Genomic DNA, 52,145 nt, shown 5'->3' on the forward strand with positions numbered 1-52,145 from the left:
CTAGGGTTTTCTTTGTTCCAGGCCTTTTTCAATGCTGAGATATGACCGAGCAAACACACTGCATGACAAGAATTAATGGTGTGCAATCAATGCTATCCAGGCCAATTTAAGAATTGCTCTTCTCCGTAGGAATTGCACGAAGAAGATAAAAGCACGGTGGCTGACTTTGTTCGCTAACTATTCTACATAGGAAAAAAACAGGAACACAGTGTTCTTTTCTTGTACATCCATTCAGCTTGATTAATGCGCACAAGTTTATAGTTCAGAGATTTTTTTGAAGGACCAGTCTGTTACAAGGCATCCTGACCATATACCATTTATAATGATAACCTGGCTTATAATTTTCCAATGTCCGCATGCCTAAAATGACTATGGCATCACTGTTTTGAAATTCTTATCTTTAGGATAGTGTATAATATTGTGGTACAACAGCTTAAGCCACCACCCGTTTTGCTGGTATCCCATATGAGCACGGTTTGAGTTCCAAATGCTCCACTTCTGATCCAGCTCCTTGCTAATGTTCCCGCGAAGGCAGAGGAAAAGAGTTCAAATCCCTGGGCTCTTGCCACCCCGTGGCTGATCTGGATGGAGTTTTAGGCTCCTGGCTTTGGCCTGGCCCAGTCTCAGCTGTTGTGGTCATTTGGGAAGTGAACTAGCAGATGGAATCTCTCTGTCTCTCTCTCTCTCTCCCCCATAACTCTGCCTTTCAAATCCATAAGTAAATAAACCTTTTCAAAAGACAGACTTCATTTTTTTAAAGCAAGTTATAACGTTCATAGCAAAGATAAGCAGCAAGTGCAGACTTTGCACTTGTTTGCTGCCCCCATGCTTGCTCAGGCTCCTGCATGATCAACTCCCTCTCCCAGAAACATACATCCATTGCGAGCCTCTCCTGACACAGCATTATCACCCGGCATTGTGAGTTTACAACACTGTTGTGTGGTTAGTGCGCTTTAGTGTGTTTTGTGTGTTGTATAAGCTTGTAGTGACTTGGACCCACCATTGTGCTGTCCTACAGTGTAGCTTCCCAATCCTAAAACCCTCTGCCTTCTGCCCACTCAACCCTCCTGCTCCCAGAAGCCCTGACGTCCATTGATCTTTTCATTCTTTCTGTAATTTGCCCCTTACCAAAATGGCAGGTACTTAGAATAAATTGTCTTCCGAAGTGACTGGACCATTTTGTATTCCTGTCAGCACTGAATGGAAGTTGTTGTTGCTTCACAGAAGCACTTGGTGCTGTCAGTGTGCTGGACTTTCTTTTTCTCAGAGATGTATTTATTATTTATTTGAAATAAAGAGTTACAGAGAGAAAGAGAGAGACAGAGCAACAGAGAGATCTTCCATGCACTGGTTCACTCCCCAAATGGCCTTGACGACCAGAGTCGGACCAGGCCAAAGTCAGGAACCTGCAATTCATGCCACTCTCCTATGGAGATATAGGGGTATGCCATCCTCTGCTGCTTCCCCAGTCACCATCTGGCATGTTCAAATCCTGTGCTGGAGTGTTTATCTGAGTCCTGGTTACTGTGCTTCTGGTCCAGCTTGTGCTGATAGGCATCCTGGAGAAGATGGCAAAATACAGCAATGTGGGTGCCCTGGATGGAGTTCCCAGCTTCTGGTTTCAATGTGACCTACACATGTTGAAGGCATCTAGGAAGTGAACCAACACACGAAAGGCCTTTCTCTCTCATGCTCTCTCTGTATGACTCTCTGTGTCAACTTAATTTCAAATAAAAGTAAACGAATATACATTTAAAAAGAGGAAACAGAAAATATTAGTGCCTAAATCCATCCTCAGCCCTGAACACTGTAACTCTCTCCCTAACAGATTTCCCTCCCCTTGGCTATGGCATTGGAATCCAATAAACCCATTGTGAACTGAAAATACCATAAGCCGGGTCCAGCGCAATGGCCTAGCAGCTGAAGTCCTTACCTTGAACATGCCAGGATCCCATATGGACGCTGGTTCTAATCCCGGCAGCTCCACTTCCCATCCAGCTCCCTGCCTGTGGCCTGGGAAAGCAGTCGAGGACGGCCCAAAGCCTTGGGATCCTGTACCCGCATGGGAGACCTGGAAGAAGTTCCTGGATCCTGGCTTCGGATTGGCACAACACCAGCGGTTACACTCACTTGGGGAGTGAATCATCGGACGAAGATCTTCTTCTCTGTCTCTCTTCCTGTGTATCTGCCTTTCCAATAAAAATAAAATAAATCTTTAAAAAAGAGAAAATATCATAAGCCAAATATGCATGGCGCATCCCTAACCCATAGCACATCCCCAGGCAGCACACTGTAGAGTATCAGTGTGGCTCTCCAGGACCACAGGGCTGACGGGCCGTTAAATGAAAAAGGATGGTAATATACCTCTGGCCTAAGACTCAAATTCAACAATCAGTTCTTAGTGGCTGTGTCTTGCTTTCATACCACTGTTAAGTTGGAAAATTGTAACTCAATCCCTTGTGAGGTGGGGACTGGTCTATCAAATCACTAATGAAGAGGGAAACAGCCAAGCCAAGTAGTGGCAGGAACTTGGAGGTGCCTGTTCAGCCCTTTGTCACTTTCCCCCTAATAAGTTAGCAAATGGCTCTATTGTGCACACTGCAGACACAGCAATTCTCAGAGTGTTATGGCATTCTAAACCTGCGGGACAGGCATCGGGTCACAAAAGTTCAAGTGCCTTGGATGAGACTTCCGCCACATCTAAGTGGAGATGGATCTCAAATAGCCACTGAGGCATGCCCTTCCTGTAAGAATTGTCCACCACGGCTTCTCCCTCACATCTCCACAAACTTCACAAACTGCATCTTTTGTTTTAATCAAATAATTTCATAATAAATGTTGCAGGCTTTAACTTGTATGTATTATGCTGATTTCATTTTCACAGCAACCCTATGAGGTGGGCACTGTGGTTTTAAAATCTTTTTTCTATAAACTTAAAAATACTGATTGCATAGTCGAGAGGGATACATACCCACGTGGGCGTTGGATTAGAATGGGAAGGGTCAAGGTGTGGAGGAAGCTGAATAGATAAGTGATTCAGTTCTTTTTTTATGCTCTAGCTTCTGCCGCATTGGGGTGAGGCAGGGTGGGGGAGGGGAGGGAGGAGGGAGCCACTCCTTCCTGTCAGACTACATCAGCACTGAGGCTTGGGGGGGATGGTCACTTGATGATGCCTTAGAGACTGCTGTGGGGAAGAGTGTTCCGAGGGTGTTACTTGAGTGGTTTTGATCTAAGACAATGTCAGTTTCCTTGCTACCCCGTTTAGGAAATCTTTACAAGTCTATTGGCTGACCTTAGGGCATCCAGGAACATTAGGCCCAGGAACAGGTTACAAACTTTGGCCAGAAAAATTGTCCAACCTGTTCAGCTTTTCATCCTCTGATGAGGCACTCAACGTCCTCTGCTGGCCGAGATGAGCTGGCTGTCATGTCTTCCATGTGCATCTGCGCATGCTTTCCACCTAGGTGTGCATTGTTTTTCAAGATGTATCCTTATTTATTTGAAAGGTAGAGTTAACAAAAAGAGAACACACACACACACACACACAGAATCTTTCATCTGCTGGCTCATTCATGGCTACAAATGCCAGAGCTGGGCAAAGCCAGGGCCAGAAGCCCAGAGCTTCTTCCAGGTCTCCTATGTGGGTACAGGAGCCCAAGCAGCTGGACCACTCTCCACTACTTTCTCAGCCACATTAACAGAGAGCTGGAACAGAAGCAGAGTAGCCAGGTCTCAAATCAACCCTCATAGGAGATGCCAGCATCCCAGGTGGAAACTTACCCTGAAACACCACCACACTGGTCGGAGGTATGCATTTAAAGCTGAGGAGAGGAAGGGACGGAGAGCTTCAGTAACTCCCACAGCGAGTAAGTGGTAGAACTAGAATTCACATCCAGGCTGACTGATCATGGACCCTTTCTCCATCACCAAATCCTGCCCCTGCAGACATGTTACTCTTGCTCTATCCACAAGGCATGACCCAGAAGTTGCTCATTTCCCTTTCATACATAGAAAGCATCAAGGGAAACAGAAGATAAGCCAAAGCTTGGAAGAAGATACTTGAATTTGCAAAACATACAGCTCATAAAGACTTCTGCAAAATGGCAAAGAGCGTTTCAACCTCAACAAGAAAAAAAAAAAAAAGGAACGATGCACATTAGAGCTGAGCTAAAGACCTAGCCATGTATGTCCTCCAAAAAGATATGCAGGTTTCAAATAAGCACATGAAAAAAGGTTCCACATCCTATGTCATTAACCAATTGCAAATTCAAACAATGATCAGACACCACTACACACTCATTCCAATGGTGAAAATCCAACATACTGGGGGGGCAGTGGTATGGCACAGCAAATGAAGCTGCTGTCTGCAATGCTGCTATCCTCCTTGGGTGATGCTCCAGTTCTGGAGGGTGCACATTGCCTCATGTTTGTTTTTCTTTGCTGTGTATCTTACAATGCCTTGACATCTTGGGGCCTAGCTAATCCTGGAGAGAATGCTCCTCCCAGGACTTCTTTCCCTGATTCAGGAAATAGCATGACCTTGAACATGTCTTTGATATGAAACCAACCAATCACCTCCTTTTTTCTAACAATGCATACAGATGCAATACCCTCTCCCTGTCCTAAATTACTCCAGGGCCAAGGACCAGATAACTAGGGATGTCACAGCCCACCAAAATGATCCACACCATCCACTGCCAAAGCTGCCTAGCCCACTGACCCTGTCTCACCCGTTCATGTACTAAAAAAGGCTCTGCTCCCGCTTTCCCTGCTTCCTCCCTCTGCCTCCTGACACAGCCCAGACCTTCGCCGGCTGGTCCTGGCATGCAGTGATCTAGCCCTGCTTGGTCCTGGCATGGTCCTGCTTCTGGGAACTGTGTGCAACCAGTTCTTCCATGGCCATCACCTCCAGATCTACTGGCCTCACTGTACCTGAAGAACAACAAAACCCCAGGTACATTAAAAAAAAAAAAAACATTTTCAACAAAGTGTATTTACTTAAAAGCAGCGTTGGGGCCAGCACAATGGCTAAACAGGCAAATCTGCTACCTTGTTTTATCAGCCTCCCACATAGGCATCAGTTTGTGTCCCCAGCTGCTCCACTTCTGATCCAGATTCCTGCTTGTGTCCTGGAAAGCAGTAGAAGATGGTTCAAATGCTGGGACCTTGCGCCCACATGGGAGACCCTGAGGAGACACCTGGCTCATAGCTCCTAGCTTCAGATCGGCTCAGTTCTGGCTATTCCAGCCATTTGGAGAGTGAACCAGCAGATGCAAGAACTAGTGCTAGGCGTCTGCAGCTCCATCTGAGTCTCCCATATATATGGGAGACGAACATGCCCAAACACTTGAGGCATTTTCTGCTGCTTTCCCAGGTACATTAGCAGAAAGCTGAATCGGAAGTTAAGCAGCCGAAACTCCATCCCGAACTCATATGAGATGCCAGCATAGCATGCAGTTTGACTTGCTGTGCCACAATGCTGGTTCCTAGACACATTTTGGAATAATTCAACGCCAAGCTGCCAACTCTGACGGCTTGTCCATAGCTGTATGCAATGCAGAAATGAGGAAAGGTCACATTGTGTCCAGCAATTGATGTCTGCCCCAAGCATGGCAGGAAGTGTGCTCTCAGATGCGGGACAGGGTCAGCCATCCACATGCATGGGTCCCACACCCACAGCTTCATGTAGCCTGGGTTCACAAAATGAGTCAGAAAAACAGCTGCAGGTGACCTGAGTGTGTACACATGACTTATTTCTTACCAATATTCCTTAAGTGATACAGTGTAATAACTATTTATTCAGCAACTGCATTGTACCTGACAGCCTAGGTAACGGAGACAGGATGCAAATGACAAGTGAAAACAGGTATGAGTTCTCCACAAACCCTGGGCCACCTGATCCAGGCACTTGAGCTCTGAGTTCTTTGTGTCTCTGGGGCCTTGGAGCCAGTCTCCCACGGAGAACGAGGAAGAACTGGACTACCAATCAGCCTCTTCTTTGAAACAAACACCATCATAATTTGTATATCCCAAAAACATGAATTGAGCATCCTCAATGCCAGTTTTAGGTGGGGCATCCTCTAAGTGACCCTGTGCTCAATGCCAAGACAGAGAGGGTAACAAGGAAACACCACTCCCTGCCCTGGGCCTGGGGGCTCCGCACAAACTTTTTATTTTATTTTTTTTAGAAAAAGGATTTGTTTATTTTTATTGGAAAGGCACAGAGAGTTTGCAGAGAGGAGAGACAAAGATCTTCCACCCGCAGAGCTAAGCCGATCCAAAGCCAGGAGCATCTTCCACGTCTCCCACATGGGTGCAGGGTCCCAAGGCTTTGGGCCGTCCTCTACTGTTTTTCCAGGCCACAGGCAGGGAGGTGGACGGGAAGTGAAGCAGCTTCGATAGAACAGGCACCCATAGGGGATCCTGGTGCTTGCAATGTGAGGATTTAGCCACTGAACCATCACGCCAGACCCTCCCCACAAACTCTTTATGAATCTTGACAACCTCCCCCAACCCCCATGCTCCAGGAGGACTCCCCAAACCTGCCTCCCTCCACACCACTTTGGGGACCCCACTGTATATTTAACTGCTCATTCCTGTCAGCTGCGGACAGCTCCCATTTCTAGGAGGAAATAAGGCTGCAAGCCTGGTTCCCAACAGCCCACAGTGGAGTTCCCGGCTGGCAGCCACTGCTGCACCTGGACCTTTTTCAAACCACAGAAGGAGAAATGGCCTCACTTCATGCAACCTCTTCCCTTGCCTCTCACTTCCCTCCTGTCGCATCTCAGCTTATCATGACGGTTCTTCTCCAGGGACCTGAGCAGCAACCTAGCAGCATCAAACTGGGAGTTAGAGCCTCAGCCTGCGAAGGCTAGGGAGCCACATTCAGCCCATTTCTTGCCATGTCTGGCCCTCCAAATCCATGTCCATCTCACATGAAAAATACACCCCTTCCTTCCTTAAAGCCCCAAAGCCTCATGCACTCCAGCATGAACCTTAAATTTCTCCCTTGTCCTGGCGAGCATGCTCTCAGCACAGTAGACACCTCAAACCATGCACAGGATTGAACCCAACACATGCTGTTTTATATAGTACATGTGACATGGCTAATTCTTTAATGCATATTTATTTGAAAGCAAGAGAATTAAGGAAAACAGATAGAGCTCCCACCCACTATTGCACTCTCCACATTCCCACACTGGTCTGGCAGGAACCAGGAACTCACACAGCGTGAGTGGGAGGAACTGTAAGTTATCACTTGTTTCCTCCCAGGGTCAGCCTTAGCAGGGAGCCAGATTGAATAGCCTAGACTGGATCCAAGGCCCTTTGTCGCATACCAGCTGTGGGCTTCCCAGCCAGAGTATCACCTGCTGGGGCAAACCCTCACAGCTGAAGATTCATTCTGACCGTGAATTACGACCTCTTTCCTACGCTGTATGAAATAACAGCTTTTCACTTGAAGGGAATGCTTTGGAGCCTGGAACACAGGCACCCCTACTGGAGAAGATCTCTGAGACCCGGCTGCCTGGCTTTCACCTCAGCTCCTGCCATCAAGCCTGAGACAGCAGCCGAGACAAGCGCTTGGGACCCCGGTGCCCATGTGGCAAACCTACAGGGAGTTCCAGGTTCCGGGCCAAGCTGTGGTCCAGCCTAACCAGTGCCCAGGCTGCTGTGGCGACTGGAGGAGTAAACCAGATGATGGAAGCTGTTCTCTCCCTCTGTCATTTAAATATAAATACATATACAGAGATGTATAATTGCATATATGTATATTTTATTTGAAAGGCAGAGTTTTTTTTTTTAAGATTTATTTTATACAAAGTCAGATATACAAAGAGGAGGAGAGACAGAAAGGAAGAGCTTCCATCCATTGATTCACTCCCCAAGAAACCACAACAGCCAGAGTTGTGCTGATCCAAAGCCTGGAGCCTCTTCCAAGTCTCTTATGTGGGTGCAGGGTCCCAAGGTTTTGGGCTGTCCTCGACTGCTTTCCCAGGCTACAGCAGGGAGCTGGATGGGAAGTGGAGCTTCCAGGGTTAGAACCAGCGCACATACGGGATCCTGGCCCATGCAAGGTGAGGACTTTAGCTGCTAGGCTACTGTAACATGCCTGAAAAGACAGATTTACAGAGAGAATGAGAAACAGAGATCTTTGATCCACTGGTTTACTCCCCAAATGGCTGCATTGGCCAGAGTTGGGCTGCTCCCAAGCCAGGAGTCAGGAAATTTTTCCAGGTCTCCCACAAGTGTGCAGGGAGTTGTGACATCCTCTGCTGCTTTTCCAGGACATTTTAGGAACTGTATCAGAAGTGGAATAGCCAGGACATTGCTCACATATGGGCGCTGGCGAGGCGACTGGAGTCTTGGCTTACCACATGTCAGTCCAGAACATTTATATCTATAGCTATATCTACACATCTGCTCAGCTAAATCTACATTGTTTTGTTTACAAATTCTACCTTCCACAGAACACTAAAACACAAACACAATTCAGCCATGCATCTGGCCACTTTTCTGCAATGATTGTCTTGGCTCCATTGCCAGTGGTAGAGCTCAACTCCACTTGAGACCCCCTGAAAGGGCATACCATTCACACCTCCACTGTCAGTTCATGATGGCTCCATCCCTGCTCTCCCCACATTTGCCTTCTGCTTCTCTGAGCTTCCCCAGTCCCACCTTAGCTCCCACTCGGGCTCATTCCGCCCTTGCCAGCTGTGTTTTCAGCCTCTGTTCTTTACCCAGGTGTACTTTCTAGGGATTGGTCACGCAGCACACCTACAGCTCTGTATAAAGTTCTTGCATGTGGCCATCATAACACAAGATCAGTGGCTGCCTTTAGGTAATAATGCATATGCGAATGCACTTTTGGAATGCACATAACACATCCCCCTATTTAATTTAAACACAACGAGGAATGTAAACCTGGAGAATTTCAAATCATTCGTCTATATCACCTACGGGGTGGATGACATGGCATGTGGTCAATCGCTAGGCACAGAGAACCACAAAACGCGTTCCTACTCTAAACGTGCTCTGCCGGATGGGGCTTATGACTGCTAACAAACCTGCAGCCTTTCTGTCAGAACTGATTTTCTAACTGCTACAGCGCAAGTGAGCCGCACTCCGGCTGCTCGCTGACTTTTTCCCGTCCCGCCAGGAGAACTCCAAACGCACGGTGCCCATGCGACGCAAGCTCAACGCAACTCTCTGTTCCGAGAACCAGAAAATAGTAAACTTCAGATTCACTGACCTAAGGCAGGAAAACCCTGTGGGTTAGTTCCCACATTTACAGGGGAGGAGCCAACACGGTGCAGAAGTTCACAGTCCCCACAAAACTTTACAGGTGCTGCCCCTTTAAGAACGAACTTTCCTGTTGTGCCCCTGAAACCAAGACCACGGCGCCGCCCACCCCAGCCTCAATGCGCATGCCCCCAGCGCACTGTCCAATCGGAATGTAGCGCGCACGGGCGGGGGCGGGGCTGTGTTCCGCCGGCGGCCGGACGCTACGGAGCACCCCTTGGTCCAGAATTGGCAACCGACCAATCGGAGCCCAGGAAGTTCCTGCTCCCAGCCAATGGCTCGTCAAGTTCGCCGAGGGCCGGAGCAGCACGGAGGTGTCGGGTGGGGGACAGGGCGACACGGCGGGTCGGAGAGGCACCGCGGCCCTGCCGGAGATCCGGGACCGCCCGCGTCTGTTCTCATCCACCAGGACGGACGTGGGGCTCGGGGCGGGCGGGAGCCTCTCGGGGCGGGACGAGGCTGTGTCCCGCCTGTTCCTTCTCGCTCTCCCCTACGTGCTGGTACATTCCAAGGTGGCCGTCCTCCGCAGGTGGATGCTTCCGGGTGGACGGTTGCATGGCTGCGTTCCTCCCCCGTGCCCTCGTGGTCCAGTGCACACGGTGGCCGTGGGGTCACTCACCTGGGGTTACACACCTGCTGGGGCCACTCACCTGGGGTCACACACTTGTGGTCACACAGTTGGGGTCACACAGCTGGGGTCACAACCCTGCGGGGATCACACACACATGGGGTCACAACCCTACGGGGGTCACTCACCTGGGGCCACACACCTGGGGTCACTCACCTACTGCGGTCACACACCTACTGGGGTCACTCACCTGGGGTCACACACCTACTGGGGTCACTCACCTGGGGTCACTCACCTACTGGGGTCACACACCTACTGGGGTCATTCACCTGGGGTCACACACTTACTGGGGTCAGTGGTGTGAACGCACACTGAATGACCGAGGGCTGCAAGTGATTCTGCATCTGGGGAGCCCTGGGGACTTGGGCAGGTCTGTTCTCTGGACCACGAGGTGGGCATCAGTGGGTGTAGCCTGGCTCCCGGTGCCCGCTGCTTCACTCCACAGTTGGGTAGATGTCCAGGTTCTGGCCATCGCACACTGCCTGCCATCAGACCTGCCCCTGCTGGGAGCAGCCAGTAAACCTGGCTGAGGTTTCTGGTCTGGGTTTCAGTCTGTCTGAAGGACCTGGAGCCCAGATTTCCTTTGAGGCTGTCACCCAGCATGCGCTGACATCCAGGGCAGCAAAGCAAGGGCTGAGGGCGACATGTGAAAAAGGGGCAGATGCGGTGGATGGCGACATGTGAAAGAGAGGTGGATGTGGTGTCACCGCGGGTGAAGTTGTGGCCTGGAATGTCAGCATCCCGCATTGGAGCTTCTTCATGTCAGTGCTGCTCCCCTGTGATCCCGCTCCCTGCCAGTGTGCCTGCGAAGGCAGCCGGTGATGGCTCAAGTACTTGGACCCCTGTTCACCCACATGGAAGACCAGGGTCTGGCTCCTGGCTCCTGGCTTAGCCTGGTGCAGCCCTGGCTGTTTTTGCTATTTTTGGAGTCAACCAGTGTCAGTTTCTCAGTGTAGTTTTTCATATTATGATCTTCATAAGCCTTTTTTAAGATAATTATTATTATTGGGAAACCAGATTTACAGATGGAAAGATCTTGCATTTACTGGTTCACTGCCCAGATGGCCACAACTGCCAGAGCTGTGCCATGAGCTTCTTCCAGATCTTCTACATGGGTGCAGGAAACAGCCTCTGCTGCTTTCCCAGGTATAAGCAGGGAGTTGGATCAGAAGGGGAGCAGCTGCGACAGGAACTTGTACCCAATATGCTCCTGCTTGAAATTGCAGGATTAGTCTATTGGGTCATTGCACTGGCTCCCTGCCATAATCCTTTTTTTGGAAACCTTCCTCATATATATGGATTTTTTTTATTCCTTTTTTTCCCCCACCAAATGAACTTAGCTGTTAATCCAAGTTTTCCACAAAGTTTGGAAGTACCTTACAAGCTCAGTGAGTTGAGGCTGCCATAAACGGAGTCATGAGGGAACAGGATGGATGCAGACTGCCACAGCATTATAAGATGGGGCTTTGGGTCCCAGGTTAGGAAAGTGACTTTGGACCTGTTGGTGAGGAATGCCCCAGGGGTGTCCCAGGATTGGCAGGCTCTCCCCACTCCCCGCGGATATTGCCTGTAGCGAGCCCAGTAATGTCAGTTACTCCCCTGGCCTCCTAAGCATCAAAACAACTACCCTGCACCCTGAGACTTCAGTACCCCCCAAATGGCCTGCTTCATGGGTGGGCAAAAAGGCACCAGCAGGCATGGTGACTGAGCTAGCACTCAGGTGGCGAAGCAGTCTGGCATTATTTGGGAAAGTTTGAGATATGCAAACCTCCCAAGCCTCCAGTTCTGCCTTCTGACAGTTTGCAAGCAGACTCTGAGTGAACACCGGGTGGCCTTGCGCTCGACCACAAGAGCAAACACAGGCCAACCATCTGTAACCATGAGACCGTGGATAAACAAATGACGAGTACATGCTATAGAACACTGTACAGCAGTGGTAATGAACAGACAGCTGCTGTTCTAACAGCTAACAGGAACAATAGGGAAGGCGGGCTGGAGCAGAGTGCATGCACTGAGTACCCAACCTGTGGGCTGATGCTTAGGCATAGTAGGTTAAGCCTCCGGCTGAGATACCAACATCTCATATAGGCACCAGTTTTGAGTTTCACCTGCATTCTGTCTAATCCAGCTCCAGGATAGTGGCCTGGGAATGAAGCAGAGGATGGCTTAAATCCTTGGCTCTAGGCACCCCTGTGGGAGACTTGGGAGAAAAAGCTCCTGATTCTGGCTTTGGATCAGCTCAGCTCTAGTCACTGTGACCATTTGAGGAGTAAACCAGCAGATCAGCAGATGGAAGACACTCCCTGACTCTCGCTCTCTGCTATCTCTATAAATCTGCCCTCCAAATAAATAGAAAATAAATCTCAAAAATCTTAAATCTTAGAAAGTTCAGGGGCAGTGGCCAGCACCAGTTTGAGTCCTGGTTGCTTTACTTTGAATCCACTTCCTTGCTAATGCACCTGGGAAAGCAGCTGGTGCATTAGCAAGGAAGTGGATTCAAAGTAAAGCAAACCAGGGCCCGTTCAGGGGCCCAGCACAGTAGCCTAGTGGCTAAAGTCCTTGCCTTGCACACGGCCAGAATCCCATGTGGGTGCTGGTTCTAATCCCGGCTGCTCCACTTTCCATCCAGCTCCCTACTTGTGGCCTGGGAAAGCAGTTGAGGACGGTCCAAAGCCTTGGGACCCTGCACCCATGTAGAAGACCTGGAACAGTTTCCTGGCTTCAGATCAGCTCAGCTCTGGCCATTGCGGCCGCCTGGAGAGTGAATCGACAAACAGAAGATCTTCCTCTCTATCCCTGTTCCTCTCTGTATATCTGACTTTCAAAATAAAAATAAATAAAATCTTTTTTTTTTTTAAAGGTTCAGGACAGGCATTCCGTCTGGCAGTTAAGATGTAGCTTGGGACACACACATTCCATATTAGAGTGCCCAGTTCAAGCCCTGGCTCTGTTTCCGATACCAGTTTCCTGCGGATGTGCACTTTGGGGCACACCAGATGATGGCTCAGGTGCTGGGGTCCTCCTGCCTCTGTGGGCAACCCACACTGAGTTCCTGGCTCCATGCTTCAGCCTAACCTAACTCCAACTCTGAAGGCATCTGGTGAATGAGCCAGAAGATGCAAGTTCTCTGTCTACCTTTCAAAGACATACATTTTTGAAGCTTAAAAGGCAACAAATACTAAATAAGATGTTCAGGCATTTGTATATGCTGTAAAGTTCCTTTCTTTTAACAAAGAGCCAAGAGGCTGGCTCTGTGACACGGTGTGATTGGGCCACCACCTGTAATATTGGCATCCCATATGAACTCCAGTTTGAGTCCCGGGTGCTACATTTCCTTTCAGTCTCCCTGCTAATACACCTAGGAAGGCAGTAGAAGATGGTTTAAGCGCTTGGACCACTGCATCCACCAGCGAGATCCAGGTGAAGTTTAAGCCTCCTGGCCTTGGCCTGGCCCAGCTCTGGCTCTTTGAGGAGAGAACCAGGGGATAGAAGATCTCTCTGTATGAGTCTCTCCTTCTCTCTGTGTCACTCTGTCTTTCAAACAAATAAAATAAGCCAAACAAAAACAAAAGTAAAAAGGCTGAGTGGCGGGAAGTACACTAGGAGCTCCAGGAGGTGAGGGTGAGAGAAGTGAGCCAGGGGCATGCAAGGTCTATGGTTGAGACTAGGGCTGGCACTGGAATGAACAGGAAAGGTGCTGAAGGCGCTGCCCAGCAGGACCAGGGGCCTGGGTTTGGGCCCGGCCTCTCTGGTGCCTTGGGGTAGAGAAAGGCCTCCCAGTCCCGTGGTTCCTCCTCGCCCCAGCCAGCCCCGCAGAGGTGCTGCAGATGGCTCGGCTCTTTCTGCCAGCCAGAGGGAGGAAGGCCTGAGCTAGTCAGAGACAGGTGGGCGCCAGAGAATGAGACCGTAGGAGAGGTACCCGAGCTAGCAAAACAGATGGTTCTGACTAGTAAAATGGAGGACCCCAAGATGTGAGGGCCTTCTGGGAGGAGGAGCCCAGGCCCCGTGGGGGGGCCCCAGCAGGACTTGTTTAACCCTTGTGGTTTTCTGCACTTCCTGTTCCTTTGCTCACTGCGGAAGTTCTTCTTACCCTGCACCCTGAGCCCAGCCGAGAGAACAAAGACAGAAGGCACCATGAGTGCGGGCCCTGCAGGAGGCAGGCCCGGGGTTCGGGGAGGACCTGAGCCAAAGCAGAACATTCCCTCCAGCCTCCTTCAGGACCATGAAAACCAGCGACTCTTCGAGATGCTGGGACGCAAGTGCTGGGTGAGCTGGGGATCCCCTGGCGCTCCCTGCCTCCCGTCCTCTGCCTCCTCCTCTCCCTCTTGGCTCCTCAGCCTCTCCAGCCCTCCTCTCTCTTTCTCCATCTTCCCTGCCTTCTCTCCCTCTCCCATATCTCCCGTCCTAGAAGCCCCCTGTGGTTGTTCGCCCATCCCAGGAAGAGCTCGATGTCTCCTCCATGACAGCCACAGGCCCGGAAGGGCCAGGTATGGCTCTCCAGGACCCTCCGGCTGGCCCTGACCAGGCTGCCCTGCTCTCCCTGGCAGACGCTGGCCACTGCAGTTGTTCAGCTGTACCTAGCGCTGCCCCCTGGAGCTGAGCACTGGACTAAGGAGCATTGTGGGGCTGTGTGCTTCGTGAAGGACAACCCGCAGAAGTCCTACTTCATCCGCCTTTATGGCCTTCAGGTGAGCCCCGCCCCTCACAGCACTTCCCTGTCTGCAAAGCCAGATCTCCGTGATGAACTCTGAGCCCTTGGAGCAGCCGGCAAACAAACCCTTGATCCCGAGAACCAGGACTCACCCAGATCTCAAAGCCTGTGTTGCTTTCTAACTCTCATTTCAAATATTAAGCCACTTCCCAGGCCCACTTGGGTCTCCCAACTCAACTAACCGAGCACTGTGTTTATGCCTAAGCCTCTCATCTATTCAGAGCTCAGCATGCTGCATCTCAGCAGTCCCCCATCAAAACTCCTGAGCCCCAGCTGTTTGCTCAGCACCTAAGTAATAAGCCTGCTACATAGACCCCAGACCTGAAGAGTCCATTGAGTCTTGAACTTCTCAAATTCCAAATCAGTCTTCTTAAGCCCACAGTATGAACCGCAGAAGGTCCACCTTAAAACTACTCAAACAGATGCTGGCAGGGTAGCCCATCAATACAAGCCTCCATCTGCAGTGTCAGAATCCCATATGGATGCTGGTTCTACTCCCGGTTGTTCTATTTCCAACCCAAATCCCTGTTAATGGCCTGAGAAAGCAGTGGAGGATGGTCCAAGTCATTGGGCCCCTGCACCCACATGGGAGACCCAGAAGAAATTCTTGGCTTCGGCCATTTGGGGAATGAACCAGTGGATACAAGATCTTTCTGTTTCTATTTCTTTGTGTAACTCTGACTTTCCAATAAAAGTAAATAAATGGGTTTTTTTTTAAGACTTATTTATTTATTGGAAAGTCAGATATACAGAGAGGAGGAGAGACAGAGAGGAAGATCTTCCATCCGATGATTCACTCCCCAAGTGAGCACAACGGCCGATGCTATGCCGATCCAAAGCCAGGATCCAGGAACTTCTTCTGGGTCTCCCACACGGGTGCAGGGTCCCAAGGCTTTGGGCCGTTCTCGACTGCTTTCCCAGGCCACAAGCAGGGAGCTGGATGGAAGTGGAGCTGCCGGGATTAGAACCGGCACCCATATGGGATCCTGGTGTGCAAGGCGAGGACTCTAGCTGCTAGGCCACGCCACCGGGCCCAGTAAATAAATGTTTTTAAAATGTCATAAACTACTCAAACAAATAAGGAAATAATTCCCAGGCTTTCCAGGCTTAAGCTCTAAACTCATAAAGGTGATCCTGACATCACTTCCAGATGCCAAGGCCATCAACTATTGACCAAACTCCACAGGTCTAAGTCAGCTTCATGGACCCCCAATTGCAGATATTTTGGCTGAAGTCCTCCCCTACATGCCAAGTGTATATGTCAGGAAACTCAAGTTTCAACCCTACCGCCCAAGTCCAACCTGCCACAGAGCCAGGGCAGCCCAGGATTTGGATCAAGGCTTTGTATGAATCTGTTTCCTGGGTCTGGATTCCTACATTTTCCAAACCTAGACCCAGTCCCACATGTCGAGCCCTGAACACCACATCTAAAGCACCTTCACATCCAAAGTGGAGTCTGGTACTCAGGTTCTTTATTAACCTTCTGATTCTGACACCTGGACCCTCAAATCTCTGATGCTGATAGCAAGTCTCCTGAATCAGACTCCCGAGCCCCAAGCCTAGACAGCATGGCCCCTGCCCAGATAACAACAGCCTGTCACCCAGCTAGAGGGTACCTCGGTGCTGGTGTGCCTCCATCACCTCCCTGCACCTTTCCAGGCTGGCCGGCTGCTCTGGGAACAGGAGCTGTACTCACAACTGGTCTACTCCACTCCCACTCCCTTCTTCCACACTTTTGCTGGAGATGTAAGTAATCAACCAAGCCCTATAAAACAAGGGGGCATGGGGAGGAGGTGGGAATTGTGGGAGAAGGGAGCCTAGAAGGCTGCTGACCCTGAGGCATGTGCAGGACTGCCAAGCGGGCCTGAACTTTGCCGATGAGGGCGAGGCCCAGGCCTTTCGGGCCCTGGTGCAGGAAAAGATCCAGAAAAGGAATCAGAGGAAAAGTGGAGGTGAGGAGACCTTGAGGGAGGTGAGGCTTTTGAGGTTTCCCACACTTTGCATTCCCCTCCATGGTTTGACTCCCCATTGACCCCTTTCTACAGACAGACGCCAGCTACCACCACCACCAGCACCAGTCACAGAGGGTGAGTTTTCTAGAACATGTAGGGATGAAGAGGGCTTGCCCAGGAACCTGTGGCAAGCCCCTGCTCTTTCCATCTACCCAGAAAGAAAAGGGGGACTCCCACCCTTGCCCTCACACCCAGGTGGAGACCAAGGGGGTGAGTGCTGATTCTTCTTTGTTATCTTTGAGTGGTGGGAACTTGGTGGAAGAGTAGGTGCAAAAAGGATCTACTCATTTCTCTCCATTGACCCCACTTGGGCCCCTCGCTCATTCCCTTCACGATCATTATTTTTCTCTCTCCCTCTCCCAACAGTTCTCTTGCTTCCTGCCCCTTTGTTTGTTAGATAAGTGGGTCAGTGGTCTAGTCACATCACCCTATTTTCTGCATAGGCCCACCAGGTGGCCCCGTGTCTGTGGGGCTGGTGACAGTGGACATCCAGAATCCTGACATCACGAATTCACGGTATCGTGGGCTCCCAGCACCTAGTGCTAGCCCAGCTGATAAGAAACGTTCTGGGAAGAAGAAGATCAGCAAAGCTGATATTGGTGCACCCAGTGGATTCAAGTAAGTGCCTCTCCCCAGTGGTCCCACAGACTCCCAGGGGTGGATAGGGCACTTATGAACAGGTGAAAAGCTAGGTGGAGGGAAGAATTGTCAAATGGGTTCAAGGAAGGGACTATACTGAGGTAAACGAGGTGCACAGCATGGAAAATTCAAGGAGGCAACTGCCCTCAGGGTCATGCTGCCTCTGTAAGTGTTATAGCCCAACCACCTCTCTGACCTTACCCAAGTTCCAAACCTTGTAGGCTGGTGGACAAGGTAGATGGTAAATGAGATAGTGAGTGCAAAGGTAGGAGGATGAAGATATGAATGAATGAATGAATGAATGAATGAATGAATGAATGAATGAATGAGTGGTTGAATGGATGGCTTAATCAGTTCAGTGAAGGTTGGTGGGTAGGATGGCTGAGTGAATGAGTATGGGGACAGACTGATAAGCAGGTTGATTGGTTCACCAGCAAGGTGGGTCAAGGTAGTTGAATATGTGGATGAATGGGCAGTTTAGTGGGTAAGTGAACAGAAGTATGTGGCTAAATGGGTACAAAAATGAGTGGCAGGAGGAAAAGCAGGGACAGACTTGTGGATGGCTGGGTGCCTAGACAACTGTGTGTGAGTTCAGATTGGTGGGCAGATGGATGAATGGTAGGCGTGGCTCAGGTGTGGGCTGATGGCAGAGGGCAGATGTGTGTAGCCATCAGGATGGATGGGAATGGACAGGTGAGCAAGTGATTGAGTGTGGAGAGGATGGAAGGAGGGGAAGATGTGTGTCCCCACCCACGGACCACTTCCCCACTCCACTGCTTACCTCACTCAGCCATTCAGACTCAGGCATGCGTCCTGGCCTCTCTGGAGATGTCCAAGGAGGAGGGGGCACGAGGGTTCCCTGGGAAGGGAGGACAGAGGGGCTCATTGTCCTCTCCTCACCTCCTCCAGACATGTCAGCCATGTGGGGTGGGACCCTCAGCATGGATTTGACGTGAGTAATTCCCAAGTGTCCCTGGATCCCGCTCACCTGCCTTTTCATAGAGCTCACTGAGAGCCCTTAGCCAGCCCCACTGCTTCCCACACCCTGGCCAACATGGCACCTGTGACAGTCCTATCCCTTCCCTCCACACCTTCTTCCTCTGTCCTGCCCACCTCCGGGACAGGTGAACAATCTCGACCCTGATCTGCGGAGCCTGTTCTCCAGGGCGGGAATCAGTGAGGCTCAGCTCACCGATGCAGAGACATCCAAACTGATCTATGACTTCATCGAGAACCAGGGAGGGCTGGAGGCTGTGAGACAGGAGATGAGGCGCCAGGGTGAGACCCCTCTCTACCCAGCCTTCTTCTTCAGCCTTGGTGGCTGTGAAGGAGTTCATGAGGGAGTTCATCAGTCAGTGGAGGTGGGGTGGCAGACCCATTTTACAGATGAGCAGAATTGTATTTGCAAGAACACAATAATAATGACAGCTGTGTGTTATTTCTCCCACCCCCACAGAGCCACCCCCACCACCATCCAGAGGAGGAAACCAGCCTCCCAGACCCCCACTTGTGGGTAGCAACAAGGGCCGTATTGGTCCACTACCCCCTGTGCCTTTAGGGGGTGCTCCACCCCCACCCACACCACGGGGACCCCCACCCCCAGGTCGAGGGGGCCCTCCACCACCACCCCCTCCAACTACTGGCCGTTCTGGACCACCACCCCCTCCACCGCCTGGAGCTGGGGGACCACCAGCTCCACCTCCTCCACCCCCTCCACCACCACCACCACCACCCAGCTCTGGGGATGGACCAGTGCCTCCTCCACCTCCTCCTGCTCCATTGTCTGGGGGCAACGTGGCCTCTGGAGGCGGTCGGGGGGCACTTCTGGATCAAATCCGGCAGGGAATTCAGCTCAACAAGGTGAGGACTTGCACAATGAAGAATTAGGGGGTCTGGGAGGATACTGGTGGACCAAGACTGATGTGGGTGCCAGACTTCGGGGATTGAATGCTAAGGTTAGCAGATGGGTGGAGAGCCTTGAAGAGGATTGGTGTATGGGAGGAAAAACTATGACGAAGGGGCTGAGAAGTTCTGATCCTTCCTCACTGCAGACTCCTGGGGTCCAAGAGAGCTCAGCCCTGCAACCACCACCACAGTCCGCCGAGGGACTGGTGGGTGCCTTGATGCATGTGATGCAGAAAAGAAGCAAGGCCATCCACTCCTCAGGTGAGCCTGTTCTGGCCTAACCTTGGCCATCAAACATCCCCAGCAGACCATATCAATCGAGACATTAGCTGTTTTCATTAATAACAGCATCTTTAGGAGTGTTAGCTCAGTTAATGTTAACATTGACATAGTAAATGACCATGATAGAACTTATCTTGATAGAACTTATTCAGTCCTATTGACTTCAGCCCACTATGTAACCATAATATTTTAAAGAACCCCATCTTTGATACTAGTATTAACTTTAACTTCCTGTACTAACAGCTTTACATGAATTCATAATGAAGTATAGCTGATTTCATCTTTTTGCAATAATTCTAACATTAACCTCTTAATGTGTGAACAATATTATCTTCACACATTCTATAAAGATAATAGTAATTTCAACCTATCATGAGACAATAATACAATTAAGTCCAACTTTGACAATAACAGAAAATGTATCCACAAGTTTAATGCAAATCAGTTATGTGATAGCATTACAAACAAGCCTTATCTTTTGGGTGACAGGAGCCTGTGTACTCAGGCCATTTTCTGCTGCCTTCATAGGCACGTCAGCAGGGAGCTAGATCAGAAGCAGAACAGCTGGAGCTGTCACTATAGTATAGTGGGTAAAGTGGCTGCCTAGAGTGCCAGCATCCCCCATGGGTGCCGGTTTGTGTCCCAGCTACTCCAATTCCCATTCCTTGCTAATGGCCTAGCAAAAGCAGTACAACAAGGCCTAAGTGTTTGGGCCTCTGCTACCTGTGTGGGACACCTGGATGAAGCTCTTGGCTCTTGCATTTAGCCTGGCTCAGCCCTCATCATTGTGGCCACTTTGGGGGAGGTGAACCAGTGGATAAAAGATCTCTCTCTCCCTCTCCATCTCTGCTTCTCTCTGTAACGCTGAGTTTTAAACAAATACATCTTGAGGGAAAAAAAATAGAATAGCTAGGACTCAAGCCATTGTCCTTAAGGGATGCCAGCGTCACAGGTGGTAGCTTAACCCGCTGTGCCACAACTTGGGCCCTATAATGCCATCCCCAGACTAACCATTTTTGATAATGCTGTCTTAATTTCAACTCCAACCAGAGAACTTTCTGAATCTTTGTCTCCCTTTAGATGAAGGGGAGGACCAAGCAGGTGATGAGGATGAAGACGATGAATGGGATGACTGAGTTGCTGCCCCTGCTTCTCTGCTGTCTACTGCCCCAGCCCGCTGGCCCAGACTCTACAGTCCAGGACCTCACATCCGATTGCTTCCCCACCAACCCTTCACATGCTGTTATCCCTTGCTTGTCCTCGTACTCACTGTCCCAATACCAAGGATCTTTTTATTATTAAAGTTTATTTAAAAGATGTGGAGATCACAGATCCCTGTGGGCCATGTTTAGGGTGGTGGGGGATGGGATGGGAAAGATGGGAGAGAGAGAAATGCTTCTGCTTTCCATCCTGTGTTTGTGGGAAGAGAGAGAGAGAGCATTCCTCTGCATTGCCAGCCTTCATATGTTCCTGGAAAGGGGAGCGGCTTCATGATACCAGCCCAGATGCAGGGGGAGAGGAAGTAGGCTCCCGTGATTGAGACATGGGCAGGGGGGTTTCAAAGAGCAGGAGCAGTGTGGCTTGCATCTTGGGACCCTGTGCCAGCGACCTAACTGTCCCACGTCATTCCCCTTCAGGGGGCTATGACGCTCGGGTTGCCTGCAGGGAGCAGAATCATCAGCTCTTGTATAGTTATTTCCTGCTCATTGGGACATGGGGCTTTTCTGTCCCTGATTCAGAATTTTCTTTTTAATATATAGTTAATTTGGTTAAGTTTATCTAAAAGCTGAGGAAATTACAAACACACACAGGCCATATGCAGAAATGGATTGAATAGGGAGGGGAAAGGTGGGAGAAGGATGTTTCTACTTTTCATTATGTGTCCCCAGGAAGAGAGAGATTGCCCTTCTCTATTGTCTCGCTTCTCGTGAGCCTGGGAAATAGAGTGATATGATACTACCTCCAAGTCTCAGGTGAGGAAGAGTACATCCTGGGGAAGAGGTCAGTTGATTGATAGGTAGGCATACAGTACATAGAACATGGGAGATATGGCTTCCAATTCTTGATTCTAAGCTTGACACCTGCCTGTCCCATTTCATTTCCCCCATCAGAGATTTCTGATCCATATGCTTAAGGGCTGCTGAAGGATGTAGATTCATCTTGTCTTCCCTGGTTACTTCCTATTGGTTAGGGAACATAGGCCTTGCAGATCCTGGGTTCAAAAATCTCTATCCATCTAATGGATCTATCTCATGAGTTGGAGAAATTCCAGAGGGTGCCAATGACTGTGTCCCCCACATTGTCATCACCAATCTGTGAAGTCATTGGCCTCTTTCCTGCCTTTTTAAGTAGCAACTGAGGTCCTCAAGTGGTTTACAGGAGCTAGCTGACTTGTGCACTGGGCAAAATCCTCTACCCTGCACAGAAGTAATCACAGGAGGTGGTACAACGTGCATTGTATGCTCCAGTGCAAGAACACACACACACACACACACTCCAGGTTCTGGTCCTGGAGATCAGAAATTCTATTGTGTCTAAGATCAATAGGTTTCTTAGTGACACCAAAACTATCAGTGCCCGCCCCTCCTCCCAGGACATTGGCCTCAGGTTCCTAACCTAACATAGTGGTATGCCTCTGGAACAGTCTGCCTAGGAACCACTAGGCACCTGGTCTGCAAGCAGACCAGGTGCCATGGGTGTGGCCTTAGACCTGTCAGGTACCTAGCCTGCTAAGGTCACCAATGGGGCACCCCCAGAACCCCAGCCTTGGACCCTTGGCAGTGGTGTGCCACCAGTGCAGCTTGTCTAGGACCCATCAAACCCCTGGCCTGCTGCTCTAAGACTGGCAGGGTGTGGTCTGCCTAGAACCCCAGCATTATGCCCCTGGTCTGCCAAAGCCCATCAATGCCTTTCCCTTTCCACACTCAGAATCCCAACTTCATGCCCCTGATCAAGTGCAGTGGCATGTTATTGTTGCTGTCTGCTTAGGACTCATAATACCCCTGGCTTATCCACCCCCAGCCTGGGTGCAGCCTATTTAGGATCAGTGAAGTCCCCAACCTGCCTGCTCACAGACTTGTGTGGTGGCTCACCACAAGAGTGCCCTGCCTAGGACCATCGGGCCCCTGACCTGTTAAAAGCCATTAGTAGGGCACCTTCCCAAGTCCCTTGGCCTAGCACTGTGGTGTACCATGGGAGCAGCCTGCCTATGACCCTGGTGTTGGACTCCTTGCTTCTCTGCCTCCAAGCTGGCACAATCGTATGTTGCACCACTGGGAGTGGCCTGCTATAAGACCCCTGTATGGGACCCATGGCCTGCCTGCTCCCATCCTGGCTCCATGCAGGTGGCATGCCACGTTGCTCAGAGCAGCCTGTCTTAAAACCCAAAGTCTGGATTTTTAGGTCTTTTGCAAAAGCCAGTCTCTTGGATACTTGACATTAAAGCATAGACAATTAAGCTGACACAGCGGGATGGCTAACACAGAATTGGCATGAACCAGGCCCAGAATGCCAGCCAGCTATTTTGGCTGCTTTTCTCCCAGTACTGTAACACTCATCAAGGTACAAGGTGACCCAGGTAGCTGCTTACAGCTGGGGTCAAAATGATCTTTCTGTCTCATCCAATGGATCCCTCTCATGAGCCAGAGAATTTCCATTCAGGGACAAATAGTTGTCCCTTCCATGTTCATCTTTGCTCTGAGAAGTTGTGGGTTTCTTTTCATGTAAGTTGGCCACAGAAGTAGCCTAACCATGCAATGTGTATACTCAGGCCAGATCACACACACACAGGTTCTGGTCCCTGAGGTTGGAGATTCCAACATGTCTGAAGCCAACATGAGGAAAGCATGGACTACTTGACAACTGCAGAAGTCATTTGTGCTTACTTCCCCTGGCCCCACACAGTGGGTGCTGTGGCCTGGCCCAGGGAGCCTCAGCATGCCAGTTCTTGAGACCCTCAGCCTGGCTCATCCCCAGCCCTATCAGTAGTGTATGCTACCAGGTGTGGTGGCTTGGCCAGGGGATGCTCACAGTATTGTCTTTCTAGACCCCCTGCCACCCTGCTCCTACATGTACCAGCAAGTATAGTAGTCTGGTCCACAAGAGCCTTTAAAAATATACACATGTGCCAGGCACAGTGGTCTGGTGGCTAAAGTTCTCTCCTTGCATGCACCGGGATTCCATATGGGCACTGGTTCATGTCCTGGCTGCTCCACTTCCCATCTAGCTCCCTGTCTGTCTATGGCTTGGGAAAGCAGTTGAGGATGGCCCAAAGCCTTGGTGAGAGAGGAGTTAGAGTGGGTAGTAGGCAGTTAGGGAATTCTGGGTCCCCGAGTAAAAGAGAATTTCCCCACCATGTCTTGAACTCACCAGAGCACATCTCTTCCAAGGGATAGGGGTGCTATTAGCATATCAATTCCCCACCAGAAGTATCGGCCATTACCTCCGGCCACTGTGGGAAGGCCTCAGGCCGATCTCTTTATCATTGAAAGGAGAGCAGGAAGAAGTAATACACATCTGCCCAAGGCCTGGAATGTCCTATGTCTGGCACCTCTGTGGCCTTTTGTCCCAAGGCCAGGTACCATGGAAACCAGGAATTTTCTTTGTTCATGGAGAAACATCTTTGAGGGAAACCTTTAAAAGGTGCATTCCCCACCATTCATTCGGGTTTTGGGTTCTTCTTCTCTTCCTGCCACTATGGCAGAGGGTTTTGCTTATTCTTCTCCTGCCACTATGGCAGAGGACTAGGGTTTTGCTTCTTCTCCTCCTGCCACTATGGCAGGAGGTAAGGGTTCTTTCTATCTCAAAACCCCCTCCCGTCGCTAGGACGGGAGTCTTCTCTTCTCAACTTTTCTAGTAAATCTTGCTTTAAAACTAAACTGTGTCCGCATGAAAATTCTTCTTTCCTGCGAGACAAGAATTTGAGGTTGCTGCCATACTCGGAGTCAAAATTCCTGCAACATTGGGACCTTGCACCCTTGTATGAGATCAGAAAGAAGCTCCTAGCTCCTGGCTTTGGATCGGCTCAGCTCCAGCCATTGGGGCTACCTGAGGAGTAAACCAGTGGATGAAAGATCTTTCTCTGTCGCTCCTTCTCTCTGTAAACCTACCTTTCCTATAAAAATAATGAATAAATCTTTAAATATATACATCTATTAAAATGTCTAAATATATTTAGATACATATATCCAAGCATAGTAGCCTAGTGGCTAAAATCCTTGCCTTGTTTGTGTTGGAATTCTCATATGGATTCCAGTTTATGTCCTGGCTGCTCCACTTCCCAACCAGCTCCCTGCTTTGGCCTGGGAAAGCAGTCGAGCATTGGGCCAAAGCCTTAGGACCCTGTGCCCACGTAGGAAACCCAGAAGAAGCTCCTGATTCTTGGCTTCAGAGTGGCTTAGCTGTGGCTGTTGCAACCACTTGGATAGTGAACCAGTAGACAGATCTTTCTCTTTGTGTCTCCTTCTCTCTGTAAATCTGACTTTCCAATATAAATAAATAAGGTGTATATATATATATATAAATTTTAGTGTGTATATATATACACACACACATAAAATTTCTCAGTTCTCTTACAGATTTAAGTAAAAAATATCTTCTTACTACTGCATTCCAAGTGAGAGAATCAGGTGTACTTTCTTCCCCAAAGTACTTTTTATGAACTGTCTCATTTTATTTAGTTAGCATTATATGTATATATTCATTTATTCTTGCCCTTACACCTCCAGTTATTTTGCCTTTACTTCTTTGTTCATTTTCACCTTCCACCTTTCCACATTTATTGCCAGGTGCCGTTTCAGGGGCCAGGAATAAAGCAGTTAAAAAAAATACTGAAAAAAAAATTTCTGCCTTCATGGGGTGGCCTTAACTTTCAGGAAGCAGACATCTAAGAAACAAGAAACCAAACAGGAGGAAAGGGAGTTACAGATTGTGATGAGTGCTGTGGTGGACCTATTCAGAAGGAGTGGTCAGTAAGCTCCTTGGAGAAGGGGATATTGTGTTGGTCCTAACAAGAGAGACAGGCCATTTGACTATTAGGGAGAAAGATATTCTAGACAGATGGAGAAAAAGCCTTGAGGTGAGAAGAGCTTCACGTGGAGCCTCGTGCACTTGCTTATTTTTTTAACTATTTCAGTCAACAAGATACTAGTTCCAGAGCACACTTTGATTAGATGTTCCCTCTCTGTGTGTACAGAACTCACATAGCAGGATCCTGAGGAGCAGGATGCCTTTCTTTGTTGTAACACTTAGCCAATTGCAACACAAGATCAGACAGATTTGCTCCAGGGCCTGGCCTGTTTCCTCATCTCTACAAGGAGGTAACAATAGGTAACTGATTCCCAGGCCTCCTACACAGCCTGTTCCCCTCAGGGGTGAGAACAGTATCAAAGCTTGGACCATTTGGCCTAGCAGCTAGGACACCTGCATCTCGCCAGTAAGTGCTTGGGTTCCATACCCAGGCTCCAGCCTCCTGCTAATGCAGACCCTGGGAAGCAGTGGTGATGGCTCAAGTCCTTCAATATCACCCACGTGGGAGACCTCGATTGAGTTATTAGATCTTGGCTTTTGCTTGGATAAGTCTGGCTGTTGCTGGCAACTGGGGAGTAGGAGTTCTGTCAAGTTAATGTATGCATTTATATCATCCTTGATGTTTTTTATGCCTATTTCCAAGAGCATAACTAGACGTTCTTGCATATCAAAACCTAGAATTGAGGTTCCTATCCTTTCCCCTATTTGAAACCTAGGAGGTTCCAGAACTCAGTCTCACTTTAGAGGAATGGGGGAACAGGGGAGAAAGAGAAAGGTGAGAGGTCATCCAGAGAGTTGGGGCAGGCTTCTTCATCTATAAGTCCAGGGGAAGAGTTTCTGAAGCATGGAAGCACATGGGTGGGAATGGGCTGTTGAGAGAGCAAAAAAATGAAGAAAATGATGTGGGAACTATGAGGGAGGGAGGAGATGTAGCGAGTGGGAACTGGTTTTCCCTCTTAATAATTCCCTATGGAAGAGGAATTCTTCCCTGGGCTATAGAAGGAGGCAGTTTCAGGTTTCTTTTCATTCTTCCACCGACCCCCTCCACTCCACAGCATACCCCAGGCTGGCAGATGGACACTTGATCTGCCAATGTCACTTATTTCCCCTCCCAGTGCCCTGCCCCCCACTGAAATCCTAGAAATTCAGCGTGTTCTGATATGTTGTTCTAGAGAAGATCTCCCATTGCACAACTTCTGAATTCTCGTGACAGTGCTGGGTTTTTAAAAAAAAAAAAAATGACTGGGAGGGGCAGATGTTTGTCACAGTAGTTGAGATGTGTCTACACTTCATGTCAAAGGTTTGGGACCCAGTCCTACTTGCTTGGGTTCCTGCCACCCACTTGGGAAACCTGGATGGAGTTCTGGACTGCTGACCTTGGCCTAACACAGCACTTGTGGGCATTTACGGAATGAATCAGCAACTGGAAGAGCATACCCACTCATACTCTGGTTTCTCTTCAGAACAAATAAATCTTCCACTTTTTACTGAAAAAAAAAAAAAAGACTGATTATGAACAATTTGCCTGATCCCTCGGGGCCTCCGTTTCCTCAGTCCTTAAAATGGTGATAAAAAGATGTTTCTCATATGGGACTTAACTGGAAATTAAAGTAGGTGATTCTGCAAAGTATCAGGCTCCTTGCCGGCTTCTAGAAATGTCAGGTGCTATTTTCATTGTTGTCAGTGTTACTGCTGGATTTCACTGATCCTGAGTCATCATAGACTACAAAATGCACCATTATTTTATGTATTACTAAGAAAGACCAAAAAGTGCTGCCATTTCAATTCTGACTCACCAGTACAGTCATGCATCACTTAATGACAGGGGCCATGTTCTGAGAAATGCATTATTAGGTGATTTTCTTGTTGCGTGAACATCAGAGTACACTCACTCAAACCAAGACTGGTACAATGTCATCAGGTGACCCCATCTCATAGGACCACTGTACTTGTAAGATGCAGGCTGATTTCCATTGCTAACTGTCCCAGAAGCCCTGACTGATGATGATTGATGATGTTCTAGAACCTGCATTCTGGCTGTACAGGTATATTAACTTGTGAAAATTCATCACACCAGGCTTCTATGGTCTGTACACTTTTCCATTATGTGTGCTACACTCCAGTATGAGGTTGACATGAAAACAGTCCAAATCTGTGCTGCTTGCAATGAAGGAAACTTGTTTTGGTCTGAACTTCGTGCAGAGCATTACTAAATTAATGCTAAACAGGTGTGATGGCTCATTTGGTTAATCCTCCCTTTTGCAAGCACCAGCATCCCATATGGGAACCGGTTTGTATCCTGACTGCTCCACTTCCTTTCCAGCTTCTTGCATGCAGCCTGGGAAAGCAGTCGAGGACGGCCCAAAGACTTGGGTCCCTGCACCTGCATGGGAGACCCGGAAGAAGCTCCTGGCTTCAGATTGGCTCAGCACCAACCATTTCAATCATTTGGAAAGAGAACCAGCGATAGAAAATCTTTCTGTCTTTCCTTCTCTGTAGATCTGCCTTTCCAATAAAAATAAATAAATGTTTAAAGATTTTGGGCTGCTTTCCCAGGCTATAAGCAGGGAGCTGGATCGAAGGTGGAGCAGCCAGGATATAAACAAGTTCAACTACTGAGCCATTGCGCTGGGCCCCAAAACAAGTAAATATTTTAAAAAGAAAAGATTAATGCTAAGCAAATAGACAGATGCCTGGAAATGGGACGCAGTAACAACAGGACAATTTCTTCCTTTGGAGGGCTCTTTTCTTAAAAAGGTGCTAATCCAGAATAATTCATTTCCAGATGAGTGGGAAATGGTCCCCTCAAAATCGTTCACCAGAGGCAGTGCACATGAAGAAATAGCCTGTGGTCACACACTTCAGTAAATGCTGGAGCCGAGTCGTCAAGCTGCTATAGCTCCAGGACCGAAGCCCTTATCCACTACCTGACAGGAGCCATGGGCTCGTGCAGCTTCTCACCAAGTCCAGAGGGCCAGTGGGCAGGTCTGAAATCTTTAGTTGAATCTCGGGAGTGGGAAGTCCCAGCCCGTGCCCCAGCAGACTGGGGAGCGTGTGAGAACCAGCATCTGTACTCTGTCCTAGAAAGAATAGGGAGCTTGTGATCTGCTGAAGTGGGACTTGTGCCCTCAACTATTCCACTCATGGCAGAAAAGGTAGACTGTCAGACTGACCAGCACTTTCTCCAATCAGCTCGCAGCTGGTAGTTGGGATGTCTATCTAGTTGATTTTATGACTGATCTGTGGAATCTGGAACACAGGGAGCAAGAGGGAGAGGGGCCATTAGAGGAATTGGCCAGGCAGTTTCCCCATGCCCAGAGGGACTGAACATCTAGCTGCGCGTGACAACCTGCCTGGGACTGGTTACAACAGATGGCCTGATAGTGCAGAAGACAGGTATCTCCTAAGGGCCTTCCAGGCAGGCTGGTGACAGCTCACTCACAGCGCTGCTGCCTGCCTAGATGGCCAGATTTTGCCAATGGTTGACTGTTGCCGGGGATCACACCCAGTCCGAGGTGAACTGTGTAACCCTGTGTAAATTTCAGGGAATTTCAGGCCCACCGACTAACAGACTTGTTTTGCCCTTCTAGGCAGCTTGGAGCTACAACTCACTGTCCACCTCGCTAAGTTCACTATATGCTTGGGGGGCCTCTGGCCTCTTATCACCCTACAGATAGTGTCGTCAGTGGGATGACGACAATTACTAGGAGAGACAGGTGGAACGAGTCACATGCCAGCCGACCACCAGCAAGATAAGCACAGCTGCTGGCCTTGACGGGTTCTATGTAATTATGGACTGTCTGTTCTAGCAGAATGCCAGCTTCTGGCAGGGGCCCAGAACGTTAGAGAACAGTGATGGGCTTGAAGGACCCGATGGTCAATAGCCTGGGGCTGTGATGAGCCGCTTGAGAAATGTCAGGCTGGCTCAGCCAATGGCAGGTGGCATGGAGACATAATTGTCCCTCTAGTTGCTATGGCTCTGCTCTGGGGGGCCTAGCTGGAGTGGTGTGCGTGGGGTGTAACCAATGGCAGCTTGTCCTGACCTAATCATAGCGTGCCTGCCTGAGGCCACAGCTGAGTGCAGGAGCTGAGAAGAGGATCTACCCAGTAGCTGGTTCCAGGGCGAGAGCAGAAGGCGTCGGGGGGACTGTTCGAGTGGCCTGCGACGACGGACGCGGACTAGACCGTCTGTGAGAACGACAGCCTGGCTAACAGCTGGGTGCCTGTGCCTCCAGGCAGTCGCAGCTGGCCCAGGACACAAACGGATGCTGCCTTGGACTCACAGAGGGTGTGAGGGAGGAGGGGGTCTGGCCAGACACCTGCCTGGGGTGACTGACCCATCATCTATTTGAATTGGGTGACCGACTGGGCAGCTGTCCGTGGCGCTGATCCATTTTGGGAGTCACGGCGTGCTTGGGGTTAAAATGTGATGACGGACTGACTGACGGAGGTAATTGGGGGTCTGACAAGACGGAGAATCCCCCGTACGACTGGCTGACAACGTGATTGGCTACCGGCGTGACAGACAGACCAACGAACGGGGCAGGGCCTCCGGCACCCTCAACTACTGCCGCCACCGCCCAGACGCACTCTGGGAAAGCGCGGCGAGCACCCGCCTCCGGGACCGAGCCGGAGAGCGGGGAGGGGTCCGGTCACGGCTCGCCGGTTGGTCCTCGCCGGTGCTGCTGGCGGCGATGCGTGGCCAATAGGCTGCGCGTTCCCGGCCACGCCCGCGCGAGCTCTCTTCTCGCGAGGCCGGCTAGGCCCGAATGTCGTTAGCCGTGGGGAAAGATGGCGGAAAATTTAAAAGGTGAAGCAGTGGTGGCAGAGGCGCGGGCTTGCTGGCCGGGCCGGGTGGGCTGGAGGGGTGGCGTCGCGGGCTCGGGCACCTGGCGTGTGAGGCCACGGAGCCCGGAGCCGGAAACCCGGCGCCGAAAGGAAGGGGGATCGGGGAGAGCGGGCCTGGCGCGCGGGGCTGGGCGGGGCTGAGGGGAGTGGGCGCGCGCCTCGGAACGCGGTGGCCGCGGGGCGCTGGGGAGGCGAGGGGGACGCGCGCCGCACAGCGCGACCGGAGTGGCGCGCGCACGCGCGGGGGCTTGTAGCCGGCGAGGGGCGCCTCGCCCGCGCGCGGGAAAATCGGCCCCCGGTGACCGTTACCCGCACGGTGTCCACGCGAGACGCCGGAAGGGGAGGGAAGAAGGGGATACGAATCCCCCCCTACCTTGGTGTCGGGAAGACAGGGAGTGGGTGATGGAGGAAAGCTCTGAGCCAGAGGCATCCCCCCAGCAGGAAGGCAATGGGGGGCCTCCTTTGGGGAAGAGCTGCGCTCCCCACCATGTGCAAGGAAAGCAGGGTGCCCATGTTAGGGTGCTGCCCTGTGTGCCTCCAGCTGTGAGGAGTCTGCGATCCACAAGTGGGAGGCGAACCTGTGCGGGACAGCAGAGCCCAGCTGTGGTCAGCGACTGGCATCCCTGGCAGGAGATGTTAGCTGGGACCACTTGCGGTGAGAAGAGTGGGTTTCACGTGCTTGCGAAGGGATTGCATCACAGGGATAGGAAAGCGTGGGCTTGGGCTCAGTCTCCACTAGGCCTCACCTAGAGGGTGGGGGGAGCCCATGGAATAATTACGAAAAGCTCCTGGAGATTTTTAGTTGTGACATCTAGGATGTTTCGTTATGGGTTTAAATAGGTTCAAGTTTTGGAACGGCAGGTAGCAAATATTAACCATTTTCGAAAGATGCAGTAGAACATGGTGTGATTATGCTGAAAGTGTTTTGTGATTTGATTTGATCAAATGGCTTTTAAGAGCATATTAATTAAGAATGTGCCTAGCATCAGAAAGATATTTGCGGAAATGCCCTGTTGCTGAAGGTAGCTTGGAGATGGTCTTGGTAGCCCCGGCAAACACTCCAGGTCTGTTTTTAAGAAGCAGTGTCTGATCTGTATGGCTTTACCTTGTTGCTGAATCCAGAGCATATCCAACATGAAGTTTCCACCTTGCACAAAAATGTGGATGAGGCAGAAAGTCAGGATGTGGTGTGGAAAAGACATACTTGTGGGTTGAAAGCTCCCAAACTAATCGCTCAGGGTAGCTGCTCGTAATATACAATCCTGTATTCACAATTTCAAAGTCTGAATGTGGAAAGCTTTGTCTGAAATTTGGCACCATTTGTAGCAAAAGAAGATAAGACAGGACTGTTCAGTGAAGGTATTGTATCTTTGTTTCAGTTGTTTGTGATGTGTGTGAATCTTTTGTACTACAGAAGCATTAATGCGTTGGATTATGGTTTGATGTCCCTGACCAGGCTGGAGGTGGGTGGCTGTGTGGGTGGCGTTTGAAGTGGATGAGCCATAACCTAGAGCTACACTTCTAATTTTAATTCAATTTAAAAAGCTAAATTCTAGAAACATCTGCCCAGGAGTTCCCAATGGGGATTGGGGACCATTCCTTCCAGTTAGGCCTTTGTTTAGTGACCTGGGGGCTTAATCCCATTTCCTCCCCACCCCACCCCCTTCCTGGGCAGTGCAACCACCTGAGATGGGGGTTTAAAGAGATGCAGAGATAAGGGTGATCGAGAATCTAAGTAGTTTAGGAATAGTGCAGAGGAAGTCTGAAGCCCCTGGGAAGAATCCGTTAGGACCATCCAGATAGCAATTGCCTCTTTTAACTTCACTGCCCCAGGGTTAGTGCTGGGCAATGAGCACCTGGGGTTAGCTGGAGGAGGAAGCCCAATGGAGTCAATTTCTCCCCAACCCTGTCTGGCTGTCCATAACAGTCCTTCCCACCCCCCTGTTGCAGGTTGCAGTGTGTGTTGCAAGTCTTCTTGGAATCAGCTGCAGGACCTGTGCCGCCTGGCCAAGCTCTCATGTCCTGCCCTGGGCATCTCTAAGAGAAACCTCTATGACTTTGAAGTCGAGTACCTGTGTGATTACAAGAAGATTCGAGTGAGTGTGTACTAATGAGGCCCTGGTGGGAGGGGGTGGGTTCCCCCCATCCAGCCCAACACACACACACACACACACTCTCTCTCTCTCTCTCTCTCTCTCTCTCTCTCTCTCTCTCTGCTGGTATTTATGAAATGGAATTTCTTCCTCCTGGTTCTAAAAATTGCATTGAGTAGATTCTCATTCCCGTTTTACAAGTAGGGAGACTCAACGCTTTCCGAGGGATAGTGGGAAACAGGAGACAGGGTGAATCACTAAAGAAATCCCTATTCCCACGACCTTAAGAAGGTAAAACCAATTGCAGAGACAGATGTTGAGCCCAGGAGCCCAGCTGATGCTAGCTAAGGTCCCTATGTGCTTTCAGGATGGCCCAATTCCTTGGGATCTTGCACACCCCAGGGGGAGACCAGGAAGAAGCTCCTGACTTTGGACCAGCCCAACTCTGGCTGTTGCAGCCTTTTGGGTAGTGAACCAGCAAATGGAAGATCTCTCTGTCTCTCCCTCTTTGTTAACTCTGTAACTCTTAAAAGGCCCAGAACTAACAAACTTGTATTTGAGTCTGGTTTATCTAAGTTCTCAGCACACTTTCCTCATCTGTAAAACCCGGATGACCAATAGCACCTACTTCATAGAGACTAGGGAGAATTAAGTTAGTAAATAGTCTTTACTTAGATTGTTTAGAACAATACCCACTACATGCATAATGACTGCCAGAGAGAATGTTAGTTCCTTTCCTATTTTATACCTAAGGAAGCTGCAGTGCAGTGCAGTGGAATTTCTTGCCTGAAGGTAGCCCAGGTAGCTAGGGAGCTGTGGGTTGAGGGTGTGGACCCGGGCTGTTTAACCTGCACCTGCTGTTGGCTGCTCCCCTCCAGCTGCCTCTCAGCACCCACAGCTCTCTCCCTGTGGCTGCTGTGTGGAGGGCAGGCTGTGGGCTGAGTGTGATGAGGGTTTAAACGGTTCAGAGTCTGGGTGGATTTTGAAGGTGAGGCTAGCAGGACGTGCCAAGACAGATGGATGTGGAGAATATGAGGAAAAGTGATCAGGAAGGAGCTGGCGAGAGGGAAGACAGAGGAGGGAGGAGATCTGAGAGATTCAAGGCCAACTTCAAATTGGGCTGAGTGGTAAGATGGTAAGGGGAAGGGCAGGGCTGGAACCCCATTTTCTTTCTCGCAAGCCCATCCCAGAAAAGGGGTGCGTTGGGTGTTCCCAGTCAGCTATGCATGGGAATACCACTGGGGGCCAGCCCAAAGGGCTTGCCGCTCACAGCGTCACTGTCCGGCCCACCCCTCCCCGCCTGCCCCCAACAGGAACAAGAGTACTACCTGGTAAAATGGCGCGGCTACCCAGACTCTGAGAGCACCTGGGAGCCCCGACAGAATCTCAAGTGTGTGCGCATCCTCAAGCAGTTCCACAAGGACTTGGAGAGGGAGCTGCTGCGGCGGCACCAGCGCTCAAAGCCACCCCGGCATCTGGACCCAAGCTTGGCCAACTACCTGGTGCAGAAAGCCAAGCAGAGACTGGCGCTTCAGCGCTGGGAGGAGGAGCTCAATGCCAAGCGCAGCCACCTGGGACGCATCACGGTGGAGAATGAGGTGGACCTCGATGGCCCCCCGCGGGCCTTTGTGTACATCAATGAGTACCGTGTTGGGGAGGGCATCACCCTCAACCAGGTAGCCGTGGGCTGTGAGTGCCAGGACTGTCTGTGGGCACCCACTGGTGGCTGCTGCCCTGGGGCATCACTGCACAAATTTGCCTACAACGACCAGGGTCAGGTGCGGCTGCGAGCTGGGCTGCCCATCTATGAGTGCAACTCCCGGTGCCGCTGTGGCTATGACTGCCCAAACCGCGTGGTGCAGAAGGGCATCCGCTATGACCTCTGCATCTTCCGCACAGACGATGGGCGTGGCTGGGGAGTACGCACGCTGGAGAAGATCCGCAAGAACAGCTTCGTCATGGAGTACGTGGGAGAGGTAGGGAGATGGGGTGTGTGTGTGTGTGTGTGTGTGTGTGTGTGTCTCTTACCCTGTGTCCGCAGTGTGCACCTTAAACTCCCTGCTTCCCCTGTGGCTAAGGCTGAGGCAGGGCAGGGCTACTATTCCATGCCAGTGACACCACAGCCCGCCTGGTCCTGCCAGCTGTTCAGAGAGCACTTAAAAATCCTTCCCAGTGGGGCGGGTTTCCTAGGGTCCCTAGCAAAGCAGAAGGGGAGGAACCAAGACACAGACAGCATGGCTTGGTGCCTGCCTGCACCACCTGAAAGGCACTTTCCCTTGTCTGGCTCTGGTCTGGCTTATTGCTGGACAGCTTGTGTTCCAAAAGAACCCCCTTCCTAGTGTGTCCGGAAGGGGCACAGGCAGAGTGGTGTTGGATAGCGACATTCCTTGCACATAGGCTACCTACTTCCTCCCCAATGCTTGCAGGACACGGGGCCATTATAGTTGTCCCCAAGGCCTTAGGGGCTGCATCCAATAGAAGTTTGTTTACCCGTGGAGCAGTCCTGTGTGACTGTGCTGCTGGGTGTCTTCTTGCATTGGGAGTCATTTGAGCAACCCTGAGTCTGCCAAGGTGACCCCCGCAAACCTCCTTATATCTCCGTAAGCCCCTTAGGGATGTGATAATGGCCGGGAAATGATGGGAACTGGCTTGAAGGTGTCCACACTGCAGTGACAACATATCCTACAGTGTCAACACCGGCAATGGAGAGGCTCCTGCGTGGAGGAGCCATGGAGTGGGGAGGCTGAAGCCCAGAGGGTAGAGAGACTCTTGAGGCACAGTACAGGGGAACAGTCTGGTACAGTTCCTCTCCCTCCCACCCCCCATAACTCTGCGAGTCTTCTGGAGGGAGTGCCCTCATGCCAAACAGTGGATATGACTGTCTATAGGAAGCAGGTAGCCACAGGCCAGGGAGCTTCTGACAGTATGAGAGGTCCCGATGGTGTGTGGGAAGAGGGGTCCATATCCACAGTGACCCCCAGCTTGAGCCCTCCACACTCTACGCGTCTCTGCTAGTCTGGTTTAGGAAATGTCCACACCTGTCCTGGTACTGGGGCCAGGGGACGAAAGCAGCTGCCTCATCCTGGAGGGATCTAGACGGGCTGGAGGAGACTGGGTCTAGACCTAAGAGCAAGCACCCTACCAGTTGGGCAGTAGTAGGGTATAGAGCCTGCAGGATGCTGCCAGGCCTGCAGGCCATCCTGAGCCTCCCTGAACTGGCATCTCGAAGGACAGCTATCTACACACTGGATCCTGGCAGCTGGGCGGAGGGGACCTTGCACTCCCCGACCCCCAGGCAGCCTCCCAGGGTGCTGGCCCTGCCACCCACCTGCTTGCTCCCCCTTAGTTGCCCTCGCTCCCTCTTTGAGCATTCCAGAGCCCTTGTCACACACTGCTCTTGCCCCCTCTGGTTATTTTCACATTCTCTTGTGCTATTTCTTGACCTCCCTCTTGACATGTTTGGTGACTTCCGGGCCCCCTCCACCTTGCCCCACCAAGACCTATGGGTCCTCATGATGGCCACAGGTTTCCAGGCTACACCAGAAGCAAAGTCATCCCACACCCCCACTGCTCCCCCTAGCCCCCACAAAGATGCAGTGCAGTGAAGCTGTTGAGCAGCCACATGCATACATTCGGGAGCCTGACTACCTCAGCTCAAATGCCAACCCCCTCCATGCATTAACAGTCGCTTGGCCTATTTGTATCTCAGTTTGCTAATCTAGAAAGTGGGACAGATAATAGCACCCACCTCCTACACTTGTTAGAAGCATTTAACAGGCTGTTACATGCCCATCCCTTGAACAACATTCAGAAGACAAACTTTAACGTAGTTGTTAACCGGTATGATCCGAAATTCAGAAAATCCAAATTGCCCAGAAAACCAAAGAATTTTCCTAACCCACCTGGTTTCAAAACTCAACTTGACCTTATAGGGCCTATTTGTAGTCTATTTATCCCTCTTGGGGTGAATATTAATAAATTTGGTTGTATAAATGCTAGTTTTCAAAAGGTTTACTGCTTTTTATTTGAAAGGCAGAGTTGGAGAGGGACAGATAAAGAGATCTTTCATCTGCTGGTTCACTCCCCAAATGCCTACAATGGCCAGAGCTGGGCTGGTCCAAAACCAGGAGCTTCTTCCTGATCTCTCCCACATGTGTGCAGGGTCCCAAGGACTTGGGCCATCCTCTGCTGCCTTCCCAGGCCACAAGCAAGGAGCTAGATCAGACATGGAGCAGCCAGTACTCAAACTGGCGCCCATATGGGATGCCAGTGGCACAGATGGAGACAGCCTACTAAGTCATGATGCTGACCCCTAAATACTGTTTGACCCGATTATGTGGTGCTGCTCAAGACACTCCATCCCCCACACCCACATGCCATGCTATCCTTCCACTTGGGAGGGGACACAGAGCATCTAGACGCAGCCCCGGGAGCTTTTCTTGCAGCCCTTCCACATTCGGTGGCTGTTTTCACATTCCTGCCCATCTCTCAGATATTCTCTTGATATTCTAACATGTCTGAAATGCAGGTGAGCTTTAGGGAATTTAATTAAACAGCAGGGTTTGATTTAGCTGGGAGCAGTCTGTCCTTTCCCTCGTTCCTGGCAAGGAGCACAGAAGAGAAGGGTGTCTACTCTTAGATTTCATAAACCCCTCCCATCATTGCTCGGGGTGTCCCCAGCACACCTTTCCTACCTGCAGTGCTGGCTGGGTTTCTGTCACTCTCATTCCCCTTCTGTAGATGAGAAGATGGAGAGGTGTAGTTACTTGGTGAGAGTCACAACACTAGGGAAGTAGGGGGAAAGAAAAAGGCCTGAGTATGTAAAGCTGTGGCTCTGTCAGGCCTGGTGGCTTTTCACGGAGTGGCAGGAGTAGGGTGGGGTGCATTAAGGAAACAGGCATAAGAGGAAGAACAGCCAGGATCCCTCAACGGGGCGGGGTGGGGGGAGGCAGAGCAGCAGCAGGCTTCCAGCCGGCTAGTTCCTGTTCCACATCAGCCCTTCAGCCCTCTCTCCCCACTGCCAGCTTAGAGCCCATTTCCCCCTAGCTCTCTGAAGAGCTGCTTGGGCACAGAGATGGGGTACCCGAAAAGAAGACTGGGAAGGAGGGAGCCGTTTGTGCCCTGGAGGGCTTGCTGGATGACTCACTCCTTGAGAGACTGGGGGAGCAGGTAGGGGCAGAACAGGTGGGCAAATGGAGGCTAGGGAGCAGGCAGGCATTCCCCCTGGCTTCTAGAAGGGCTGCTCACAACCTCCCATCCTGCCACCGAGCCAGCAGAGGCTTCCCTTTGATCCCAGGGGCTAGCAGGCCCGGGAAGGCCGCCCAGAGCAGGAAACATCTGAGCGACTCCCACAAGGAACACCATGTGCTCTCCCGGAGGTCCTGGGGAACTAGACCTTGAAAAACTCTGCCTCAGAATGCCTGTGTGGTTCTCAAGTGGTGTCCTTGAGGAGACAGCCCCCACTCCTGGAGCTGCTGTGACAGCTCTCTGAGGATCTACAGCTTGCTTGAGAGGAACTTGGCCCTTTTCCACTGGCTATCACACTCCGACCCTGAACACTCTATCCTGCCCACATGCCACACTCGCTGTGCTGTGTGCACTGTGTTGTGGGTGTCGGAGTCCATCTCTCCTGGAGCCCCTGAAGCTGAGTCTCACCCTCCCAGCTGGGACCTCTGCAGGCTGGCTTTATGTACACATAGGCTTCAAGCAAAGCACAATGGATGAATGAGTGAATGAACAAATGAATAAAAAGTGGGGCATGAAGGAGCCAGGGTTTCTGAACAAAGAGGTGGAGTGTGGGGCATGAAGGAGCCAGGGTTTCTGAACAAAGAGGTGGAGTGTGGGCCAGTGAGCCAAAAGGTGGAGATGGCAGGGTAGGCGGCCACGGATCCGAGGGCATCAGCATGCTTGCCGTGGCTCAAGAAGCCTGTTAGCAGGAGCTTGGTCCCCAGCCCCTGTGAAGAGAGTGCCACAGGAGAGTCCAGTCGATGCCACGAAAGTCTGTGTCCTGTGCTAGCATGGGGTGGGCAGAAGGTGCGCAGTGGATCTGCGACACAAAGAAAATGACAAAGAAAGAGATGTGGTGGAGAAGACTGTGAGCTGTCACCAGGACACAAGCCGCTGGGTCAGGAAGCAGAGTTACCGCACATCCACTGTATGCTGTGCTTTGTCCTGGTGCTGGCGGAGACGGGGAGGGCACTCCAGCGTGGGGAGGGGACAGTCCTGGGAACAGTGGGACCCTCAGCCTGAGCCAGGCCTTGACATTTGTACCCTTTAGGTCTGTCAAAGGCTGCAGTCACTGGTGCCGTGGGGGAGAAAGTGTGGATGGGGAGGGGCAGTTGGAGAATGTACTGGCAACATGTGGGAGACAGGACAGGTGGGCTGGTGTGGTGTGGTGGCTGCACTTTGGCTGGTACAGGCAGGACAGCTGGGGAGGAGGAGACATGGAGGGGAGGCCACCGCTGTCCTCGAGCTGCTGGTGCCAGCAGTGTGTGGCCAGCGGAGCTGTTAGCTGAACTCTCTTTTCCCTCTCCCCCACCCCTCCCCCGTTCACTGTGTGTCTTTAAGTTTTTGGCTTTAGCCTCTTGTTATCTTGGTCTCCAGAGCTCTTGGCCTTGGACTTCTTCCAGGAGTCTTGGTCTTCTCCCTGGATCCTGGGATCTCTTCTGCTAACATTCGGTCTGTTGTCTCTTCCCTTTGTGCCCCCGCCTCCCCTCTCCGCCGCCCCCTCCGTCCTGTGTTCTTTTTCTTCTCATTGCCCCTGTCCTTCTGGCCTTTTGCAAACACAAGCTATTCTGTATTTTGCCCTGGGTCAGCCTGACTTCATTGTGCCCCAGGTCTCTTTGCCTGTGTTCTGGCTCGCTCATGCTCTATCTTGCTGTCTCTCTCTCTCCTCCTCTCTCCTCCCTCTCCCCTGACATGCCCCTGCGCTCAGGGCCTCTTGCTCTGTCTCAAGAGTACAGGAAGTTCTGGGATGTCTCGCAGGCAGGAATGTTTCTTTTGTCCTCACTGGCTCTTATGCCAGCCTCTGGCTCATTGCAGGGCCCTTCATGCCGTCGGAGGCCTGAGGACACGCGGGCAGTGCCCTGAGAAGGCACCGCAGCCCGGCTGTGTTGGCAGCTGGCCTTCCTGAGCAGTGGTGACCCACCCTTCTCCACCTTGCTTTGCCCTTTCCCCAGATCATTACCTCAGAGGAGGCGGAGCGGAGGGGCCAGATCTATGACCGCCAGGGAGCCACCTACCTCTTCGACCTGGACTACGTGGAGGATGTATATACCGTGGATGCTGCCTATTATGGCAACATCTCCCACTTCGTCAACCATAGTGTGGGTACTCCCAGCAGGTGGGCTTGGGGCCAGGACTGGGCAGCCCGGGTGCCTCCTCACTTCTCCCCCCTCCCCGCTGTTCTTTCTTGTCCAGTGTGACCCCAACCTGCAGGTGTACAACGTCTTCATAGACAACCTCGATGAACGGCTTCCCCGCATCGCTTTCTTTGCCACAAGAACCATCCGGGCAGGCGAGGAACTCACCTTTGATTACAACATGCAAGGTGGGGGTAGCAAGGGACTGGGGGCAGAGGCACCCAGTATCATGGCACGTGAGGCTCACCCGTCACACAGAACCCATGGGAGATGCTTTAGCAGGAGCTCTTCACACAATGCACCCCATACTCTCAGGCTCCCATCTTGATTTCTGGATTCCTGCCTACCCCTTGTGGCTGTTTATTCCCACTCCTTCAACTGCACCCAGCCCAGAGACCCTCCAAAGGTCTTCCCTTAGCCTCCCCAGCAGCACTGTTACCCGCAAGCCTGCCCTACCCCTCACCCACCCTGGCCTTCCTCATTCCAAGCCTACAGCCTGAAGCCAGCCCTCTCTTCCATAATCTGTTCCCTTCTGCCACACCCAGGGCAGCTCCCTAGCAGGGGAGTCCATGCCCCAATCCCCACAGGCCCTCACTTGCTCCCAACAGTGCCTCCTGCACTGACCTGAACATCCCTGCCCCAGGGCTAAGCCATGGCCGGAACTCCAAACCACCAGACCTCAGACCCCTCCCACTTCAGGTCTCTGACTGCTCTCAGCCCCAGGATCCCAGGGTCTCATGGTAGAAGGGGTCATGGGACACTTCGCCTGGACCGTCTAACAACTTTCCTTTTCCCTCCCTACCTCCCTTCTCCCCCCACCCCATCCTGCCCGTCGGCGGCTCTGACTCCACAGTGGACCCCGTGGACATGGAGAGTACCCGCATGGACTCCAACTTTGGCCTGGCTGGGCTCCCTGGCTCCCCGAAGAAGCGAGTCCGTATTGAATGCAAGTGTGGGACTGAATCCTGCCGCAAATACCTCTTCTAGCCCTTGGAAGTCTGCGGCCAGATTGCCGGAGGCCTAAAGCTGTCTGCTCCTTGCCCATTGCTGCCCTTCCTGGCCGTGGGGAACAGCTGCCAGGGCTTTGCCTGCCTCCACCTGTCCCCCACCTCCCGCCACCTGCTCTAGGGGCGGGCCTACAGGGAGGACTGACTCCAGGAGTCCCTTTCCCTGGCCCAGTCCCATCTGTGGGTTGCACTTACAAGCCCCTGCCCACCTCCAGAAGTCAGTTTTTGACGGCAGGGGTTTCTGCAGTCGGGATTCATGGAAACCTCCACTGGAGGTCTGAGGGGGTAAGCTGCAGCCCAGCTTTCCTCTCCCCCTAGAAAAGCTGTTTGTTTTTGCACCTGCTTCTGTCTGAAGGCTGAGGCATCTGTTGCAGGCCTCCGCCCTAGTGCCCCCGGGCAGCCTTCCTCCCCTCCTCCCCTGATATGAAGCTACTTCCTCGCCACCGCCACTGCAGAAGCTATCCCTAATGAAAGAAGGGGGACTCGTTCCGTTTCCCACACTGCCACATGTTGGCCCAGAGAGCTGTACAGGGGCCATGCAGCTTGAAACGTGGACCCCCTCCATGCGTACACACACACGCCTATGGAAGGCGAGTGGGTGCTGGCGGCCCACTGACTGGTGAGAGGAAGGCAGCCCAGATGCTGCCAGCCCTGACAGTGGGCTGCACCAAGCTCTCTGCTTTCTGGAGAGTACAGAGGAGCTGCCCTGGGGCACGATGTCTGCTGGAACTGCTTGGAGCTGGAAGCAAGAGCTAGATAATCTGTAGATAGCACTTAGGACAATGTGCATTGTTGGGGGGGCAGGGGGCAGGGCAGAGGTGCCAGGCAATGGGGAGAGCACCTGGTCCACGTGGATTGTCTCAGGGAAGCCTTGAAAACCACGGAGGTGGATCCCAGGAAAGAGCCCATTGGTTACAAGGTGAAGTACATGCCCGGGGGTGGAAGAGGAAGGGAACATAGTCAGTAGGCTATGGTGGGGTGAGAGGAAAGTTCCTGCCAGCCCCGACTATCTGTGTTCACTGTAGGCCCACTGGTCTCTGAAGTTAGCTGCCTACAAATGTACAAAAGGCCAAGGTTCGGTTGCCTGCCTCGCCCCCTGCCCCCTGAGCCTGTGGGATCTCCCCTAGGAAGCCTTTTCCTGACTACCTGTGCCCAGAATGCCCCTCCATGAGACCGTACACTCTGCTCTCAAGATGCCAGGTCTGTGCGTGTGTCTGTCTTGCCTCTCCCTGCTCCTTAGACCTTCAGGCATGGACTGCCCCTGCTTCTGGTGTGTATCCCCCAGCCCTACTACTCAGCTTGGAGTAGGCATCAATAAAGTGAAATGTTGACCGCAAAAGGCCTAGTAAACAGGACTGGGGATGGGAGGGGATGGGGAGAAGAAAGGCTGGGAACCGGGGGTCCTTAAACCTCACCCATCCAACCCTAACCCTCCTCCATTTCAGCCCACACGGTATGTTCCCTGTACCATCTACATGACATCTTGTCCTAATGTAAACTTGGCTGATTCTGTAATGTGTACGGATACTCAAATCTAAGCCTGTCACTGTCCAGTTAGACAAACCATCATCACCCAACATGACCAAACCAAAATAACAAAGCAGAGGAAGGGCCATGGGGGAGATGCAGTGATGTACAAAACCCTAGCTGGCCTCCTGCTGTTCCTTGGCATTCCTTGAGCCTCTGCCCTTGCAGCCTGCCGACAATACTCAAAGGGAAAGGCCTGTTCAAAACTTCCACAGATATTTACCAAGCACCTGATGTGGGTGGGCTCAAGTGTAAACAGAGAACAAAGGTACAGTGTTGCAAAAATACTTGCCTGTCATCTTCCCTCAGCCTGAAGGTGAGGCTGTGGTCTTGGGTTTTGCTCAGAGGCAAAAAACCCAAACATCCCAAAGACCTCATATCCTGAGACAAAGATCCATCCCCAAATTCCCAGCGCATGCACACACAGGCATGCATGCACGGGGCAAGCTGGGACTCGGGCCTCCAGATGGCTCCTACACCTTGGACCTGGAACACTGACCCCACACCTTTTGGAGACCTCATACTCTGAGGCAGACCTCAGGTAACAGCCAGGCTTCCAGGAAATGGCTACAAGCACCCAAACTGGCATTTGGACCAAAAAAGGCTTTCCTCGTGCAGTGGAGGTAGAGACCTAACAACCTGGGAGGCCACCATGCACACTCGCCACAGCAAGTGTGACTCCCATGCTGCCTGGGCTAGCCCTCTCTCCCTGCCCGAGCAGCGGAGCCTGCCCAGCCGGAACTAGGTCCTGTTGGAACCCCCTGAGAGCCCTAACACTCTGAGCCAGATGACTGAGGGCCCCTGAGCAGTACGGTGGGCAGCCCCTAGACCCCACTCCCTCTAGCATGCAGTGCCACAGGCCCCAGAGCAGCCCAACTCGGAGGATTGACACCGTTGGGGACAGACCTCTAGCCTGCACTTTCTGACAGGTTTTGAACAGCTCTGAGTCATGGCAGCCAAGGAATAGGCAGCCAGTGCTTTGTAACACACATGCACACACAACTCAGGGGGCTCACAGTCTGGGGAATGCCAAAAAGCTCAGAGTTCAAGCCAAGATTCAGTAATTTCTCAGTGGATGCACAAACTGGGACCAAGATGGGCCAAGAGTTTGCAGAGCTTGCACCCTCAGCACCACATGAGAAAGCTCTGGAATCACTGCCTCAGGACTGAGGGCCCTAACTTGCTGCAGAGCTGCCACCCCTAGCATGCAGCTCCCTGTTCAGAGGTGTCATATACAGGACAGTTTTTCCTCACGTAGCTCACAGCTGCTGTATGCTGAGACATGGCCCCAAGCAGCTCAGAAGCCTCACCCAGGGGTTCCCTGAAGAGCTCGGAGACCTGAAACTCTGGACTCCAATCCCTTAGGACACCTTGCACTCCTGCCTGCAGTAACTCGGGTCATATGGTCCGAGCATAACCCCCAAACAGCTTTGACATGTCCTGCCCTAGGCTTAGATTCCCCAGGTGGCTCAAAATCTTCCTACTTTAAGCTGGATCATTAGAGGACTCTGAAATACCACACCCTTGAAACCATTTGTGGAATCTGAACTTTGGGCTCATGTCCACAAAGACTTCTGATAGCTAACAATCACAGACCCAGATTAATTCACACTCCCAGCCAAACGGGCCACAAACAGCAGTTCAGTCCTTGTGGTTTTGTTGGTGGTGGTTTGTCTGTTTTTTTTATTATTTTTACCTGAAAGTTGCACAGAGGGAGAGAAAGAAGTCTTGCACCCAATGATTCACTCCCCAAATGGCTGCAATAACTAAAGCTGGGCTGGTCAGAAACCAGGAGCTTCCTCCCAGGTCTCCCTTATGGGTGCAGGGTCCAAGGACTTTAGGCCATCCTCCACTGCTTTGCCAGACTATAAGCAGGGAGCTGGATTGGAAGTGTAGCACTGGGATTTGAACCTGTACCCATATGGGATGCCATCACACCAGGTGGAGGCTTAATCTATGCCACAGCACCAGCTGCAGAGTTAGACAACTGTCTACCCTATGACACAGAGCTCCAAACAGCTCAGTGACCTAATATCCTGGATAGAAACCCTCAAACATTTCAGAAACATTAGAAACTGATGCGAGAACCCTATACTGCCCAGAGACTTCAAACCCTGAAAACAGACTCCCTAATGAGTCAGACGCCTACCCAGGAAATGAGGCTTCCCAAAAGGAGTTACCTCATCCTTGGGAACAATCCGACAGTTGAAAGACACAATGACCAGAGACCCATCAAACCTTAGAGACCTTAAACCTGGGATGTGGGGGGGAAATACTTCACAGCTGAAAATGTTTTCTAAGCAGGTGGAGGAACTCAGAAACCAAGCAGGGTTAGGGATCATGTGAAGTAGGACTCGGACAAACCACAGAGAATAAGCTAGGGGCTCTCCCCACCACCCCAAAATGTAGATCAGAAAGTGCTCAGACCCCTCAAATTATGGGATTCAAGAAATCCTTCTGAAACTTGGGGTATTGACGCCCCGCCCCCAATATAATTCACAGAATGAATATGCTGGATGCAAAACATGAAATAACTCAGAGACCAGAAATTGTGGGGGCTCACTTCCCACCCCCAACAGATGAGATATGTCACATCCTAGATGTGAGGCCAGCAGTGGCTCAGGGAGCTGGGCTGCTGTGACACACACAGCTTAGATGACTCAGCTTCTCAGGAGCTCGTGGCCGGGGACCTGAGGCCGTGCATCCTGTAACACCCAGGAAGATCCAAAACACCATGCAAGGCAACACAGATGCTCATGGCCACTTCAGAGATGTAACAGCCCACACACCAATCCTCAACCTCCATTCCCGGGGACCCACACCCACAAACAGATCTGAGTTGTCACACTCCAGGCCATGATGACCCCCTGCCTGCTGGGGTTCCAGGAAGAATGTGGTATCAGGCCCACAGGAAGGTCATACGCATGTTGCTTGGGATGTGCACGCATGCGTAAGGACAGTATGTGAGGAGAAACCCTGAGCTGAGCTCTCAACCTCCACCATGATTCACTCATCACTGCCAGGTGAGTGAATCACAAGCTCAACAGCACAGCCAGAAATGGGCAGGGGCTCTCCCAGCCATGTCACAGGCTCATGAAGAAAGACCAGCAAGCACACACCTCCACCCCATCCCACTGCATGGGGGAACCAACCCTTACACATCCAGGGAGCTTATCGCGTTGACACACCTACCCACAAACAAAGCAGAGCTCTCCAGCCCTCTAACGCAGTCACAGTCACGTCGGCAACCTCACAAGCCAGGCAGACACCAGGGACTGATCACAGACTGATCACAGACCCATAAAGACCTCCGATCACACGCCAGCACACATGCCAGACACCTTCACCATCAGACATGCACACATACATACACACACCGCAGGGACAAACACTTCGTCAGATGTAAACCACAAACAGGTGATACACTTCAGAAACTGAGACATGTAACAACACACGGAATGGGTCCTACATCCTTGAGTCGCACACGTGCATGCTGTGACAGACTCAAACAAGCTGGGACCTCAAATTCCATAACTTACAACTGCAAACAGGTTAGACACCTTACATGAGCACAGAGGCATGGCATATTTTTTCAAAAGGTTTATTTTTATTGGAAAGGCAGATTTACAGAGAGATGGAGAGAAAGATCTTCCACCCACTGGTTCACTCCTCAAATGGCCTCAATAGTTGGAGCTGAGCCAATCCGAAGCCAGGAGCCAGGAGCCAGGAGCCTCTTCTGGTTTCCCATGCAGGTACAGGGTCCCAAAGCTTTGTGCTATCCTCTACTGCTTTCCCAGGTCACAAGCAGGGAGCTGGATGGGAAGTAGAGCAGCTAGGACACAAACTGGCATCCATATGGGATGCTGACTCTTGCAGGTGGAGGATCAGCCAATTGAGTCATCATACCAGCCCCAAGGCCTAACATCTTGAGACACAAACCCACAAACAGATCAAAGACCTCACAGCCTGAGGCAGATAGCCATAAATACATCAGAAATTTTTGATCCTGCAACAGAGACTCACAATCAAGCTAGAAATCTCACATGACAGGACAAAGAGCCAAAAACAGACTGCAGATTTGAAAACAACTCTTAGAGAGCATGTTTTAAGACATATTCCCCAATAAGCCAGAGATTTCCAACTAATGGAAATAACATACAATGCAGTGAATAACTTCATAGACTGGCCACACCCACACCTCAACAGACCAGAATAGATGATAGAAGAGAGAGATATAGATATATAGATAGATAGGTAGGTAGGTAGGTAGATAGATGATAGATAGATTAGGTAAACGAATACCATATGCATAGAAACACACCAAAAAGACTTTAGAGATTTGACACACTGTTAAATACACCCCCGGCCTCCCCTGCCAACAGCTCACAGAACTTACTTCCTGAGATGTACATCCTAAGCAGGCCAGCAGGCCAATGTTTCCTAAGAGCCTGTTTGCACCTACAGGCCAGCAAGCTCAGCTCCTGGGAGGGCATGTCTGACACACACAGCTGCATGCACCTGTGAACACAACAAACATCCCCATCATCAGCACCGCCCACAAAGAGTCAGGAAATCATATGGTGAGATACGTCCCTGCATCCCAGGCCCGAGAAGTCCCAACATCCGACACAGCCCCCAAGGGGTAGCAAGAAGTCCTGTACCATGCATCAGCAAGAGACCTCTCTCTGATGCTTGACTGATCAGGGAGCTGAAATCCCAGGTAACAGGATGAAAAGCCTCACAACTGGAACTGGAATTTGACAGCAACGCCTATCCACGGAAGGAGCCCAAACCTCAAGCCCTGTGGCACAGACAGGAAACCAATCAGAAAGCTCATATCTTGGGATTACTCCTGAGATACACACCCATAGGGAGATGAGATTTCTTCAGAACCCGCAGCACATATCCACCAGACCAAGAAAATACCAGAAACAGATCAGACACTCAACATCACACACCCGCCACAAACAGATCTGAAAGATCATGTGCTGGAATGTTCCTCAACAAGCACATTGAAGACCTCTATTGAGATCCACAAAAAGCTCAGAAACCTCCCGCCTTGCACATATAATCCTAAACAGATCAACCAGGTATACATCAGAAGGCTTCATACAGCCTTTCCAAAAAAGTAAATAAAAAATTATTTGTTTTGGTTACCTCCCCAAATTGAAATGCATTTGGTTTTTATTGTTTCGTTTTATTTTACAATATGCATTTCCACGAAATTTTGAAAACACACTGCCCAAATTTGGGTGCCCAGCTAAACTCATGGAGAGTTTGCCATGAGTTTTAATCCCTTTTGCCACAATCTTATGGAAATGCCCTTGTATGGGAAACTTGATCACTGGCCATACCCCTCCCTCAGATATACACGCAGCAATCAACCTAGAGATATGCCATCCCAGGACAATCACATGCAGATAGCTCAGAGCCCTCAGATCCCAGGCCACACACCCACACCCTCAAACACATCCTGCTCTGTGGGGTTTCTGCATCTACATAGACACACACCAGTGCCCTTCCCCATCAGATATATAGCCACACTTAGAGTTCACATAGTGGATTGCACCCCAGCAACCACAGACACCACGACCTGAGACAATGTAGCCCTTCCCTACCGCAGCTGTAACAAATCACAATCTTAACTGTCATAAAACAGCACTAGTTTATTAGCTGATCTTTCTGCCCACCAGCAGCCAAACGCGGGTTTTGAAGGGGGACAAGCAAGTTATCGGTGGAGCAGCGGCCCCTGCTGGAGGCTCTGCGCCATAGCAGTCTCCAGCTTGTGGAGCTGTAGGCACTTCCTCCGCCTCCAGTAACAGTATACCAACAGCATTCTATCTTCCAGTCTCTCTCAGATATCTGCTTTGGGCATCATACCAGCTTCTCCACCTCACTGCTCTAAAGATTCTTGTGATGACATGGCGATTCACAGCACCACAGAGACAGGGACTCTCTGAAACATCAACAGCCTCCCCCCCTTCCAAACACATCAGGCATAAGGAAATACACTCACAAACGACTCAGAATCCCTACCTGGTGTATATACTCACCTCAACATATCAGAGGACTCACAAGCTGGGATGAATAACAAAATCAGATTGGAGCCCTCCCGTCCTGGAACACACACAGCCGCAAAAGGCAAAGAGCACAAATTCTGGAACACACCTCGAAACTGATAAACAGAACAGAGACCTAATCTCCTACTTTGTACACCAGCACAGATGTCAAACACTTGCACCATCAGACTCACACACACGCATACCCCAGAGTTCAAAGAGACACCACAAGCTGGAATATCATGTTAGTTCTGTGTTATTTCTGAAGCAAACCACCACAGTCGCATCATCCTTTTGTTGCATTGAATGTCTGACATTTCTACAGATGAGGAGCCCAACAAGGTGCTCCACAGGGTGATCGTCAAGAATGCTGCTGGAGGCAACTTCTTCCTGGAGTTCTTCGGAGAGGGTCCAGTTCTGTGGGACACCTACCTTACTGAGCCGATGGGCACAAGACTTAAGCTTTCCTTCAAACGAACATAAAGCAGAAGGCTATCATTTTGGTCTTTGCATTCTGCAATCAGTGATTTTTAAGTTATTTTCACATTCTTCATACTGTTGGATACTCTGCTGACTTGCATCAGTTCAAGCTGGATTATTTTACCTTTTGTATAAAAATGAATGTATGTATTTATTTTTAATGTATGTATTTCAAAGGTATATCATCTCAGAGAGACAGTGAAGAGGATTTGGGATTTTCATTCCTAAACGGGATACAACAGCCAGGGCTGCACCAGGCCAAGCCAGGAGCCAGGAGCCAGACCCTGGTCTTCCATGTGGGTGAACAGGGGTCCAAGTACTTGAGCCATCACCGGCTGCCTTCGCAGGCACACTGGCAGGGAGCGGGATCACAGGGGAGCAGCACTGACATGAAGAAGCTCCAATGCGGGATGCTGACATTCCAGGCCACAACTTCACCCGCGGTGACACCACATCCACCTCTCTTTCACATGTCGCCATCCACCGCATCTGCCCCTTTTTCACATGTCGCCCTCAGCCCTTGCTTTGCTGCCCTGGATGTCAGCGCATGCTGGGTGACAGCCTCAAAGGAAATCTGGGCTCCAGGTCCTTCAGACAGACTGAAACCCAGACCAGAAACCTCAGCCAGGTTTACTGGCTGCTCCCAGCAGGGGCAGGTCCGATGGCAGGCAGTGTGCGATGGCCAGAACCTGGACATCTACCCGACTGTGGAGTGAAGCAGCGGGCACCGGGAGCCAGGCTACACCCACTGATGCCCACCTCGTGGTCCAGAGAACAGACCTGCCCAAGTCCCCAGGGCTCCCCAGATGCAGAATCACTTGCTGTTCACACCTGCTGCTTCCCTGCTTCTACAAAGACATGGCCCACAGATCCTGACCCCACCATCCAACCCCAAGACACAGGGCGCCCTGTACACCCTGGGCACCACCAGCTAGTGGAGCCCACGGACAAGGTGTGGGCATGCGGAGGTGTGCCTGCTGCTCCTGAAGACCAAAGTGAGGCCAAGAGGGTGACATTTACATCAATGCACGGTGCTCTCCTGACTGCCACAGCCGCCACACCTGCAGGGGTGTTTCATGGGACAGGCCCACCCAGAGGAGGTCCTTTCCCAAGCCCAAGACTCAATGCTCCCTTGAATAGGAAGTATCGGGAGGCCTCCTTTGACCTGAAGTTATGAGAAGGCCATCACCCTGTCAGGTGATGAGGGCAGAACTTGACACGTCATGGCTGTGAGTTGTGGTCCTTTTATGACATAGCTGTGTAAGCTGCATAAACGGGATTTCATCCCTTCAGTCTAACACTCCTTCCCCCAGCCCTTCCTCTATCAGATATCCAGGTCTTACCGCCACTGGGTGAGGTCCCCCCGCTAAACCCATCTGGGAGCTTTACCCTGCGAGGCTGGCCACTTTCCACCTATGACTGGCTGCTGGGGCCTCCCCTCTGGCCTGAGATGTTACACAGCACAGGGTCCCCTCACTGCCCCACCTGCCGAGGGACATGGGCTTGGCAAGCTGACCTGTGACCACCCAGGGACAGCGGTGTCCCCTAGTCCCTGCACTTGCAGCCCTCGGTCATTCAGTGTGCGTTCACACCACTGACCCCAGTAAGTGTGTGACCCCAGGTGAGTGACCCCAGGTGTGTGGCCCCAGGTGAGTGACCCCAGTAGGTGTGTGGCCCCAGGTGAGTGACCCCAGTAGGTGTGTGACCGCAGTAGGTGAGTGACCCCAGGTGTGTGGCCCCAGGTGAGTGACCCCCGTAGGGTTGTGACCCCATGTGTGTGTGATCCCCGCAGGGTTGTGACCCCAGCTGTGTGACCCCAACTGTGTGACCACAAGTGTGTGACCCCAGGTGAGTGGCCCCAGCAGGTGTGTAACCCCAGGTGAGTGACCCCACGGCCACCGTGTGCACTGGACCACGAGGGCACGGGGGAGGAACGCAGCCATGCAACCGTCCACCCGGAAGCATCCACCTGCGGAGGACGGCCACCTTGGAATGTACCAGCACGTAGGGGAGAGCGAGAAGGAACAGGCGGGACACAGCCTCGTCCCGCCCCGAGAGGCTCCCGCCCGCCCCGAGCCCCACGTCCGTCCTGGTGGATGAGAACAGACGCGGGCGGTCCCGGATCTCCGGCAGGGCCGCGGTGCCTCTCCGACCCGCCGTGTCGCCCTGTCCCCCACCCGACACCTCCGTGCTGCTCCGGCCCTCGGCGCACTTGATGAGCTCAGTGGCGGAGCTGTCAAGGAATCTTATTGGTCCTCCCTGATTATGGTCCTTGCTATTCGCCGTAGCTTCCGGATGTTGGTATAAGATTGTGTCGCCTCCGCTCCGGCCCTCGCCTTCCATTGGCCACTTGTTTTGGGAGCGTGCGCAATGGTGTGTGAACCCTCTTAGGGCTCCGGGGGTGCGGGCTGTGGGAATTTTAACTGGCGAGTTCGAACTCAAGAGCGCGAGTTTAGGTTGGTTCACTTGTAGAGGGGGTAGAAGAAGCTGCTTATGGCTTTTTGCTCTTCCCCTCTCTCCTCCTTCTGGCCCCCTTCCCACCCCTTCCCCTGTTCCTGCCCCGCTGGAATAAACCTTCTAAGATTAAAACAAAAAAAACAAAAGAGCTGCTTCTGGTTAGAGACGAGTGAGATTGAACATTAGAGCGTTACGCTTCTAACGTAACGTGTGTAACAAACACGATAGGGCTTTGCAGCCTGCACTCACAGGTTCTTAAAGTCAATTCTCTGGTTTCTCTCAGTAAGAGAAGTTTGGATCTGGAATAAGCCCGGCATTGTGGGTATCTCTTCCCATCACTTAAAATCTCAGCGTGAACACGGTGGGACCTTCGCCTACAATGTGTTAGAGTTACAGGCATTTAGCGCCTGACACAGTAACTACACACGTGACAGCAATTACAGAGCCACACCTGTTGTGGCCATTTGGGAAGTGATCTTCTCTGTCGGCCTTAGTAAGTGCACTTTTCAAATAAATCCTTTTTTAACAACAAATGCACCGCCCGGTGAGGCCTTTGATAATGCGTGTTTGGAAGAATAAGCACTTCTGCCTGCCTTATGGGAATAAAAGATAGAAAATTTAAAAAAAAAAAAAAAAAGGAAAATTAAAAAACCAAATAAGCAATCTCCCCAGGTCTGCATACACACAACTACGATTTTGCAGTGTTAAGCCTAGCCACTTGGCAAGGGATGTGTGTCACTGACCTGTGCTATCTCATACACAGCGTAGGTGATGTCGCCTGTTCATTTACTTTGCAATTTTGACTTGAT

The 52,145-nt window shown here is 51.3% G+C and overlaps 2 protein-coding genes across 3 annotated transcripts; both read left to right on the forward strand.

Annotated features, from left to right (window-relative positions):
* The first annotated feature begins 14,010 nt into the window (after window positions 1-14,010).
* LOC121166746 (wiskott-Aldrich syndrome protein) lies at window positions 14,011-20,792 on the forward strand. Its single transcript, XM_040996020.1, has 12 exons — window positions 14,011-14,194; window positions 14,476-14,616; window positions 16,299-16,385; window positions 16,489-16,591; window positions 16,685-16,726; window positions 16,808-16,861; window positions 17,095-17,269; window positions 18,200-18,242; window positions 18,415-18,568; window positions 18,747-19,150; window positions 19,342-19,456; window positions 20,558-20,792. The coding sequence occupies exons 1-12, from the start codon at window positions 14,063-14,065 to the stop codon at window positions 20,611-20,613; spliced, it is 1,506 nt and encodes a 501-aa protein (XP_040851954.1). The 5' UTR covers window positions 14,011-14,062; the 3' UTR covers window positions 20,614-20,792.
* Window positions 20,793-29,400: 8,608 nt separating this feature from the next.
* On the forward strand, window positions 29,401-41,218 carry LOC121166747 (histone-lysine N-methyltransferase SUV39H1). 2 transcript variants are annotated; one of them, XM_040996021.1, is made up of 6 exons: window positions 29,401-29,443; window positions 32,303-32,448; window positions 33,759-34,421; window positions 39,624-39,770; window positions 39,865-39,994; window positions 40,660-41,218. In XM_040996021.1, exons 1-6 carry the CDS (start codon window positions 29,401-29,403, stop codon window positions 40,791-40,793), a joined length of 1,263 nt encoding a protein of 420 aa, XP_040851955.1. In that variant the 3' UTR covers window positions 40,794-41,218. The 2 variants fall into 2 exon arrangements, with proteins under 2 accessions (XP_040851955.1, XP_040851956.1); XM_040996022.1 differs by lacking the exon at window positions 29,401-29,443 and adding an exon at window positions 30,142-30,314.
* Window positions 41,219-52,145: the final 10,927 nt, after the last annotated feature.

This window comes from Ochotona curzoniae, unplaced genomic scaffold, assembly GCF_017591425.1.
Source record: "Ochotona curzoniae isolate NIBS_2020 unplaced genomic scaffold, NIBS_Ocur_1.0 patch216, whole genome shotgun sequence".
NCBI lineage: Eukaryota > Metazoa > Chordata > Mammalia > Lagomorpha > Ochotonidae > Ochotona > Ochotona curzoniae.

Excerpts from the sequence above, each read along its gene's own strand:
- LOC121166746 (XM_040996020.1), top strand. The coding sequence starts at position 14,063 with ATGAGTGCGGGCCCTGCAGGAGGCAGGCCCGGGGTTCGGGGAGGACCT. Across the intron at positions 16,592-16,684 it reads GAATCAGAGGAAAAGTGGAG|ACAGACGCCAGCTACCACCA; the intron begins GTGAGGAGACCT and ends CCCTTTCTACAG. Across the intron at positions 19,151-19,341 it reads AGGGAATTCAGCTCAACAAG|ACTCCTGGGGTCCAAGAGAG; the intron begins GTGAGGACTTGC and ends TCCTCACTGCAG.
- LOC121166747 (XM_040996021.1), top strand. The coding sequence starts at position 29,401 with ATGAGCCGCTTGAGAAATGTCAGGCTGGCTCAGCCAATGGCAG. Across the intron at positions 29,444-32,302 it reads GCTGGCTCAGCCAATGGCAG|GTTGCAGTGTGTGTTGCAAG; the intron begins GTGGCATGGAGA and ends CCCCTGTTGCAG. Across the intron at positions 32,449-33,758 it reads GTGATTACAAGAAGATTCGA|GAACAAGAGTACTACCTGGT; the intron begins GTGAGTGTGTAC and ends TGCCCCCAACAG.